A 58,265-nucleotide genomic window follows, 5' to 3' on the forward strand; every position below is an offset into this window, starting at 1 on the left:
AAAAATGTAAAGCATTTAATTGCTGTGCTTTTGAAAGAAATACTTCAAACCAAAATTTAAGCCAAGCTGCAAACTTTCTTCTGCATGCAGTATTAGCTTCAAAATATTTCAATACCAACATAACAATAGATTGGTGGGAGAAAAAAAACAATGTTCAGCTGTCCTGCTTTTTGATAAATAGTGACATACAGGTTGTCCAAGTCAAGGAAAAGTTTCAGTATTGCATTTCTCAGCTACTTTTACTTAAGAAAAAATTAACACATATTTGCAGTCGTGTTGATTATAAGAGATACCCAAAGAATCATATTAGCACTTATTAGTATTTTGCAAAGATTTTTAAAAAGAAAATTATGCACAAAGCTATTGCAATTTAATCATGCTCTTGGAGTGCTATTTCTATTGCACACTAGTTGTGTGACTTGGCAAGATTTTTAACGTGTCTGTACGTTCCTGCTTTTTCTGTAACAAAGAGATAATACCTCACAAGGTGGTTATGTTTCAGATAATATGTAACTGCTCTAAAAAACTAAAGTTCTATGAAAATAAGGGATTGTGTTAGCAACTATCCTAAAAACAATTAAAAGAAAACACAAAAAGACAGTTATTCTTGAAGTCTCTGAGAAAATGTAGCTAAGTGACTTTTGCCCAAAGACTAATGGCTAATATATGGTGCTGCAGGTCCAAGCTAAAAGTGTCTCTGAAAATGTTTGATGACCTAAATCTCATACTTTTGTCAACAGTAAAATATGAATATTTAAAATACCTCAAATATTCAGAATTCTCAGAGGTGAAGGTGTGCCCCAGTAGATACTATTTCTGATGAATAAAATATCCTTTTAAATTCAAAAAGTAAAATCTAAAATAATAAAATCAAAACTGAAAAAAAAAATACATAGTACACACTGCTCTACTTCTTAAGGTGTAAGGCATTAGATTCCAAAAGCTGTCTCTTTTGGTTCTTAGCAGCCTTCATAGAGGCAGGGATTCTTATGCTGTCTTTGGATGAAGAAACTGTCCACATTCACTTGGTTATTAGTGCCAGAATCAGGATGAGAACCCAGCTTCTCTGACTGGGGAATGAATGGCTTATGGATTATCAAGCATTTTCACAGTTGTTATTAAATTACTGTAGTGGTCTACGATGCAGGGACTTTTTATTTTGTAGGTGCTACTGAGGGCACTTGGCACTTATTTATAAGCAATGATTTTCTTTTTGTAATTCTTCTGTCTGCTTGTTTCCCACTTTCTTCTTCATTGATGGATTGTCAGCTGTCTACAATTTCTGCTGCTGTTGTATTCCTGTTTGAAGGAGGTCTCCCTTCCTTCTGGTTGGCAGCTATTGATCCCTGAACAGTTCACCAAATTTGTTATAATTTGTAAATGAAGATACCAAATGAGGATAAGTAGAAGTAAATGAAGGGTGTTAGACTTGAGCTTTGTGCCATCTACTTTAATTGCTTCTGGATTCTCATCTGTATTCCATTTTTATTCAAATGGAGAATGCATGATCTTAGAACAAATTCCATAAATTTTTATAGGTAATTCAATTTTTATATAGGAAAATTTAGACTTTTTAGGTCATAATGCAATTTCGTAAACGTAGGATTGCTGAAATGTTATTCTTGTGTATTATGTCTCTATCCCAAATTTAAAAAATTCCACATTCTAAGTCTCAGTTTTCAAAATGCTATTTTGCTGACCTACCAAGTTATTCATGATTTTAAGAATGTTTGTGGTTGTTGGTATTACCACATAGTCCATGAATTATTATTTCCATGTTCACAAGTAAGGTGATATTAATTTGTTCTAACAAAGTTTTCTAATGAAGTTTACAAAATTTTAATGGATATGACCTCCTTTGCCCCTGTTTTCATTTACTTCTCATTGCTAGTTTCTATTTCTACTAGGGAAAGAGCACTTGAACCTGCTAAAGATACTAAATATTTAATTATGTTCTTATCTGGGTTTTTTTTTTATGTCAGAATTGTATTGTTTGCCTAATTGAGATGATAATCAATGGAAATAAGGACTTTATGTCTCATAATATTAACTAAACATATTTGGGCCTCTTAAGATGGCTGGTCATTTGTGTAGTAGAAAATGAGAATATACCCCAATCTAACTTTTTTTAGTCTTCCTGAAATTGCTAATTATGAAACAGACAATAATTGTATTCTTAAAAAAACCCTGAAAATGGCATCTTCTTATTTTCCCTTCTTCATCCTCTGCAATACATCTAAGGTTGTTAAATATTAATTTAGTTAGTACAAATATGATATTTAAAGTTAGAAATCTGATTAGCTAATACCACACCCTGAAAATTTAAGTAAAAATTTAAAATGATTATCATCATTTCTTCTTTTGTGAAAGATCAAGGAAGTGGTAACCTTGGGGGCTGGGGGGTATTGTCTATTAAACTAACATATAGAAATAAATTAGCCCAGGAAGTTGACATATCTCAGACATATCTGGTGTAAATGAATATTTCTTAAAAGATATTCTTTTATGTGGCATTTCTTGCTCCCGTTCAACCTTGTATAAGAGGAAAGATAAAAAAACCAACCAACCAACCAACAAACAAAACCAGTCATATCTTCCAGGAGCTTGTCATTTGGCAGCAAAGACAGACACATCCCTAAATAATTTAGATACTAAGCAGACTGATATTTATTCTAACAGAACTTTATGGGATATATTGTGAGGGGAAGGTGGAAACAGGAATTCTGAGATAGAAAAAAAAATCTGGGAAGGCTTCTTGGAAAAGGTATTATTTGAATTGAGTCTTGAAGGAAATGCAGTATTTTGGATAAGTAGCATTCCATAGTGAAAGAACTGTGTGAGTAAAGGATCTATAAAATAGCTTTTTGACACTTTCTGTGCTAGGTATTTTACATGCATTAACTTGCTGGATCCCAAACAGTCCTGTGAAGTAGGTACCAATATCCAATTTCACAGATAAAGGAAGCGAAGCTTGGAGAGGTTGATTTGCTCAAGATTATATAGATGATGGGTTCTGGAGCAAGGAGAGGTATGTCTGCCGGGCTCAAATTCAGGAGGTGGGAGTGGGGTCTGGCCTATTCAGGAAATGGTCAATGGGCCTGTAGGTATGAAGTATAGAACTGAGGAAAGGCTTAGGACAGTGTTCCCCAAATTCGCCTTAACTCAGTCCAGCTCCCCTGGAGATTCTGCTCCTGTTGAAATGAGACAAGGCATTAAAATCTGTATGTTTAACAAGCGCCCTAGGTGATCTTCTGATCAGGCAAATTGGGCATACTTGATTAACCTGATTTTATGTATATAAGGCACCTAACTGCTAACTGCTATGCAATTGTTTGTAGAATTGGAATTTTTTTTTTTTTTAAAGAGACTGCATGGTTTGCATTTTATTCTCTATTTATTGGGGTAGCACTTAAGGTGTATGAGCAGGGTAGAAAATTATTAGATGTTTATAGAAAAAAATGGAGTGCTATTTATAAGAAAATGTGAGGATTTTTTTGTTGTTAAAATTCAAAATGTCCTTTTTTTTTTTAACTTCCAATTTGGTGCTCTTAAAATGAGGAAAAGTTAACTTATTAAAGAGGTACCTAAAGAATTTATTTTGGAATGGAATCTTAAGTAGTTTTTAACATTTGAGATTGTAGTGAGAATAAGTATGTACGTTTTAACATGAAACATAACGATTACAGTGAATCCAATTTTTTTATAATGTTGTTTCTCTGATTTTAAAAGTAAATTTTTTTTTTTTGGATCTCAGTGTTGATAGAAATATTTGTTTCCCTTCCTTCCTGGATCCTTTCTAACTTCTGACCCCCTTACTTCCTCCATTACTTTCAGCTGGCAAGGCTGCCTTTCATTTACCAGAGAAAATAAACACCATCACATGGAGACTATTTCAGCTTCCCAACTGAAACTGGCAAGTCAGCATCCACAACTGCACCATACTTTGGGAACCAGTTTTAGGAAAGAGGTATCAAGCAAGGTCATCTCTCTCCATCTGTACCTTGGGTACCATCCCTTCCTGCCACCTCAAGGACCTTCTCTGCCCATTATCCCTTTACGAATAAGTCCCCCGTTCTCCATTTTGATTGATATGTGGACCTCTTTAAAGGAAAGAACTCTTGGGGATTTCCAGGGATGACTTAAACTTCTTAAATTATAATTTTAAAACAAAAGGTATAAACTTTGTGCTTTATAACTCTTATATAAGGTAAAAACAATTTTATAAATTAATACAAATAAACTACAAAATAAATTCAATAGCTGGTATACAACTATAAAAAGCACATTTAGAAATTAATACAAATAAAAGCATAAAACATAGGCTATTCAAATGGGCATAGTTCAATGTGACAAGTGAAACTAAATTGCACCTTGAAAGTTTAAATATTTGACTACCACTGCCCAGGTTCTTTAGAGTTCTCCATGCATATATCACTCTGGGCCACTGGATGACTCACCTCCCACTACTCCTTTCTGTTAGGAATATTATACACTATAACAATGTAAGTTAAGACTTCCTTTAAGAAATTTGCCGTGGCTCTACATGCCCTGGGTATTGCATTAGAACTCTGTATCATCATACTTATCACCGTATGACATAAAATGTCCATTCATCTTTCAGTCTTCACCATCTGTCCACGCTGTTTAAATTGCATCCTCAGCACTCATCCAAGGAAATCATAAAATAACATTATATATTTTTATTACTTGCTTTAACAGAAACATTTCCCACATGCATTACTCTGAAAACATTTCTATTAACATCATGATATTCATATTACATATAAAGCATATTTCATTTTCCCCTATTGTTGAACATTTAGATTTCATTCAGCTTCTTTATAGATTTTATTTGCATCCCTTATTTTTTAGAATGGGTCTCTAATAGATGAATAAGCGGGTCCTGAAGTAGAAATATAGTCTAGTGGTTAATGACTTTTAAGTTCAACTCTAGTTTGGTTTTGTTGCCTGCTAGCCATGTAACCATTAACAAGATGAATGACCTCTCTAAGCTAAGTTTCCTTTTTGTAGTATTATTGAGTATTTACTTCATAGTATGTGAATTCTTAGTATATGAATAGAACAAGTAATTAGAGCGATGGCTGACTCAATAAATGCTAGATATTATTTTGTACTTACAAAAAATACTTGATGTAGGTATTTGCAAATAACAGGTAAAATTTATCTGTTTATATTTCCAACTACTGTGATGACAACACTATCAAATTATAAAAATCTGAGTTAGAAAATGAACACGCAGTTGATTTTACAATATTGCCACCTATCTGAAGCACCGCTCTACAATATCTGCTTGGGAGAACGGTAAAAATGTTTGCAAATGCGAAACAAGAAGAAAAACAAAGAAACGATGTTACATTAACATCTAGAGAGTATTGCTTAAAAGCTTCCATTCCCTGCTTAGATGCAAATGCCAGAGGAAAGGTAGAGGGTAGATTTCTTTACCTCAAGTTAAAACCAAGCTGAGCGCCTCTGAAGCTTTGAACAGCTGTTCGGCGTAGAAATAAAGTGCAGATTAGAAGAAAAAAGGGAGAAAACTCAGTGGGTCTCTGCCTGTTTTTAGAAGTTACGCTGCTCCAAAGGAGTGCGCTTACGAGAGCGTAAGCAGCGAAGTTTTTCTACTTCCATTCCTCCGACGCGCCCTCTTAGAAATTTCAGCTCGCTGGCTCCTTTCCATCTTCCTCTTTCTTCGGGGGACGCTTCTCCGTCTCCCTGGCAACTCGAGCTGCCACCAATAGCAGCTAAGGATCAGTGGTCACGTGCCCTCTGCCCCTTCTCCCGCAGAGGCAACATGGCGGCCCCGGCAGGCAGTGGCTGGGAGGTTTGAATTACCGTACTTGGAGTTGCTGCAGCCCTGATGATGGCGTCTTCGGCTTTGTGCGGTTCGCGTCAGCTTCCCCAGGAGCTCCTTGGAGACCTCCCTTCACAGGAAGGAGATGAGGACTGTGATCTTGAAGATCATGTCAGCGACTCGGGTTCATATTCGTCTGCGAGTAGCGATTATGAGTAAGCTTCTTGAGGAGGAACAATTAAATCCTTCCCTTCAATGCAGAGAGTGTACACGTGGGCCGGGGGGATTGCAAGAGTGTTGGCATTTTGGGGACTGAGTGTTTGATTTACTATAGTAAGTGGGATTTATTTGCGCCATGTTTCGGTTGTGCGATGCGTCGTAGTGCCTTCTTTAGCATCATGATCTTTGTGACTTACCCTGAAGGGACACCCTACAGGTTTTATAAGCCAACTATTTAAAGGAGATTTTTTTTCCCTGTTAAAAATCAATAGATAAATAAAATCCACTCATAGTTTCACTATGGAGAACAACCTCTCCTAGTATTTTCTGAGTATTTCTGCTATATTTTTCTATACATCCTCATGGTTTTCATGTTTTCTATTTTATGCGGTAATGTAATTTTTGGAATACTGAATAAGTATGATTTTTCACTTTTTAAATCCTTAATAATAATGACAAAGTTAGTTTGATTCACAGTACCCAGTGCTACTTCAGTTTTAAAGGAATGTATCCCTTAGTGTTATAGAACGAACTTTTTGGAAAAGTTAATGGTAATTTAAAATGACTAACAGTGAAAAGGTTCAGGTACCAAAGTATCAACCAACCCCATAGTGAACTGCCATATATAGTCAGTTTTAGGATATTTTATGTATATTTAGGAATAACAGTTACAAATATTTAAGAGTAACAGTTATTTGCAATTATTTTCACCTATAGGTATATAAAACATTTTTATCATCTTTAAAAGCATGGGGGGAAAACTATCATTAATGGCTGCTCAATATGCTCTAGAGGCTTAATGAGGACAGATTATATTGAAGACATGAACAAATTTAAGAATATCACGTTTTGCATAATCTGCTATGGTCATTTAAAAAATAATTACAACATTCATGGTTATCAAGAGAAGCTGCTGGAAGGAAGTATAGATTACGTGGAACTCATATGGTCTTGCTATTGCTTAAACCATAGACAGCGTGGGACTAAAATTTTTGGTTTCTCTATATCTTAAAATCACACACTTTTAGCCCAGAGAGAATCTGTAATTTGCTGATGGTCATACAGCTGGGCGTTGTCAGTGTAGGATTTTAGGAGACCTGATTTCAAATGGGATGCCCTGATTTTGGTAGAATGAAGACAAATGAGCTAGCCCTGTTTCCTAGAAAACAAGCTATCTGAGGACCTTGTGTTAGAACTCATTACTTCAAAATATTTTGTAATTCAGAATACATGTGTATATATATTAAATTTTGGGTTTCTTTTTTTAAAATGGTTGTTAAGCTTGCTATGCCATTCACTAATCACTCCAGTGTCTTTATTCTCCTAAGACTAAAGTACAGTAAATCCCTACTATAAAATGTTTTGCTGGTCTATCTTTCGAGTGCTGCCAAGATTCAGATTTTATGACTATCCCTTCATGGTGCGTAGGACGTGAGAGTTGATTTGCTGGCCTGACCATATAGGCTTCTTTTCCTTCCTTATGGTATTAGGTTCCTCTTTAAGCTGCAGAGTCACCAGTGCAAGAACTGGCCTTCCTGGCTTGGACAAACCACTCTTTGATCAAAAGCATAGAGATGTGAACCTAATCTTTTTTGTCAAAGCTAAGAGATATGAATTGTCTACTGTCTTTCATCACTTACATGAAGGTTATTAAGGGATTTATGTTATTTATTTACATACAGTATTCTGAACTTTCAGGCTTCTAGTTAATCATCTGCATATTCTTTCTGGAAATTACTGTTTTAAATGTGCTTTGCAACTGAAAACTGATTTGATCTTCATGTGATCGTCCATACAGAATAAGTTTATCATTTTTGAGGTAAAATTACTTTAAGTACATTCTGGTGAAGTACTTTTAATAGGTTTATTTAAGACATATGTAAGAGGAAAACTAAATTAGTGCAGTATATCTTAACCTGGCACATTGGCAAGTCCTGGGGAAATTTCAGAGATGGATGGGTTGGATTAAGGGAACCAGTAACTAGTTTCAGTACTGAAATAACAGAAATCATGCATGTACTTGCAATAAGCTATGTTTTTTTGTTTTGGTTTACAATTGTCCGACTTAGCGAAGCAACCTTGGTTAGTTTATGCTTGCCAGAGTTCTCAATTTTATGACTTAGCTTTTTGATTTTTCAAAGTGAATTTTCTGTTGTTGTTACTTTTAAAACCTTGACTGATGGAGAGAAAGAGGAAGACTTTTAAAAGAATTTAGCTGTAAAAAGCTAATAAATTTCCACTGAAAATAAAATGTTTGGAGAAATATGTCCTTTACACACATTTAACGTGTGCAATTTCTTTCAGATGTAGTGTATACATCTATCAAGATAATGAACATATGCATCTCATCCAAGTTTCCCCAAGTGCCTCCTTAAGACTACTCCTGCCCCCTCATTCCTTACAATCACTTAGACGGTGTCACTAGAGATGAGTTTGTATTTTGTAGAGTTTTATAAAAATGGAATCACACAGTATGTACTCTTTTTTTTACCTGTCTTTTACTCAAGAGTAATTATTTTGAGACTCGTCCATTATGTCACCTATATGTAGTTCATTCCTTTTTTTTTTTTCCTGAACAGTATTCCATTAAAGAACACACCAAAATTTATCTTTTTCTGGGGTTTTAACATGGGAATGTACTACTTGAAGAATCAAAATATTTCAAAGTCACGATCCCCTTTATTAACATCCAATTTATGATAGTTCTATTTTTCCTCTCCTACTCTGAACCCTGACATCTTTTGACTTTTAATTTCCCTTAAGTTATATAGATTAAAAAGGCAAATAGTATGTAACTAAGTTTATGATGAGAAATGGCAATTCTCTGCTACCATCTGTCTCTACTTCCAGCTCAGCATATTTGAAGAGAATTCATCATTTACCTGTTTCTCCTCTAGTTCACCCATCTCATTTACTAACTTTGCTTTCTCCTTACTCATGTGTTCAGGTCTAGTAAGTCTCCAGTCCTGGTGACTTCCTGCTCTCCTTTCTCATAAGCACTGTGAGATGTGGTGTGTGTTGATAATGGAGGAGGCTGTGCATGTTGAGGGGCAAGGAGTATATGGGGAAGCTCTATACCTTTCACTCAGTTTTGCTGTGAACCCATAACTGCTCTGAAAAAAAAAAAAGTCTACTAAATAATTTTTCTACTCTACTCAAAAGCTTGGTGGCCTCCCAAATAAATCCCAGATTCCTTAGGATGATTTTTAAAGCTCTTTTAGATCTGTCCCTAGCCTTTCTGATCTCATATTTGATGTTCTTCCTCTTAGAAGCCACTTGTATTCCTACTTGTCTTAGCTAAGACTGGGCTATATTAAAAAAAAAAATAGCATAGATTGAGTGGCTTATACACAACAGAAATTTATTTCTTACAGTTCTGGAGGCTGGAAGTCCAAGATCAGGGTACTAGCAAGGTCAGCTTCTGGTGAGGGCCCTCTTCCAGGCTGCAGACTACTGACTTCTCATCATGTCCTCATGTGGCAGAGAGGACAAGCAAGTTTACTTGTGACTCTTATGAGAGCACTAATGCCATTTGTGAGGGCTGCACCCTCATGACTCCATCTAATCCTAATTACTTCTGAAAGGCCTCACCTCCTAATACCATCACATTGGGTGTTAAGGTTTCAATGTGCACATTTTGGGGAACACAGGCATCCAATGCATAACATTACTGAAATATCAACCCATTCTCATACCTAGCATGTTCTGCCCTTGATGCTTATCTAAGTAGGAACCAGTGATGTGGAGCCAGAATGAGGAACCTTCCAGGAATACTAAACTGTGGGAGCCTTAATGGCAGCATCTAGTTTTGTTTCTGTGTCACCAGCACTAAGGCAGGAACCGAGCAAATAGAAGTCACCTCCGTTTATTGCCAGGGGTTGGAAAAGTACAGAAGTACAAGATCTGTATGTAATAAAGGTGTGAGTTTCTCTTTAGTTTTTACTCTGTAGGGCAAGAGGAAGGGAAATGACATTTAGTTGACACTTAACCATGCCAGGTGCATTATTTTATTTACTGCTAACAGCCCCGTGAGGTAGATACAATCTGTTTTCTAAAAGAGGAAAACTAAAGCTTGGAAAGGTAAAAATCTCAATAGAACAGAATTTGAACCAAGATCTTCATGACTTCTCGGTTTTTTTTTTTTTACTATACATATCGCCTTCCTTTGCAGAGTAATGTTCATTTCATGTCTTTGTTCTTGTCTCTTATCTCCTTTTTTTTTTTTAATTCTTCCTCCTAAAGTGAAGTATTATTTAAGATCTAGTGGTTAAGAAAATGGATCTCATTCATTGCTGGTAGACATGTGAATTGGTATAGTCTTTTGGGTAAAGATCTATGTATGCATATGCATGTAAAGAGTTACAGTATTTGTCCATAAGGGCCAAAAAAACAACACAAAGCTTATCAGTAGGTGAATGACCCAATGTGTTACATCCCCCATATGGACCATCCATCAGCCATTACAGGTTTCTAAATTGTACTGTTAAGTGATAAATGATTAAGATACGCACGTGCATGCGCACGCGCACACACACTCCACTTTTTAAAAACAATGACAAAATAACCCTATATGTTTTTATGATTCAAAGAACATGTATTTTTAACATCGTCTGTGTCCGTGAGAGGTAGGAAGGAAAGATGACACGTGTGGTATTATGTTCCCATTTATGTAGAATGAATCTGCGCATACATAAAGGCTACATGAAAATACAGTCATCAACTAGAAATCTACTCAACAGTAATCCTTTCCTCTCTGTCATCCTCTCATCTAATCAACCTCAGAGTCCTGGTGACTTTCAAGCATTTCTCACGTTTTTTATACTTTCCATTTCTTCTACCATTGCCTTTGTTATCATCTCCGCCTAGACAACTGAAACAGCCCCCTAACTGGTCTCTTTTCATGAATCTTGTCCAACTCAATCTTGTCCTTCCTCCATTTCCTTGTCAAAGTGGGTCTGTCCAAAGACTTCTGATATGTAAACCTAAACTCTTCATCGATACCCTCTTACCTACAATACACAATCCAGAATCTTTGCCGTGGTCCAAAAGGCCTTTCAAAATTAGGACTTAACTACTTCTCCTGTCCCTCACCACCTCACAAATTATCTTGTAACCTCAACTAGTTTTAATTGTCCACTCAGGGCTTTGCCTATGCTGTTACTTCGTTTTGGAATAATCTCCTCTTCTCCTTCAGCACCCAGGGCCCCCTACACACTTATTCTTTTAACAACCACTTCTAGGGGCTCATCTACCAGAAGGTCTCCCTTGACCTCACCCTCACCCCAGGCTAAGCTAGGTGACCTTTCTCTAGTACTTACTGAGTGTACTGTCATGGATTCTTTCTCAGTTTCTCTTCTACACTGGACAAGGGAAGGAACTCATGTTTTCGTCATTGTAATTCTAGTATTTACTACAGTGCTTGGTACTGTTTATTTGCTCTACGATTGAATGCTACCCCCTGTCCCTCCCCTTCCCCCCGCCCGCCATGGTTCTTTAAATCATAACCAAAAAGTGTTTTTACATTCAAATTTTAGAGATGAAGATGAACTGTCTTTATTTAGCAAAGGAGGGAAATATTTCTTTGGGGTCACATATCTCTAATGTAAATAATATACCAGATTAAAAGTGCAACATTTTAGATTACAAAGCAAATAAATTTCATTTATTGCTTAAATTGATATATATATTCATAAGTAATTGTGTATAATCATGATATTTACAATGTGCCATTTCAAATTACAGTACATTGTTATCTAAAATTTTTATGGCAGAGACACAGTTACTTAGACTCTTCAGAGTAGAGCTGCAGTTATTAAAAACAGATTTCTGTGGGTACAGATAAGGATGGCTGAAACAACTGATATGTGATTAATAATCTTCAGTAAGTGGTGCTAAGCGCCAAATGTGATGCCACACACTAGGAACCCATAAATGCCAAGAAATACTAGTTTTGCTATTTGGGGCTACTTATGCCATTTTTCACCATCCATATACAGTTGAAAATTCTATATTAATTACCACAAATCAGGGCAGTAGTTAGTTTCAGAGTTGAGTAATAGTGCATTTTTTGGATTAATTTTCACAGTGTTTAGAAAGAGCCTTTTAAGTTAAAAGAACCAGAGTTGCTAGCAAACACTGTGGAAAACCGAACTGTCTATCTGGCTGAATGATTAGAACACAGATTATATCCTTTCCTGCCAGGGTACTACAGCTCATATTTCTGGAAAGACTTTCTCCAAATGTCAGTTTTCCACATAACAGTTTTGCTTTAAATAACAGCGGTTTGAAAGGTAAACTGTTCATAACATTAAACAGAGTTTGTCATTAGGTTTGTTACCTTAAGATGAGTATTTTTGTTTTTTAATGCTGTTTCAGTTATTTTGATAGGAGTAATTTTGTTTTTCAATGGCCTACTTCCTAGTTAAAAGTTTTTTTTTACAGTCACATGATGAATTATGTAATATGTGGTTTACTTTTCCTACTACAATTATTCACAAAAATGGGTTTTATAGAAATTATAGGCTATAGAAGTGATTGTTATTAACTATGATTATAAACTGGTTGTTTTCAGCAAAGATTTTTATTCATGGAAAGGGTAATGTTTCTCTGAAATTAAAAAAAAAATAGAACTTTTACGCCTCCCACCTCCCTGCACCTTGCCCCCACCCTCACCATCATACCAGAAAGACATAACTGTTTTTCTTTTCTTTGGCTGCTATTCAGATTATCATTTTTTTTTTCATAGTGACCTTGAACCTGAGTGGCTGGACAGCGTGCAGAAAAATGGAGAGCTGTTTTATTTGGAACTGAGTGAGGATGAAGAAGAAAGCCTCCTTCCTGAGACAACTGTTGTGAACCATGTCAGGTTCAGTGAAAATGAGATCATTATTGAAGAGGATGATTACAAAGAAAGAAAAAAGTATGAACCCAAACTCAAGCAGTTTACCAAAATTTTAAAAAGTAAAAGACTTTTACCCAAGCGCTGTAATAAAAAAAATAGCGATGACAGTGGGCCAGTCTCCATTCTAAAGCATCAGTCCAATCAGAAAACAGGAGTCGTTGTCCAGCAGAGGTACAAAGATGTGAATGTTTATGTGAACCCCAAAAGGCTAACTGTCACCAAAGCCAAAGAGCAACTTAAGCTTCTGGAAGTGCTGATTGGGATCATCCATCAGACCAAGTGGAGCTGGAGAAGAACTGGGAAGCAGGGCGGTGGAGAGAGGCTTGTGGTCCACGGCCTGCTGCCAGGAGGATCCGCTATGAAGAGTGGTCAGGTGTTAATTGGTAAGTGCTGCTGGTGAACACTAGTCCTTGCGTGCTGATAAGAGATTAGTGATGCCCTGAGGAGAGTGACCAAACCAGCTATAGCCGAGTCGTGATTAGTGATGCCTTGGGAGGAGAGTGACCAAAACAGAACTATAGCTGGAATCTCAACAGATTAAGGAGTGCTTCATGATATCTGGGACAGTAGTGTAATTGTTAAGGATAGTGTACTGCCAGACGTGATGTTCTTAAAATAAACACTAGGGGAATGAATGTATGTGGGTGCCTTGTTTAGGCCAGGGAACAGCTTAACTAATTTTTAAATTTTTAATTTTATTTTATCTTGGTTATATTTGCTGACAAGTAAAAGAAAATAAGTTGATTGTACAGGATAATTTAGGGTTGAATGACATATCCGATTACATGATATAAAAATATAATTTATGAATAAAAATACTTTCAAATTATATGTTTGTGCTTGAGCATACTAAGTTCTTAGAGTGGCTTTAGCTGTTGCATTTGGCACATTTGGCTACAGTGGCATTATATATAAATTTCCTTTTAAGGGTGCCTGCCATAAAACAGCCCATCAATTTTGAGGGGAAAAAAAATACGTAAGTTATTCTGAATGTATATTAAGATGAGCATTTTGTGTTACGGATAGATTTTAAGTTGGATGTAACATTTAAATTAGTAGCAACTTAACTACTTCATTGAAGGTGAATTAGACAAATGTGGGACTATGTTATTAATGAAACTTAGAAGTATTAACAATGCTAAAAGCTGACAGTCTTAAATTGACCTAGCCTAAGAGATTTAGATAAAGGAACTTTTAGTGATACTTTAGAAACATTTAAAAATAATTTTTACTTTAAGTCTGAATTTCATTTGTTCACTGATTCAACAAATAACTTTGAGCAAGTTGCTGGTAGTCTACTTTTTGACCTGAGTGTGGTTTCATGGATGTGTTTACTTAGTGATAATTCTTTGTATTATACTCCAACAATTTGTGCACTTTTCTGCATGTGTATTAAATAAAAAGTTAGACAAATTAGGCTTATGATTTCAATTTGGTAATGGAAAAGTTTTTGATTTACTAATAAAAAAAAAAGATGATTAGTCAGAATAAAATGATTATTTCGTCCTTGGTGTACAGCAAAATGCTTGGCTCAAAATAAGCTCTAAAAAACATTTACTTGAATGAATGAATAAAGTATGTGAAAATAATATGTACAGGGAAAACAATTAGAAGTCAATATAAATACAGCAAAATGCTATTAGTATTGAATTATTGTAGGGACATTATGGGTGATTATTTTCTCTTTTTCAAATTTTGAAACTTTACGATTATGTTTTATATTTTCAAAATTATATGCTTTAGTAATAAAGAATGGACAGTTTTAATATCATAGTAGGTTTGCTGATCCCCCAGGATGCTTCTATGATGGAAATTTCTCACTTGCTTCTTTCATGGTTACCTCTCACACTGCAGTCTGTGATTGGCCTGTGAGGTAACCCCACCAGCAGGAGGATCATGCAAATTTCCCTAGTGATGTCATTTGCTGGGGAACTGCTGCCTGTGTCCAGCTGGGGCATGACCCGCCTTTGACTAAAGTGCCTTGATCAGTGCAGTGAGGCTGGTGACTCTTCCTTCTTTCAAGTCAGCAGAATTCTATTCTATCCTCATTCTTCTGGGATCTTGGGAGTGTTGCTGCCTTTTTTGGTGTTTCTGCTGCCAAGGACTTGCGTCTTTGTTTTTTATGTCTATTTGAGTTTTTTCAGCTGATAGCCCCTAGACTCCTGGAGCCAGCTCCTGCCCCCAGACCAAAGCAAGTGAAAGTCTTCCTTTAATATACATCCTAGAAACTGCATCTCACCTCAGTGATTTCTTTTTTGCTTCAAGATTACTGATTTTGGGTCATTTAACTAGTTTTTTTTTTTTTTTTTTTTTTTAAGGATTGAAAAGGATAGGGTTAGAGAAATCACACATTAATGGTGTAGACATGCATACTCCCTGAAGACTGTTTTAAATGAACAATAAAACAAAGTTTTAATTTCAGGCTCTTTTTGTGTAAATTCTAATATTCTCACCTGTGATCACTAAATAGATTTGTTTTGTATGACACACTTGTGCTGTTTCTCTTTTAAAATTTTTGAATTCTGTTTACTTTTTGAAAATCTTTTTGAGGTATAACATACATTCAGAACTTGCACACATCTTAAGTGTACATACGATGAATTCTGATATATGTATATACCTGTGTAATTACCATCTGGATCAAGATATAGAACATTCCCAGTGCTCAAAAGGCTCTGTGGTGCCTTCTTCCAGTCAACAACCCCTTCCAAAAATAATCTTCTAAAAGTCACAGGTTTTTTTGGACAGGTGACCTTGCCTCTTCTTGAACTTCATATAAATGGAATTATATGATGTGTATTCTCTTGTATCTGTTCTCTTTAGTTTATAATCTATAAGAAATATTCATGTTGTCACTATGTAGTATTTCATTGTATGAATATACACTATTCTACTGTGATGGACATTTTGGTTGTTTCCAGTTAAAATATTTGGTGGTGCTTTTTTTCTTTTTTAAATAAATTTGTTTTTCATGAAGACCGAATGTATGGTTTTATTCTCTAATATTTTGCATGTTGTTATTTGATGTACATTTTTATTTTCACCTCCTGTAATACTTTTAACATTTCGATTTTCTTAGTGAAAGCAACTCTTACTGTGTATGTTTGCCTTCCCTCTAACATGATTTCTTTCCTACATTTTTACCTGTGGTACTTTACCCATTAGTAAAAGGAAAAAACTGAAGCAGTGAGTTAATTGGAAAGACAGAACTTCAGAGTGTTTAAGCCTTTCTAGAGAGCTAGTGCAGTTACTTCCTTCGACAGATGTGCGCCAAAGGCATTGCATGACTTGTCTGGCCAGTCAGTGATAGAGCTGGGCCCACGTGCCGATTGCCTTTCATAGAGCTGTTTCACGTGCCATGTTACTCCCTTGAATGGGTGGGGAAAGGCCAAAGGATTTCCATGTGAAGCAAAAAAGAAAAATTATTTAATCTTTCCAAAACATAATTTGGAAATAATATTAAGCTTCAACAATGTAATATTTAACTCAGTTAGTCCATTCTGAGACATTTATTGTAAAGAAATAATCTAATACAGATCTGCAAACCACAGCCAGCAGGTCTATCAGGCCCACCACATATTTTTATACAGTTTGCAAACCAAGAATGGGTTTTTTTTTTATCTTTTTCAGTGGTTAAAAAAAATCAAAAGAATATTTTATGACATATGAACATTATATGAAATGTAAATATCAGTGTTCATAAATAAAATTTTATTGGAATAGTTGAGTAGTTGTAACAAAGAACATATGGCCCACAGAGCATAAAATATTTACTTATCCAACCCTTTATAGAAAAAGTTTGCTGACCCTAGATGTAAAAGGAGGAAAAATTTTGCTTGAAAACATTTACTGAAGCATTTTTCATAATAATAAATAATAGCATGAAAATGTTAAATAATGATATGGTTATTTAAATTATAATTTAATAAATTTGTTACTCAACTGTTAAAATTATAATTCTAAAAACTATACACCAAAATAAAAATTCTTATTGAGAGGTTTAAAAGGAAAAAAAAAAAATCCTTGATTCTTCATTTGCGTGAACATAAGACCAAAAATAATTTGCAAAAATAATCATGGCTATAGTGTTGGGGCCATCAATGATTTCTGCAACATTCCTGTAGTATTTTTATTTTAATTTTTTGTATTTTAATGAGAAGTAAAAACTGCACTAACTTGTCCAGCATCATTAGGGAATGTGATATTTTACTTAATCAAATGTTCTGAATGATAGTTACAATATATGAACTACCATTATTCAAGAACTTCTAGAATGGTAGGTTGGGAGGGTCCTCAATATTCTCTACTTTAGTACCTGCATATTATAGATGAGGGACTGATATTCAAGCTTAAAAAAATACAATAAAATTCATTCTCTTAAAACTTAGGCATTTGTTAGTAAACGCATTGAGAGTAAATGAATTAACTTGAATAACATATCAATATGGTAACTATGTTTCAAAAACCAGATTCTCCCCAGCTCTGAAGTTAAATTGGGCTTAATTTAAATGATTAAATTCACAGTCTGATCTCACCCCACTGTTCCATACCAATTTCCCAGTCCTTCTCTGCATAAGCCCCCACTTCTTCTACCAAGACTGATTGTTTTCCCCGATAACTATGAAATGTTCCTTGCATATCCATATCTGTTCTTTAGCATTCATGGTCCTCGACTCTCAATTGGTGCTTAGCCAACATCGGTTTGTATCCTTAGATGGCTGTCATCATTTTCTATTGCTGCTATGTCAAATTACCACAAACTTGGTGGTTTAAAATGGCATAAATTCATCATCCTGCAGTTCTGGAAGTCAGAAGACTAAAATGTTTCTTCATGTACTAAAACTGAAGTTTCCACAGAGCTGCACTCCTTCTGGAGGTTCTAGGGAGAATCCCTTTCCTTGGCCAGCTTCTCAAGGCCACCTGCATTCCTTCCCTTCCTTCATTTTCAAAGCCAGCAGCATATATCGTCAAGTCTCTCTGACTCTGACCCTCCTATCTACTCGCTGTAAAGACCCTCGTGATTACATTGGACTCACTTTGGATAATCTCCCCATTAGGTCAAGATCTTTAACCTAATTACATCTGCAAAATCCCTTTGCCATTAAGGTAACATATTCATAGATTTCAGAGATTAGGATGTGGACATCTTTGGAGGGCAATTATTCTGCCTATCACAGTAGGTTGCTGTTTCTTTGTAAAATACGTTTTAATTTTTTCTCTTTATAATAGTAATAAAATGTTTATTGTGTTCAGTTTAGAAAATGTAACTAAGAAAAAAGGATGGGAGGAAGGGAGGAAGGAAGGATGGACCCATACACCCAAAGGCAACATTTTAATATGTATCCTTTCTTTTTCCTACCTTGATGTGTAATAATTTTGTTTCAAAAGTCATTTCTTGTAACTGTATATTCATTTTGTTTATATATAGATAGAGCAGTAGGCAATTTTTGCACATATATTTTCATAGCCCTTGGTATATTATATAGCAGCTTTTCAGTAGACATTTGTTGTTTGATATTAAGTAGATGCTGAGAAATTGATGGGTTTTCTCAAATAATTAACTTTACATTGAGGAATTGATTTAAGCACTGTGATAAACTGATCTCATCTCCTGTGTTTTGATTCGTTATCTCTTAATAAAATTTTCCTCTTATTTCTACCTGTCAATAATCCCCAGACCATTTCTTATTTAACAGTTCAAATCAATTCATGCAGTTCATTTCCTTTCAGCCTTTGAGCTGGGACAGTCATACTAATGACTCCCCTGCACTTGTTGCAAAAGAACTTTCCTGGAGTGCAGGCTGCCCACTGCAGTGACGTGCTATCCAGGAAGCCAGCCATCTGAGTCACTTCGGAGGTGTTCAGAGAAACCTGAGGAAAATAAATACCTGGGAGAATGAGAAGTAGATATAACACTTCTTTTATAGAAAGAGAAAATTTTCTTCTAAATATTTAAAAAAATGAATACTACACTTACTCTAAAACTTATTTTCATATCTTTTATATGTTTCCTACTTTTAGAGGTTTATTAAACGTGATGCTTTCAGGTGATACTCCCTATAACACTCAACTGTATTCATTTGAGTTTGGAGAATAAAAGTCATTTGGGACATAGTCCAATGGAGTTTTAGTTTAAAGGAGCACGTGTCACTATTTAGGTGTCCTGATGATCTACCAATAATGGAACCCATGGATAGTATGGTCTAGAAGTGGTTTTGTTTTACATCAATACTTCGATAGTGTGTCCATTGTTCTTTTTCTTTTTTTCCCTTTTTTTTTTAAATCACTATAGCTATAAGTAATTGGACATAGTACACTTGTTCAATCCTATTTTTTTAAAATGGGGGCTGCGGGGTTGGCATGCTGCTTTTTCTCCCCAGGTTGAACTGAAGTTGGAAGTTTATTTTAGCTTGCAAGTTCTTTTAACAAACGTCACCAGGTGTCTCAGGCAGCGGCAGTTGACTGTCGTAAGGATGCAGTGCCCACACCTGCAGATCTCTCAGCTGAGCAGTGTTTCCTGTGCATCGAAACCCAATGCAGGCCTTGAAAGCCTGCTGGGGATGGCCTAAGACACTCCTCCCCATACAACAGGATGTCGAGGAGAGCAAGGAAGGAAGATGGAGAGGGAAGAGGAAGGGATAGCAGTAGCTAAAGGAACAGCATTTTCACCTGTTCCTCATACATCATTCGCACAGGATGACAGAAAGATGGCCAGGTGACACCTAAACACATACCTGTAGTGAGCTTCATTAAAGGGAGAGGAAGTCTCACCTTAGAGAACATGAACCTTTTATAAAGAAAAATTATTAATAATAAGATATTGGGGGAGACACTATGCTTATAATACTGTACATGAAAGAAATTTGACCTTTGCTCTGGAGAGAAACACCATCTCTGTTGTCCAAGGTGGTTTGCGATACAGATTGCGATACAGATACTGTCCTTGAAAAGATAATCTTGAACAAAGTCTTTCAGTTCCTTGGTGTAGCAAGATGTACGGAAATATGAGAGACCGATGGAGAGCTGTCTATCAACATTTTATATATACACATGTTTCTTATCTATCTTCTCCAAAGAGTATTTAGCTCCATGTGGGTAGAGATTTTTGTCTGTTTTGTTTAATCCTCTATCTGCAATGCTTAGAACAGTACCTGGCACACAGTAGGTAATAAGTATTTGTTAGATGAATTAATGAATGGGTGAGCATGAATTATTTGATCAGTTTCCTAATGATATATATTTAGAAATGAGGATAAAAATATCTTTGGTATGCATATATTCCTGTTGATATAGCTTGCTGGAGCTTTGGCATTACTGTTGATAATGCTGTGAGAGAATATTTCCATTTTAACACTGATCTTTATTAAAGCCACTAAATTTGACAAACACATACATTTAAAGAAAAACTATGGCAAATGGGATTTTTACCAAAACATACTATGGATTTTTATATGGTGGGAGCTTTGAAACAAAGAGCTGTGTGTAGACAGATCGATAACTGAATACCACACCATAATGAGTTATGATGTACCACATGGATTTAATTAAAATTTCAGCTGAACTTTTTTACTGGGTCTAAGTGGTTGGATTCAATTTTGTTAAGTGCAATAGTTGGTTTATGCTACAAATTTTCCATTTGTCCTTTGGGTTTACAAAATTCTCCCAGTTGTATAAAAAGTGAGAATATTCATCTCTTTAAATATTCCGAGGTTGTATTTCGTATGGTGCAATGCTAGGCTGCGCCAGAGCTTAAGAAGGAGTGGGGTGGGGAAACACCTCTGCCACTAATGTGCTCATAACCGTGGACAATATGCCTGTACCATATTTTTCACTGAATACCTTTTATGTTCCAATTCTATATCTTTTGGGGCTTTAGGTATTCATACAACTATCTCTTATTGTTATTCTGTTTTCAGGTGATGTTCTTGTTGCTGTGAACGATGTTGATGTGACCTCTGAGAACATAGAGAGAGTTCTGTCTTGCATTCCTGGACCTATGCAGGTACGGACATTCTTTGGGTTTTATGACGAATTACACAAAATGAGTGCAACTTGTGCTATTTTTTTTTAAGATTCTGGAAATTATGTATAATGAGTGAGTTATGCATACACACTTAGATATTTAAAACATTTTAGATCTTAACATTTTTAGTTTTGGGAGAGTGTTCAAAAAAGAGATGTACTAATAAAACTCATCCTAAGTAAGGCAGGAACAAGAACAGTAATAAAAACATATGTAATGATCAACTTGCCATTATAACTACCATTTGTGCTGATGAAAATCTAGTTTCTAAAAAGTCATTTTAAACAGTCATGGAACTTTTTATTCTCTGATTTATTAAAATCATTATTGCTATAAAGTTATTTTATGTGGTTTTATTTATTTTTAAAACTAATTATACTTTCTTGATTTTTCTGTTATCTAGTTACTCCTGAGCTACTTAGTTATTTTTTCATTCCTTGCTGGTAAAAGTAAATCTCTTCCGTAAGTTATTGTGATACCCTAAACACTGATATTTTGTATCAGAGATGACATTTTTAGGTAATTAGATGTATGGTGAAAGTGCCAAACTTCCTATTTATGAATGTTCTACTCTTGTTAGCATCAGGAATTAACTCCCTCTCTTTTGAGGTGTAGGGAGGATGAGATGATTCAGAGATCTAAGAGATTCCATCAGGCAGTGAAAGGGTGAAGTAGTTTATGGATTGATCAGGATGAACAGACTCAGGATTTTATCTGCATCGATTTGAGATTCTGAAATAATAGGAGCCATGATGAAATTCCTTGTTCTCTAAGAAATAAGATTTCTCTATGTTGTCTTCTCTTACACACACACACACACACACACACACACACACACACACACACACACACACACACGGAGAGGGTGTGGGGGAGGGGAGGGGGGAAGAAAAAGGATTTGCTCAGCTAAATAGATGCAATTCCTTCAGAATTTTGACTAAGGGATAGACAAAGCATCTGCCACGCCAAGAAGAAAGGGTCAGACATGCAGAAAGCAGTGAAGATATTGCGAGGCACAGGAGAGAGCCTGGTCTGGTCTGGAGCTGCTTCAAGATTCTGACAGCCTCCCCAGGTTCTGTATGTAGAGAGGATGGCATGGTAGCTAACAGGGAGAGAGGATGTGTTTCTTTGTCTGGCAGAAGTTAAAGAGACATTGCTTGTTGCTAGAACGGGTTGGATGGAGATAGAAGTAGAGAGAGGAGGTAATAAAAGCAACATGATTTTGGCAGTGATAAGTTATGGAGAACATGTCCTTAGACCTGAAGAAAGGCACGTCGTCTTCTGAACTGGGAGAGAAGGGGGAAAGAAACGGTGAGCAAATTGCACAAATAAGAAACGGTTTTGAGGGAGACAAGAGATGAGAAATGATGAAACTTGTCACAGGTTAACGTCTGTGAAACAGGAAACCTTTTTTATAAGAAACTTTATATAAATTATATTAGATGTTTCTTAATGAACATTTTTTCCTATAAAACACATAATATCCTTAATATGTACATATATCAACTCCTTTTAAAAATAGCACTTTGGTTATTACCTGTCTATTCTTTATTATTTTATTATGGCAACTAGATTTCCTGACATTTACATGTAAGCTATGTAACATGTAAGCTTTTTCAGTGTCTTGCTAAAGTGTAATTATCTTTGAATTATGGAGCCAACTTTACCTAAATCGGAAGAATGGCAGCTAAAACAGTTCCTTAAAGAACTTTAATGGATGGTTCTGTGGTGTGCGTGTTGGTTGGAGTTTTTGTTGGGGTCCAGGGAGGAGGGGAAGGTCCTCGTGCCACAGAAAAGCAGTGCTGCTGTGTGCCACGTGCAACACTGAATTAGTTTTCAAATGTGTCGTTTTTCACGAAGCATAGCAAACCAGTCTTAAATTTTAGGTTGCTGTTGCTGCCTAAAGTAAAATTGGTGAATTTTTATTTTGAGTTTCCCAGCTCATTTCCTTTTGTCAGTTCTGGTGAGTCACGCCCTAGCTTTTGACCTCTCCACCCACAAGAATCAGAGCTGGAAAAAATGCCTTCCGTGTTCTGAGGCACCCTTCTTTTTCCAAGGACCCATCTTCCTCCTTAGTCACCCCTGGCATGCAGGTCTCACAGACGCTCCAGCAGACCCAGCCTGTCTCTATGACACCTGCATTCCTAGGATGTCGCTCATCTTGTGCTCCTGACAAGCAGATGTCTTCCCATCCACCCCATTCCTCCCCTACAAGCACAGTGCCTGGACAGTCTTCAAAGCTTTCATCTATCCTGCCACAAAGTCTGCACTCAGGATTTTCCCCAAATTCTTGGTTTCTCACATTTTCAAAGAACATCATCAAGGCTCCCATACATTTTCTTTTGGAGACTCCTAAACCCTCATTCTCAGATAAAAGAACCCCCAACCACAGAGCCATTCACTTCATCAGATCCCTTTTCAAGGATTTTAGGTATTTATGCTCATATTTATGTATACACATATTGAGTGTTGCCTACTAGAGCAGAGGCCACCCTCAGAACATAGGCTTTTGGGCAACATAACACATGTTGCTTGTTTGGGTCAAAACTGCACATTAAATACTCTTTTTCACATCCTTCTAGGATCATTTCTAAAACAGTTTTTTCAACTCTTCCTCACCTTTACCATATATTAATTTTCATCAGATAACTCTTGATTGTTCACATGTATCATCTCTATTTTTTTTTATATTCTTGTGTAGTTTGCTTAATATCCGCCCCCCCAAGTATACTGATTTTATTCTCAGCCTTTTTTGATATATTGTTCTAATACCAAGGACCCGTTTTTCAATATTGAGTTTACAGAAAACAAAAAATTATTAAAGGTTGATCTTTTCCATTTGGGACAATATTAAATGTCTTGTAAAGAAACATGATCATCAGGCCTCAGAAAAATTTCATGAAGGACTTCTCCCCCGCTACTCTTAGAATACTGCTAATCGTGACCTCGTTTATCTTTAAACACGCATTGGTGAATTTAGGCCTCGTGTCTCTTTTCCACTTGTTAATAAAATGAACTTTGAGGCCTATTTTAGAAAAGATGTTTACCTAACTTACTTCAGGTAAACCAAGATAACTTGGTGCCCCTGAAATGCCAGAGACAGCTACAGATAAGCAAAATCGAACACAGTCATAAACAGTTACTCCTTGCCAACAAAAAGAAGAAAACTAGATATTTTTTCTTTTGGAAGATATTATTCCTCAGGGCAGATTTATTTTATAGTGTAACAGAAACAACAGTTGGATGGGCTGGTGGGATTATGAATGAATTTTTTAAAATAATGTTTAACATTTTTAGTAAACATATATAAATATATAAAGCTCATTCTTAAAGTTACTAATATGTTAGTGTTTATCATATATTTAAAGTCCTTAAAATGTAATAAATTGTATTTATTGTAATAAATATGTAAAAGTAGAGATGATTACTGTCTTGATAATTTTTTAATTTCTCCCAAAATGCAACTTAGTGAATACAATTTTGTCTGCTTTTAAATACTGACCAGACTTTTTTCCCCAGCTTTACTGAAGTATGATTGACAAATAAAAATTGCATATTTAGGTTGTACAATGTGATTTTTAAAAAATATACATGATTGTTTGTTGTACATATAGCAACAAGAAGACTTCTTTAGTCTAGATAAGCATGAATTTTTTTTCTTTTAAAATTTAACCTAATTTTAAGAGTCACTGCACTATAATGTTTAAATTTAAAATTTTATGATCAGTGAGAATGTGCTGCTTTACTCATTTGTATTCTGATAAGATTTTAAATAATAAGAATACTTTGTGCCTATTAGCTTATGATGATGTCCTTGCTACACAAAATTAACTATACTGAGTGAAAACTTCTCTCAGTCAGGATATACACTGGTGCTTTGAAATGAGCGAGTTACCTTTGGCCAGCTGACATGTAGCCCCGCATCTCAGTTTTCAAGGAAAGGTAATTGAGGAGTGGATGCTACCTTTCAACGACTGGAAGATGGCCACATTCTGGACTCTTACCAGTCTGCTTTGACATCAGGCCATGAAATAAAAATTACCTTGATAAAATTGATAGATAAGCTTCTTAGGGCCATAGTCCAAGATCCAGCATGTTGGTCTTTCTTTACTATCCTTGGCCTTTATTGAAAGGACCACAAAGAATGTCTAAGAAAAGAATATTTGAGTATCACCTCACTGGAAAGGAGTGCTAACTCCGGTGCTCTAGGATGGTGTCTGTGCAGACCGTGCAGACCTGAGTATCTGCAGGTACACAGCCTTCTTTGTGAAAACTGCAGCTGACTTTCCCTTGTTGAAACATCAACACACTGTTTTAATTTTTAAAGGTGAAACTGACATTTGAAAATGCATCTGCTGTGAAAAAGGAAACAATTCAACCACGACAGAAAAAGGCACAGTCTAACACAGGTGATCTAGTCAAACTTCTATGGGGAGAAGAGGTTGAAGGTATCCAACAGAATGTCGTAAACACTCCTCATATCGTTATGTATCTCACACTAGAGCTGGACTCAGAGACATCAAAGGAGGAGGTGAGTGTCTTCTCAAAAGTGCAAGGGCAGAAAGGAGGGACCTTTTCTAGTCTTCCAAGTGAGGAATAAGCACCCTTCTCAGTCATTCTCTTTTTTGGTTTTGGTGTGTCTCATACTTTTTTCAATTGACAAGCTTAGTAAGTCCATTTGTAGAGATCAGTGAAATATTTGAATTTGTTTCTTCTGCCTTCTTTAAAAAATTCTTTTTGAACTGATTTTCCACGATATTTTTCTCATCTATTTTTGCTTGTTTGTATCATTATTCTTGCTCTATAGTAATTACTCTTGAAATCTTACATTACATTTGTCTTAACAAATTCTAAAGTCTAACAGTATCTTAACCCCTTTTAAAATAATTCAAGGCCTTTACTACACCTGAACTTCAGTCATCCCCCTCTTCACTTACATGCTGTTGTCATCAATATTTTGGTGCTATCATTTTTTTAAAACACAAATTGGGCATAATTATCCTATTATTACTACTACTACTTATTATTATATTGTATAAATTATGAAATGTATGAAATATAAAATGCATGTTTCATATGTATTTCATATAGATGAACTTTCTTAAATTTACTTACATGCAAAAAAAATTTACTTATACGCTTACCATTTTCTTATTCTTGTTTCCTCTCAGACTGTCCTTACTTCATCATTTTTCTTCTTCCTAAAACATATATTTTGGACATTTGTTTTCAGTGAAAGTCTGTTGGTGATAAATTCTTTCTGTTGTTATTTATCTGATGTATTTTTAACTCCTCCTTGAAAGGCAGCTTTATAATTCTACACCTTATTAGTCAGGATAGGCCAATCATTGTAACAGACAACCCTAATGTGTCAGTGGCTTAACATAATAGAAACTTATTTCTCATTTCAACATAAATGTTTCTGGTCATGTGGCTCAGTGATTCGAGCCCTTCTTCTAGCGGTTCTATTATTCCCAAGAGCTTCAGAGTCTGCTGTTGCATCTTTTACCCCTAGTTGGCCAATGAGAGAAGAGAACGCATGCTAAATCATACAGCACTTTTCAGAGGCCTGGCTTAAAAGTAGCAACATCATTTCTACCCATGTTCCAGTGCCTAGAACTAGTTATATGGTCTCTTGATACAAAGAGGTAAGAAATGTAGTCTTCCTGTGTGGCCAGGAAGAAGATGAAGTCAATGTGGTATAGCTTAAGCCAGCTATATAGACAGTTATGTTCTCTAATCTATTTGAAGATAACATTCTTTTGTCTTCTTACTTCCATAATTGCTGTTAAGAGGTCTACTGTCAGTTATTCCTCTGTAAGGAATATGTCTTTTATTTTCTTTGTTCCATTTCTTGCTTTTGCTATGTCCAAACTCTATTGTGTGTTCTACTTAAACAGTCATAGTTTTATTTTTAGAAGTTCCTGAAAAGATATTTAACTCATCTGCATTCAGATCTGTCATGATATTCCTGGTAATGTCTTGATGCTTGCTCATTTTAGTGATTCTATACTTATTTCTGTAAGAATTTCATACAAAGCTCTTCTCTATTCTGTATCTGCCCATCCCATTACTTCTTAAGTCCTGAGGGGACTCTGATGTGTGGTAGCTTGCCTTCTTATGTCCTTTGGGATCACTGACTAAACTTACTGCTTGATTTTATGTTTAGGAGTTCTGTGATTCTAAAGTGAGGATGCCTTCCTCCAAAGATAATTTGCTTCTTCTGCCACTGACCTAGGGCACTCAGTTTGACTCAGTGATCTGGGTTTAACACTGTGGTCCCAGGCTTAGCTCACCCACCAAGCAACTAGCCCAATGCTCAGTGGCCTGACTGAAGCTCTTATAGGCATCAGTCCCCCAGGCAACCCTGCCTCTGTCTCTCTGCCCGCCGCTTACTGCTCCCCGCTGAGGCCCCAGCATGCTTTGCAGTGTTGGGGAAAGGGGTTGGAAGGGTGTAGAGAGAATGTTTTTGGAAACCTCTCTACTTCTTACATATCCAGCAGTTCAACAAATATGTTTGGCCATGGATCTAGTTGTTTTATAGCAAAGGTCTCTCAAATATCTAGTTTACCATAATGCTTTGAGCAGAAACAAGATCTAAAAAGTTTTTACCTAACTTACATGTCTTTGCTTTTGAAATCCTTGCAGCCTATATTCTAAGCGCCAAAGCCATTTTATCCAAGGTGTGTATTTCCTAGTGTTGCTTCTTTATATATCAAAAGTTAGTCAATAATTGAAATGGAAAAGAAGGGGCTTACTTATATGTGTTTTTGTAATTTTCTGTGTTCTGAAAAATACCTAGAGACCTAGAGGTAGTAATTCAAATTTCTTGTATGTATTATTAGTCCTTTATATTTTATAACAAATGAGAAATTTAAACATTTATTATATAAAACACAACAAATTTCTGGGATAGTAGCACTCTGAATCTCTAGAGTGTCAGAGTAGGATACTGCAGAGGCCTTCTGTCATCCTTGCCTTTCTTTCCATGGGAAAGTGTGTAGATGTTTCTCAGATGAACAGGCTTCATCTGTTGACAGCCCCGTATCAACACTGTAATCAAGAGAGGCTTTTAATTCATATCGAACAGAGTGGAAGCTGCTGCAAATGCATGCTGCTAACAAGTGCTTAAAAACACAGCTAATTAAATTGGTTAGGAACTGTAGAGCTTGCCAGGTCTTTAATAGTGAGGCTTTCTGGGATTGGTCGCTGTAGCAGTTGGAATAGAGGCTTTCTCAAATGACCCTTTTTTACTGTTTTGATTTTACAATAAAATGTCATGGGGCCATTTTGTTTTCATGTGAGTTGTATATTGAAGAAAGGCTTGTCTGCTTTAAGTTACAAGACTTGGAAATTTCACAAAACGAATGAAAGAATATGGTTTTGTGTTTAAAGTGGTATTTATTATTTGTCTAAATACAATAAGTTTTTTATTACCCAAGTTTCAAATGCATTAAGTAGATATAACAGACGATCTTAACTGATGTTTGACTTAATTTCTAGAAGTAAAATGTTTAACTGTTTTTATACTAGAAATATTGCAAGAAATTTTGAGTATTTGAGTTGTTAGGGAGATTGTATTTGGACAACATATTCTATAACAATTTGCATGTTTTGAATGTGCTTAATACGTATAAAAAGCAGATGTGTCCAGTTTATCATTATTTATATTTGTCCTAATGTAAAAATTGCCAAGACATGGACACCATGTCACATAATTATTTCTTATAAAGAAAGACCAAAGCAAGGTTTAGAATACTCTTAAAGAGATAGAGAACCAAGGAAAAGATCTAATAATATTTTAGGAGTTTGGGCTTTCAGTAGTAGTTATATTAATATTTATGGATATTGTCATTAAATAGCGTAAGTGGAAGCTACTCTGAATTCTCCATGGTTTCTATCTAGAAATTTTTATTTTGTCTGCTTTTAATATGCTTTGTTAAGAAAAACAGCATGTTGCTTTATATAACAGCAAAAAAGTGAGGTACAGAATGATTTATTCCTTTGTATAAAAGTTCTAGCACAATGCACATCCTAATTTTGAAATGTTATTTTATTGTGTAAAAATTTTGTTTCCTGGGAACATGTCCTTCTTGAAAATAGAAAAAAATATTAAGTATTTTGTGAATTATATTATAGGTCTAGTATTTGGAATGCAGTTAGCATTAACGTAATGGGTAGGTGTAGAGCCAGAGGAAAGAAAGAGCAATTAGGGGGTTCATTTTATAAACTATATAAATGTCTAACTACTGTACTGTATACTTGAAACTAATAAAATAAAATTTTTAAAAAATAAAATGTGTTCTCTTTTAAAGTTTTAATTCAGATTAATTTATGGCAGGCAAACTCTTTCAAATTTAAGACAGATAAGATTTTATAATATAATGCTTCTTTCCTCCTGTCTGCACTACTTTAACGTAGTTTTCTAGTCTCACTTTATAAGTTTAATTTGTCTTGTCTTGGATTTAAATATTTAATGACTCCACCAAAGATGACAAAGATTATCTTTTAAAAGTCTGTATGAAAGTAACTAAATTTAAAGACTCCTTCAAGTTACATGTGGTATCTGTGTAGATATGTAACCATGGGGGATAAAAATACTGGTACATGAATGATAATATTAGTATTAATTTATTTTAAAGGAGATTAAAGTTTAAAACATTGTTTGAAATTAACTGAAATTATTCCAACTAGTATTCTACTCAGTATCTATTTTGGTATAATGACCAATTTTGACCATCTCTAACTTATTTTCAAGTGTATTTTAAATGTTACGTAATGTTAAAATTATAGGCATACGTTTCTCCTTATATTTGAACTAAACTCCCACTGAAGCTGAAAGGGTTCATTTTTTTTTCTTTTATTAATACAAAGTCAGAACTTCCCATGACAAAAAAATAATGATTGGAAAATTTGGGAAGTATGATTATTTCTGTTTGTTTTCATTTAACAGCAGGAAATTCTTTATCATTATCCAGTATCTGAGGCATCTCAGAAGCTTAAAAGTGTGAGAGGGATATTTCTCACGCTCTGTGACATGCTGGAAAATGTAACTGGAACACAAGTTACCAGGTAATAATTGATTTTTAATTAGGTTTAATTTTGTTTCTTTCAAGTTATTCACCTTGGTTCTAACAAGCAAAATGCTAATATAAGTATCTATTATTCAAATATATTTCTATCTATAATATAAATATCTATATATATAGCAAATACAATATCTGTAGATATTTTGTTTCTCACATAAGTTATTTCCACCAGTCATCTATTTAAAGTGTAGGTTTTCAATACAGATAGATGTAGATCTCAGTGTTTTCGTACCTTTTAAATCACAAAGTTGGACAGTGACCTATACTTTAGGATATATTCACGAAAGTGATATCTCTTATGCATGGTAGTATGATGAGTCCTGGCTTTTTCATGTTTTTATCTTGATTATTAACTTGCTAAGCAATACCTTTGTGGTTGATAAGAATGACTGAATGTTTATTTTTTTCATATACTTTTATAAGGATATACTTTAGGAGGAGTATTCAGAATGCAGTATCATCTGTGCACATTCATTCAGTGATAGATAAGCAAGACTGATATCAAATAATTTTTTTGAAAAATAAAATACACCATATAGTCAATTATACAGCAGAATATCCCATTCCACATTGACTTATTCAGCTCTGACCTTGAAATGCTGTAGTTAACTTACAGGAAGAGGGGGCTCAAAGCTTTTAAGTTTTGTTTTTGTTTTCTTTTTTTCCATGAAGTAAATCTATGGATTATAACTCATTTTCTTCCTTAATATTTCAACAATTTTTGATATAAAAAAGTTTATCTCAAATTTTAAGAGCCCTGTAATGTTGATAAAATGTCAAGTTGGATTATCTAGGTTTTAACTTTTCTTTTCCTATCTTCTGGTAAAATGATACTACTACGGTTTTAAAAGAAGTAGAAGCTGCAAAATGACAGGAAGAAAAATTTCCTTGTTTTTTTCTAAATAAAAATCATGTTTAATTCTGGGACTTTTAATATAGTGTATATAGAAAATGTACATGCATTTTCATGATACTAGTAACTGAGGCTCCATTTAGTGTATATATTTTGTATACATTTGTATTCATAAAAGCATGCTGTAAGCCTCCTTTTATTTGTTTAAATAGCCTTATTGAGATATAGTTATGCATCATACAATTCACTGGTTTTTGTATATTCGCAGATATGCGCAACCATCACCAGTCAATTGTAGAACATTTGATCACCTCAAAAAGAAACCCTGCACCCTTTAGCTGTCAACCCACCTATCCCACCCCAAGACCTAGACAACTACTACTTTACCTTCCATCTCTGTAGATTTCCCTATTCTGGACATTTCCTATGAATGGGATCATAATATGTGCCTATTTGTGACTTTCTCACTTAGCATAATGTTTTCAAGGTGCAGCAGGCCTCCTTTCTAATCTTATTAGAAAGAAAATTTGACTTCAACTTGTCTATGTGGGTTTGCTTTTAAATATAGGTAGAAAAACTTTTTTGGTGAAACAAATATGAAAATAATTATTTCAAGGATTCCTTAGCAATGTGCATACCTTTTGTTATATACCCTGTTTTAAAACTATAATGATATTAATGTCTGAATTTAAAAGAATTTAATATCTATCTAAAAGTATATGCATTTTTAAATGTAAGCCAAAAGTAATCTCCTTTATGAAAAATCTATTTAGCAATTCATATTTAAAACCCCACATACTTATCTACTGCAATATAGAAGGTACACTATATCCTAAAGACTCAGCGGATAAAGATTGATGTATTTTCATTTAAAGTAAAAAAAAAAACTAAATATAATTTTATTTTCTTCCCGCCACCTACCTCTACAACAAGAATCATTATGTCCTGTTTCCAGAGTTTGTGATTGTATCTCTTTTTAGAACACATTTGTTTCCCGACTTCACTTAAGTATAATAACCTGTACGTATGTAAAAATGTACAATTTGATCAGTTTTGACATAGGTATGTATAGTCGCTGAAACCATCATCACAACAAATACATCTATCACTCTAAAAATTTCCTTGAGAACACATTTAGATCTGAGTTATATTTTGGTTACTTATTTTGTATTTGTGTCCCACATTAAATTGTCTTGTGAGCTGGGACCATATCTTCATTTTTTGGTAATCTCTTTTAGTAAATCATGTTCATATGTAGGCAATCAGAAAATATTAGTTAAATTAACACACTCAGATGGGAGTTTTCTTTAGGAAAAAAAATAGTGAGTGTTAGAAAAAGAATTTCGCTTTATTTATTTTTTTGCTGTAAGGGGTCTACTTTTGTTTGACCTAGGGGCTGGGGTAGGGTGGGTGGGTATGTGTGTGTGGATGTGTGCGTGTGTGCGCACATGTGCATTTTGAATATTTTGGAATATATTTTTGTCATACAATTCCTTGTCTTCTCTGTGTGGTGGTTAGGTATATGCCAAGAAATTTGCTTATTAAGTATGCAGTTCTTAAATCATACCATATGTAATCTTTTATGAATGACTTTATAATTTTATGACATTTAAAGATATTCTAACTTTAACTTTATTTTTTCTTAGCTCATCCCTTCTTTTAAATGGGAAACAAATTCATGTGGCTTATTGGAAAGAATCTGACAAGTTGTTGTTAATTGGTCTGCCTGCTGAAAAGTAAGTTAAGATTTTTGTCTACCTTAAAATTATTTCTCAAATACTACTAACAAAGCCTGTTTCATTAAACTTATGACCTTTTTTGTCAAAATGTAAACTCCTTAATCAGTTTTACAACTTAATGGCCTGCTACACTACCATGATGGCTATGTATGTTCATTTGGTATGAACAGTGGATAAAGGGGCCAGAAAGGCCCCGCTGGACCAATCAGTTAGGGTAGGAGCTGTCAATCACGTTCCTCTGGGATATGGCCAGTTCAGAAGTGGCTGTTCTCTGCTCAAATTTTTGACAGTATCATGATTTGGATTTTGCATGTTTATAGTTTTTTACTGTTGGGAATTTTGGGAAATTAAGGGTGTTTGCTGATGTTGAGCACCTTTGGCAAAATAATGAATGCTTAATTCTAAAGAGACTTCTTTAATGGTACCTCTTTTTAGTATCATGGTCTCCTTCTTAACTTGTTTGCAAGTATTTTGAAATTATTTAATTTTAATAGTAGTAGTTAAGAGCAGGGTTGACATTGATAATGAGCTAACCATGAACCCAGGGACTGCATTAGGTACTTTACATTTGTTAATCCAATTTCCAAAATTGGCTTCAAATGGACTTAACGATTACTGACCCCATTTTATCAATGAGGAAAGTAAAACGAAGAGAAAGTTATGTAACTTGCAAAGGGTCATATAATCAGCATGAGGCAGAACTGGAAATTTAAGGAGAGTCTCTGAATTCTTTGTACTTCATTTCTTCCCTAATGTCGTAGAAAATGAAAGGCTGGGAGTGAGGAGTGGGGTGCAGAATGGGGCTGGAATCTAGAGAACAGCCCCAAGGAGATGGATTTAACTACTGATAGACTAGTCTATGTCCCTGCTCAATGATTTTTAAAACTTGGAATTTAGACTCTTGCCTACTTTAAAAAGTAATTTAGTTTTCCCTTCTGGTCCATAGAACCATTATACATTGTCTACCAAATAGTTATCAAACATCAAAATAAGTACTGTAGTATGTGACTGATACTACTTTAGAGAATACTAGTTAGGACCAATTTTCTTTTGGTGTTGCCTTAAGCTTTCCAAGGAAGAGAAACGTAGACCTCAAAAATACGTTATCCAGCCAATCTGAACACGAATATGACTATTTCCTATTACTAATGACTTTGTTAATTATGTTTATTTTATTATATAAGTGTATTAGTTACTGTTCCTGCTTACCAAATTACTCTACAACTTAGGGAAGTAAAGATTTATTGTCTCAGGTAAACACCTGTGGGTCAGGAAGCCATGAGCAATTTAGCTGGCTGGTGCTAGCTGAGGCTGCCCAAGGCTGCAGTCAAAACGCTGGCTAGGAATACAGACTGAAGGTGGCTTACAGATAGCCATTGTGAAGATGCATCATTCCCTTGCCACATGGACCTCTCCATAGACCTGCTGGAGTGTCCTCACAAAGTATCAGTGGGCTTACCCCAAAGCAGAAAGGCCTTTTATGACTTACTCTTAAAACAGATACACTGTCATTTCTACCAGTACATTTGTTAGACTGTGTTACCAAGTCCATCCCCCACGCAAGGGGAGAGAACTAAGTAAGCTCCACTTCTTGAAGGGAAGAGTATCAAACATGAACTCAAAGGAGGCTACAGTGAAAAATATCAAAACGATTGTTTTGAAGTAACTTTAATTTTTAACACAGATAGGATCTATCATAAGTGTGGGGATCAAAATTTTTAACATGAAGAATGGTGCTGTGACATATACTAAGTAGATGATGGCTCTCTTTAACCAGCATTAGCTGATACTTTTTTTTTTTTTCCTAAAAAGGGACTATAGTCATCCTTTGCTATCTGTGGAGGATTGGTTCCCAAACCCCTCATTTTGTTTTGTGTGGGTTTATGAGAATTGTAGAATATCCACAGTAAGATACTTTAGGATGTAGTGGCAGGGTAAAACTTTTTTCTTGACTTTTTTAGTAGCCCAAAAGGCAAAAGAAAAGAAACAGAAAATACAATAGGGAGATAAAGGTGCAGCATAGGCAGTTAGAGAGGGAAGAGGAGAGCCCAGCTGAGAAAGTGAGTGGGGGCTGTAAAGATGTTCTGCTTTTATATATGTGTGATTTGACTATGTTGTAAATAAATGTATTTTTGCCTTTCTTAGAGTTCCTCTTCCTCAGCTAAGGCATATGATAGAGGATGTTGCCCAAACCTTAAAATTTATGTATAGTTCTTTAGATAGGTAAGTACTTTGACTTGAATCTCTAGTTTTAAGTGTATGATTCTAAGTCACCTTTTGCACTTAATACTGTTTCTTGGTTGGCAAGTTAGTTGTTTGTTTTTTCATTTCTATTTTCTCATCTTTTATCACTGGACTTTATTTTAAAGCTCTAGACAGTTTTTCACTTGATCCCTTGCTTTTTTCTTTTTGGCCTCATATGTCACTTTAGTGAAATAGTGAGGTAACCACAGTTATATTCTGATTTGATATATTTCTGTAGGGGCAAGGGTAAGAGCATTTTTTTAATAATATACAGAAAAGAGAGAGTATAAATGTTGTGTTTTTCTCTGATTATAAGATGATTATCAAATTCACTATACTAAAATGTGATACTTCCTTCTAAAGAAAATTTTAGTGAAAAAAATGTATGCAATCTTAAATAAGAAATAGTAAAGTGTTGACTAGTTTCATGTGTATCCTGCAATATATTTTCATACAATGTGAACATGCATACTTTTTTATGCATATAGGCTCATATTATACATACTTTTCTGCTTCTTCTTTAACATTACAATATAATGCGAACTAATGGAGAAAATTTGAGGTAACTGTTCAACATTTGAACTTGTAAAATTATGGGTGGAAAGGAAATTATTCTCTTTGTGGGAGTTTTGTAAGTCCCAGTACTTCAGAGAGGTAAAATGATGCCTTTGCTTTCAAAGCCTTAAGCATATAACAATATATAAATCCAAAGATAGTTTATCCATTTTTTTAAACCACAGTGGTATCAGCTGTCTATTTATCAATGTGGATTTTTGTTGTCCCTGTTCTCAGAGCAGACATAAGGAATGTTCTGTGATTGTGCCATCTGTGAAAACTATCTAAGTTGCAGTAGTTGCCCCCGAGAGTCACTTAGGAGATGCATTCTTTTCAAACCCAATCAAGTATTTATTAACATTTTCCAAATATGTTAACTACAAAAGGCTGGGCAGCCACGAACAGTGCTTTTACCTTTAATAAGGAAATTTTTAACCAATGAAGAGTAGGTATGTGGTTATAAACAACCTCTTTAAATTTATACAAGATGAGCAAACCTTGCTATGTTTTGCCCTAAATGAAACTTTGTTTTCATAAAACCAGAGATAATCAAAGAATTCCTGCAATGAATTCTGTACATGACGACAGTCAATTGCAACTATTTTGCAAATTCCAGTGGTGTAGGTGGGGGGCAGAGGGTCTCTTCATTTCTCTAATTTTTATCTTGAAATTTAGGTTCCATTGATTTGGACGTATCTCCAAGTTGGCAGCAAATTTAACTAGTTTCTCGTTTAAGTGAGAATTTGAAAGACAAACTAAGCAATAAATGTGAAGATCTATTGAGTTCTTAAAACCAAGAAGCAGTATGGCTTTGAGATATTAATAATTATTTTGCAATAATTTTTAACAAGTATTTTTTTCTGATTATGAAAGCTATTAAAGGCCCACTGAGCCACTGAAAAGTGGTTATACATCAACACAGTTTAATGTTGTGATATTAGTTATGACAGTTTCCTTCACCATTTCTTGCCAGTCCATCAGTGTGTCTTATCCAAATCTGAAACCTATCCATTTCTCTCCAGCCACTGCCATCTCTCACTACTACTGTAACCTAACTGGTTTCCTTGCCTTCATTCTTGCCACTTTAATTTCCAAACACAGTTAGAGTGATCTTACTACATGATCTGGTTCTTACCTACATTTATAATTTCAGACTTCAAATTGCATTGACCTCTCTGCAGTGTTCAGCAGGAGCCTTAGCCCAGATTGTTCCCACCCTACAGCTTGTGCACTCTTTCCTATCACTGGACTTTCTTGACTGTGAGATTTCAGCTTAAATGCTCCATTCTGAGAGATGCTTCCCCAGCCATTTGATCTAAAATAGCCAACCAATCACATCACCCATGCACATAGTATTGTTTTCGGCATAGTCCTTTATACAAGAACATGTTTTTACGGTTTGTTCATCTGTTGTCTTTCTCCACTAGAAAGAGCTCCACAGGGGCAGAGACCTGTCTTTTGTCTTGATATTTTCACTGCTGTGCCTCCAGCAATGAGAACAGTGCCTGGAACATAGTAGGCACTCAAGTAAATTGTTGAATGAATCAGTGAATATTATTCTGACATGTTAGCAGTATATATTCCAATTATTGTGCTATCCAGTGGGTTATTCCAAAGAATGGTTGTAGACAATGCTGGATTACTTTTACATGGCCAAAACAAAGTGTTTAGTTTCTCTCTCTCCACGTTTTTTTTTTTTTTTTTTTTTTTTGAGTTTTTCAGTAGTTATGCCTTCATTAGTAAAATAGGAGGAAATAACTTGGGCTAATTTATGTGCTTACTGCTTACCAGCAAGTAATAAGCATAATAATATGTACTAGAGACTGCTTTTGAGTTAGATAATATTATTCCCAGTCTTACAGAACTGGAAACAAAAGTTCAGGGAAAGGTTAAAATGATTTTCTTGAGATATCTACCAAGTAAGAACAGTGGTAAGATTCAAAGCCAGATCTATTCTATTACAACACTCAAAATCTCTTTATTGCCCCATATTGCCTGAAAGATACTGGAAGTTATAGATGTTTCATGCTAGTCAGAGGTAAGAGCAACTTTTGTTTTTTACAAAGAGGGCACTTCAGCCCATTCTGTTGTAGATGTACCACTTGTATTAGCCCTATGGTTTTTCCGTAGTACCACCTACTCGGGGCATTTGAGAGCAGGTTTTAGGGTAAACAATACTGACAGCATGAATTTCTCAACATACTCCGTAACATTACAGCAGTAATTCTTACTGAGGGAGAGGATCCAGCCCCCTTAGGAACATATGAAAGATAGCTACCATTCCCATGCGTTGTCCTAACTTAAAGCTCTTATTTCCTCAGTGCCTTTTGCCAGGTCGAGAATGTGTCTCATTTGGATCACTTTTTCGACTTGTTCTTTCAAAGAGCACTGCAGCTGGCCAAACTGCATCGCAGTGCCAGCCCCAACATACAGCGGTATCAGACCTCTAGTGCAGTACTTCTGGATAATCTCCCTGGAGTTCGGTGGCTCACACTTCCACAGGAAATCAAGGTAATCTCAGAACTCATAAATAAGAATCAGAACCAGTTGCTTTGTAATTCTTTAGCTTCTCTTTTTTCTTAAGCTTTTTGTTACTTTCTAAATAGAAATTAGCTCTCTTACCTAACACTAACATTTAAGCTTTGTCCAAACTTGGAATACTTTTGAGGCATTACAATTGTGTGATGTATCTTACTTTGGAATTTTGTGACTTTGATTTTATAATTAAACATCCTTGAGTTAGGATTATGTTTCTATATAAATTAAAGACAGATGAAATCATTGGCTAATAAACAATATTCTTAAAGTACATATCTCCACTAATAGCAAAATCTTTCTGTATATGAACATATGTAATTAGTCTTTGCCTTGTCCCCTAGATCTAGCTTACCCAGAGTGGTCATCAATGTAGTTTTAGTCATATCTATAGACCCAGAATAACTTTACTGTTAAATGATTGAAAAGATCATTTCAGACATTTTCATCACCAACAATCTATTTAGCCACAGCATTTGGATTAGTATTAAATGAGGCACTATGACATAGCTTGTTCCTTGCTCATGAAGAAACCCAGGCTGTGTTGTACTAAAAACCCCCTTCAGGGTTCTACTCTTCATTAAATTATTTAATGTATGATCAAATAAATACTTTTGTGACAGTTTAATAATGATTTAAACTGTTTTATCAGTTGTTCTGCTTAGTTTCCTCATCTGTAAAATGGGGACAATAATAGTACCTACCTCATACAGGAGTTAGTTGTTGTTCCAGGTAAAGAGCTTAGAATCGAGCTTGGCACATTGTGGTCATAGTTACAGTGGTGAGAGTTCATTATATAGTTTTTAGTTGAGGGATTAAAACATGTTTAGAGGAAACTTTACCTTCTGGTATTTCTACTTTGTCCTTGCCTTTGTCAACTGCCCACTGCTGCAACTTTTGATACCACATGCCAATGATTATCATTTTCTTAAATTATGTAAAAACTAAAAAGTATGAGATATATAATTCTACCTTCACCAGTGTTTTCATAAAAAAAAATAGTAAATATTCAATATAGACAAAATAAATAGATAACTCTACCTTTAAGATAGAAAGACTCTGGCTCCGAAGTGTGTCTCATGCCCACTTTGTTATCTTTTTACTTCTGAAAGACACAAAGCCGATTCTGTGAGTCAGAAGGTGCCGTCTCGTGAGGCCTTGCTATTCTGGTCTTATAGTGCCCAGGTTCTTTCCCCTGTCTCAGAACCTCCTTACTAAAGACATCTCAGCGCAAAATATGTAGTCTCTCCTTTCCATGAGAATGGAGGTGCTTCGTGTGATTTTTAGGGGTAATGTCTTTAGACTTTGGATATGTTAAATATTATCTTCCCCCTAAGAAGTTTGTGATATTTTAAAATGCAGCCTAATTTGGTCTTCTGAATTCCACATGAAGGCTACCTCTTATATTCAGATTTCTTTTTCAATGGCATTTTTTTTCTTAATTTAGCTTAACATTTGATTAAAAACATAGTATGCTTTATCCTAAAGAATATCAAACTGAGAAATTACTCTGTGAATCCTCGTGTATATTTTTTAATTTGTTGCTTCAAATCATACCAGTTGCTTATCTTACCAAAGCTTTTGTTGCTTTTACCCTTAAGTCTAACACTACTGTATGGAGATCAGTCAGTCTTCATTGTGCCAGATACTCAGATCTGTTATGCTTTGGAAAATCCAGAGAAGTCCTCTGGATGCTCACAGTTCAGTTGGATAGGTGGAATTAATACACAGGAAACAATGAGGTTATATCTTACAGACGTTTTCTATATTTTGTAATCTGGTTAGGAAAATTAAGAAGAGTTATTTTTGGAAAGGAGATAGATACCTTCTACAAAGTGATCTAAAAGTCTCTGATAAATGCAAAATTTAAAAACCGCATAACCCTCGAAATTTTTGTTTTTGTTTTATCAGAAAACTCAAAGAACGTATACACTTTCTTTTTCTCTTTGAGATTGCTTACTGTGTTAAAAAATAGTAAGGTTTATTGACTATCTTCTAATGGAAATTAAAGAATTGTATGCCTTAAGGATGCTAGTTAAAAACATATGTGTGAGGTTACTTGTGCTTGATAAATTTTAGGTGGAGAGAGTTCTTTTCAACTTGGGGGAAAAAAACTTGTTCTGAGTTTAGTATATGAGGAGATCTTTGGTTTTCTTTTCCAGATGTTTAAGAATTTCTTTGTCAGATGTTCTTTTTTTTAAAAAAAATCATTTTTCCTAAGGCACACTAGAATAATTAAGAGAAAAGATACTTTACCTTTTCTCTTAAGGAATATGAAGAAACATTATAGGCATCTTGTACATTAGTCGGTAGAGTTCTGTAGCAGGAATAGCAACCCATTAAAGAGTAACATTTCTGAAATCAAAAATCACAAGTGGGTACTTTTCTTTTTGTCCTGTAGTTTTTCATAAGAGAAACTATATAGACTTGAAAAAAAAAAAAAAAGAGAGAGAGAGAGAATATGAACTGCTTGCTAGCTGCAGAAAAATGTAGGTCACAAATGAGGAATAAGTCATACTGTGTGAAAAGCATTGAAAGGCATGACTAATGTTTCCAAAGCTTTTGTCATCTCAGTAAGACACAGTTTGTGAAAATCCTGCAGAGAGTCAGGGAGTGCCTTGGAGTAAAAAAAAAAAAATCAGAAATACCATGCTATGAATTTTAATGGCCAGTAGTTTTCAGTTTATGTATATGCATTATAGATTAAACTGCAGATTAAATTTATTGTTTTTAAATTGTGAATATTTTAGAGAGGAAAAAAATGTATGAAGGAGTTCAAGCAATTTCCATAGAAACAGCAGCTAAATCCTTAGTAAAAGATTTTTCTAATAACTGTAACTCTGTAGGGTAGTTAAACTGTGCCAGATTCCAGGGGAACACTTGCTTTCAATTTTTAATCCATGAATAAAGAGTAACAGTCCTTTTATACAAAATATAGAAGAGAGGGGAAAATGTTGGTATTTCCCAAGAATTCATCTGTTGAGAAATGTACAGGAAACAAAAACAACTCAAAGTAGATTGGCTACATCAAGATTGATTTTTTTTCCCTTTAAGAATTTTAATACATTAAAAATTTTCTAACTTAAAACTGAAAGCAGTTTTTAAATCTCATCATTCTGCATGTAATAGAGTGAAGCCCATTTTTGCAATAATTGAGAGTTAATTGAAAAATGCCTATATGTTAAATAAATTAATTTTTTTGCAATTGCAAAGGTTAAAAACAAGATGTTCCATTTTGGGACATTTCTTAAATAGCTCAAAGAAAAATATTCAATTCTTTCAGTAATTATTAAGTACTTTTGTATGGCCATTATTAAAAACTAATAAGAGTTCAATGTTTGTTACTTTTTTCCTCCCACATAGATTGAATTAGACATGGCATTGAGTGACTTGGAGGCTGCAGATTTTGCAGAACTGGTAAGAGAAGCAGTAAATTTTAGGAGAGAATCAATGTTGAGTTCTCATAAATCAGTCATTATTCCAAATATTTTCCAACTGGGCATGTGAGAATCTTGAAATACATAACATTAGGTCTCTATTTTGACAAGGACAAAATCTATTTTGCTTAAGATTTTCTACTCAGTTAAAAATATTTGTTACATAATGTGTATGTAATGATTAATTACTTTAGTATCATTAAGGACTGGGCTTTGAGAGAAAGGACATTCATGTAATATTGATTAAATTAAAAAAAAAACCCTGTAGATCTGAATTTAAATGGAAAGTATCAGTATGGTTTTTAATTTTTTTAAAAAATATGTTTCCTAGTTCTGTCCAGTGAAAGGCTCAAAAAGAGTGACCATCCCCAGTAGTGACAAGCACCACTAGCACCCAGGTCATGGTATATAAATAATACAAGATTCCTAAGAGTAATGGCTGATTCCAGATTCGGGCCTGAAAACATGCAACATAAGCCTGGCAACATCTCATTATATCAGAAACCCAGGGAGCTTTCAAAAATTACTATGATTAATGTGGGGTTCAAGTAACCAGGAGAAAACTTAAAGAGGCTCCCAGTTGAGCATCTATAAGGAAAATAACTGCAAGAGATTGAAATACATCAGATATGTATAAGTCCATGAGTTTATAATGATACCAAAGAAAAAAATTTCTTCGTCAACTTGGGAAGATGCTACTGAACTTGTTACTGTGAAACCTGGTAACTAAGGAGGAAGAATCACACATTTATCTGCCTTTCCTATCTGAACCATACCTCAAGGTTATCAGAGATGAGAGGGGGTTCTCTTTATGAAAGTGGTCTATCTAATGTATCAAGAAAGAATGACGGAATTGGAATATCACCATTTTGCAATCCCCATAATGAATTAATGGGTCTAAGCAATGTTCATTAGTAGCTGTTAATATCACACACACACACACATACACACACACACACAAACAGACAGAAAGTATGTGACTCCTAATGGAAGTACACACAGAACCTATGAAATATACTTGAACAGGCCTCAAGACCTAACTACCAGTTTGCAGGAAATACCAGGGGGGAAGGGACATGTTTGATGACCCCATTGGGGATGAGGGACTGCAATCAGCAAAATCCTGAATGTGAAACACAATAGGACAGTTTCTTCAACAAATAAATTAGAAGGGGGATGGGAAGAAGTTGAGAGAGAACCTATCAGTTTTAAGAGACTTAAGAAACATATCACCCAATTTCAGTGTATAGACCTTACTTGGCTCCTGATTCAAACAAAATTAAAAAAAAAAAACCAAAAAACAAAAAACATCTGTGAGGCAATCAAGTAAATGTAAACACTGATAACTGGTTATTAGGTGAGAATAATTCTTTAGATGTGGTATTGGTATTAAGTCCTGTTTTAGAGATACATTCAGTATTTATAGATGAAATACTGAATAAGATCTGGAATTGATTCTGAAACAATTCAGCAGAGAGAGAGGAGTGGGGTAGAGATGAAACAAGATTAGCTATGTACTGGTCATAGCTGAAGTGGATGATGATGGATACATAGGAGCTAATTATACTATTCTATTTTTGCATATGCTAAAATTTCCAGTAATACAAGTTCTTTAAAAAGTAAATGGGAAGTTAGAAAGTAGAAGCCATGAGGGCTAGATCATTCTAAGACTGCTGGTGAAAGTGGGGGGAGGATGTTAGCTTGAAGGGGTAGCTTAGTTTTAACTAAGATTCTGAGCAAATGGTAGGGTGTTTATAAAAATAACTGAAATTTATGTATGGTGAACGTTTCATTGGTCATAAATATTTTCACCAATGGAGAATGTTTAGATAGATAATACTCATCATTATAAAGTATATAAGTTTTAGGAACTTATATCTACTAAGTTAATTAAAACTCTAATTCTAATCATTATAAAGTATATGGGTTTTAGGAACTTTTATCTGATCGGTTAATTAAAACTCTAATTCTTGCTTTTATAGAACATCATTTTAATGAGCAGTGGAACTAGCAATATTTTCTGTAAAGGCCCTATTGGATTTCCTTGGATACAACATCAAGACACAATCCATAAAAGAAAAAAAAAAGATCAATTGAGAATATAAAGTAGTACAATTACTTCGCAAAGCAGTTTGGCAGTTTCTTAATAACCTAAACATACACTGACCATATGATTTAGACATTCTATTCCTATCTATTTACTCAAGAGAAATGAAAGCTTATGTTAATACAAAGACCTGTACACAAATGTTCATAGCAGTTTTATTTGTAATAACCAACCAATCCAAATAAGTGTCCATGAACAGGTGAATAAACTAATTATGGTATATTCATGCAATAGGATACTACCCAGCAAAAAACTTGGTGGTGGTGTTGATGGAACTGTCCTATATCTTGATTTTGGTGGCACTTACATAGCTGTACACATTTCTCAGAACTCGCAAAACAATTCACAGTGAATTTTACCTTAATTAAAAAAATAAAAATAAGGATCTGTTATAAACTTTTCGTGGAATTAGATTTGACTTAATCTTATATCCTAATTTTGTTTTCTTTAGTTTTTAAAAATTAAGGTATAATCTACATTCTTCTATGCCTGTTTATTGTCAGTTCCTCTCTTGACCCCCAGCCCCTGGCAACCACTGATCTGTTTTCTGTCTCCATGGTTTTACCTTTTCTGGAATGCCATGTAAGTTGAATCATGCCGTAGGTAATGTTGGAGGTTTGATGTTTTGACTTAGCATAGTGCATTTAACATCCATTCATGTCAGTGTATGGATCAGTAGTTCGGTCCTTTTTATTACTGAGAAGTATTCCATTGCATGAATGTATCACAGTGTTTATCCATTCCCCAATTGAAGTATACTCAGATTTCCAGATTTTAGTTTTCTTTAGGTTTCATTGTGTTTAATTATAAAAGTAATGCATGCATACTGGATAAAAATGAAGGTATGATTATTGGAAACAAATGTCTTCCCTCCTCATCCCTCTCTCCAGTTCCATGCCTATTTGTTAACTGTTCTTATAGTTTGGAACGTATGCTTCCAGACCTCTTCTATACACGTATGTACCCACATACAAACCAACATCCATGTATATATATATACATGTGTATCACTGGGGTGCTATTTTTAACAACTAGATCATAGTGATATTTTGTTCTGCAGCTTGCATTCTTTGCTGAACAGTATAACCTAAAACCTTTTGTGCCTGCTCATATAGATCAACCTTATTTTTTAACACAAATAATTTCATTAACCATTCTCTGTTGATGAACTTCACTTTATCTCCATTTTTGCATATTACAAATAATTCTATAAACTTTTTACACAAAAAAAATTCTGCCCTTATTTCTGAAGATTTCTAGAAGTGGATTTACTCAAAGAGTATATATATTAATTATTATTATTATTATTTTACATATTACTCAGTGGTCCCCAAATAGGTTCTATCAATTTGTACTTTCAAAAATAATATATGACAGTATTGGATATTTTAGATGATGTAGAGTGCTGAAGCTTGAGAGATTTGTTTTAATCTTTCTTGGTGTAACATCTTATATTTATTCTCAGATGTTGCTAATCAAGTTTCTTATAAGAATCAAAAATGAGACTTAGTCAAATAGATGCGCACCTTATCTTTCATCCTAACATCCTAATATATTGATTTCTAACAAAGGCACTATGAAAAGTTCAGGCACTGAAGAATATAATTGCCATTTTAACTATTGTTGTAGCTTAACTAGGATTTTTAAATCCACTGTATTTTTCTCCCCCAGTCCGAGGATTACTATGACATGAGGCGGCTGTATACGATTTTAGGATCATCTCTATTTTACAAGGTAAGTTGAAGGTTGAGACTTTTATAAATGTACAACTCTCATATGAACTGACCTACAGTAAATTTCCTCAGACTTTTACAAACATGAAAACTACATCTATCTCTTTTTCTCTGAATGTAGGTTCTCTAAAATTAAGATCTTCGAACAAGATTTGTACCTACATGTTGACAAGTACCATAAATATATTTTTGGTTTCATTACATTCTAAAGCATTTATAAATGTATTAAGGAGAAACTATACTCAAGGAACCAAGTGAGAAAGGAAAGCAGTACTTCTGATTTCCTTTTGCAGCACTGTGCTTGTTCCTTATCTTCAGACATAACCGTGCATCTTTTTAATCTTTTAACATTAAGTAGTTAAATTCTATGTAAAGCTAGTTAAACATCAAATTAATTTAAATATTTTAATTTTCAAAAATATTTTAAAACAATTTGAAACATATCTAAAAAGGAATCAAACAGTATAGAATGGTACATAGTGAAGTCTCTCCCCACTTCAACATCTGATTATCCACTTTCCATCCTCAGAATTCAGTTCTTTTCTAATTTTTCCCATTCAGTCTTATACTTCTCAGAGGTGATCTTGCTTTGTGCTTAAGTCTGTGTGTTACAGACTTAAGTTATCATAAATATTTGATCTCTAGTTGACCACGGGCATTTATTTTTACTGTCTTCATTTATTCCATTTGAAACTCTTATATTTTAAGCCTATAAAACTCAGATTATGGGATTACTGCTTGATTATCACGTTGACTTTTGTTATTTGTGTTTAAATTCAAGGGTTATTTGATATGCAGTCATTTGCCTAAGGATGATCTTATTGATATTGCTGTATACTGTCGTTACTATTGCCTACTGCCTCTAGCAGCAAAACAAAGAATTGGTCAGTTGGTAATATGGAGAGAAGTGTTTCCTCGATATCACCTTCAACCTTCTGTAGACTCAAACACTGAAGTCTTTCAGGAACCTGAAGGGAGATATTTTTTGCTAATTGTTGGCTTGGTAAGTATATGTTGGCTTCTCTTTTTTTGCCATTTACCATCTAAATAAATACACAGATATGACAATTTAAAATTATAAGTATGTTAAATACCAGTATTCAAGAAAATGTTATATGCCCCCTTTCTTTTGCACCGATTTAATACTCAGAGAAATATTAATGAAACCCAGGATACGATTTTAGCATGTTCTTAAGATCTTTTGTTCTCATTTCTACAGTAGTTTTATCCTCTGGTTTGTTTTGGGAAATAGAGGAAAACATGCAAAAAATACAGAATCAGAGTAAATATGTGACTGTAAGTGAAAGGACTTCCAATAATTGATCCTCTTTGAAAGTGACTTTAGGGAATTCCATGTGCTAAATGTAGTGGCCTATTGGTATATCAAGATAAGGCAATATGAGATTTGTTTTCAAAGGTGATCAGGAAGCATTGAGAATAACTGAGAGTTTTTAATAAACATCACATGGTTATGCCATATGCCCATATGTCTTTAGTATTCATCAATTTATACATGCATATTGCATATAAATATCTTCACGTAGCTAAATCTATATTAATAACTTTTTTCTTATAGAGGCATTATATGCTATGTGTACTATTAGAAGCTGGAGGCTGCACATCCAAAGCTATTGGAAATCCTGGACCAGACTGTATATATGTGGATCAGGTCAAAACAACTCTTCACCAGCTGGAAAGAGTAGATTCCCGCATAAATGAACGACTAACATCTTCTCCAAGTCCCTGCTTGTCTTGTGCTGACTGGTTCCTTGCTGGGTCACATGAAAAATTAGATGGGCTGACAACCTCACCTATCCTCAGTAGGCTACAGAGTACTTCCAAAGTAGCAACCTCTCCAACCTGCAAAAGAACTCTTTTTGGTGACTATTCCTTGAAGACACGTAAGCCCAGTCCTTCCCAAAGTACTGGAAGATCTGAAAGTGGTTGTGACGCTAGAGAAGGCGTTGGCCCAAGCCCCCATTCTACACTGGATGCCGCATGGAAGCAAAGAGAATCTCAGGGCTCTGATGGTTCAGAAGAAAGTCAGGCCTTGCTTAAGGTATGTGTTCATTCAAGCGTGTACATTCTGAGAGCTAAGCTGTCTTTCCAGTCCTTATTGTATTACTGCAAAGAATTTTTAATCTAGTAGATCGTTCTTAATTTGAACTGGTGGTTATGGTCACTGTTCAAAAACTAATGATTTCGAACCAAACAGAGGAAGAAGTATCAAGTAATAAAACAGTAGCCACTTAACATCGAGGGCATCTGCTTGGCACTACTTACAAGTAGGGAAACTTTAATCCTGCTCTTCCCTGTTCACCTCTTTCTTTATTCACAATGTTAACAGGGAACAGCCTAGCTGTGGGGCATTTAGGGGGCTAATCTGACTAAACAGTCAATAAAATGTTCAGTGGAAACAGAATCAGAAACTTAAAGTGTGTGTTATTTTTTTATAGTTTTTTTTTATCTGCACCTGTGAAGTTCTGTCTCCAAACTCAAAAATTCAAAATGTGACTATTAAGCAAAGAGAATATTCATGTTTCAGATTGCTTATTTATCATTTTCTATGTTTTCTCTCCATGAAAACACCATATTATATACAAATGATTATCAAATGATGACAGCACACTGCTGTCATCACCCTGGGAGGGTGTCTACTTATTCTTGATGCTGCTCTTTTGAAACATTTTTGAAAGTTGTCATTTTAGGTAGATGGAAATGATGCCAGACAAAGCATGAAGATGGAGAAGCATGAGAAAGGGCAGGACTGAAATATGAGATTTGAGTATCATGGCTTAAATAACCATAGATTTGATCTCCTAATTCCAAACAACAGAGTGCTCTTGGAGCCTAATTGGATGTATTTAGGAAATACTAACACCAGTATTATATTTATTATCCCAGTTTGTGAAATTGGTAGGAAATATAGTTTAGGATGATTTGGACAGAATTAAGGAGCCATGAACAGCTCCTAAGAGAAAGTGAATTTCTAAGATTTAACCATTCAACAAATGTTGATTGAATATCTATTATGTGCCCAGGGCCATGCTACACAAAGGAGATACAGAGATGAATAAGATACAGCCCCTGCCTTTGAGGAGTACAGTCTTGAGAGGAAGACAAGTACACATACATATAAATTAGGACAAAACTTGGTAATGGCTCCATAATGGCTCTGGTAGGAGGTTTTCAGATCTATCATGTCCTCTGATTACATGGCCCTGGGATCTCTGTTAGCAAAGGATAAGTCAAGAGGCACAAGTGAGCAACGAAAATATTTAAAGGTATCATTGGAAAATAGTAAGTACTTCTCTTAGAAGGATAGTTTTTATATTACTTCTGCTGTTTGATTCCATTCTTAGATATAAACTGATCTACTTAACTATATTTTTCAGATGACTAAAAAGAAGTCAACTCTTCCAAATCCATTTCATTTGGGGAACTTGAAAAAGGACCTTTCAGAAAAAGAATTGGAAATATATAACACAATGAAGTAAGGAGCTCCCTTATAATATAATATCCTTTTTTACTTAAACTCTGCCTTCAAGGAAATTTTACAATGAGAAATTTTAAGTCCATGACATAAAGAGATTTTATTCAACAATTATAATTATGGTATATATTTCATATTGAAGGTAATATCAATGCTATTGCTCTAATGTTTTTTATTATGCAATAGGAAAGATATTCCTATTGAGATAAAAAACAAAGTAGTATCGCAAAATGTGAAAGCCCCCCTTTCTCTCTTCTCCTCAAGTAACCTTCATTTTGTATGTCTAATTTTTAAATTAGAGTTTACTATTTTTAGACTCTGGTGGATGTTTTGGTGTGCTTCCCAGATACTCCTTAGCCCAGGGTGCTTATTCTCAGTGCCTAGCATGGACAATCAAGGCAGTATCAAGGTTAAAAGCTGAAATATGCCTTTTTCTTTCCTCTGTGCTTATGGCTGGAAAAATCAACTGAAGGAATTTATTAGTACGGATATTAGAATTAGAATGGGGCAGTTCGAGTATCTGAGATGCAGATGGGAAATTGCTCTCCATATATTTAAAGATTGCCAATAAGCAGTCAGCAGTAGAGAGGAAAAAGCAAAGCACCATGCAGCAAGCTGCAGACAGATAAACTCTGCCACTTAGCTATGCGACCTCAAGCAAGTTACTTTAATTCCTCTGAACACTGACCTCCTCATGGATAAAAAAGAAGATAATAATATTTAATACCTTGCAGGGTCATTATGAGAATTAAGACTAAGGTATTTAAAGCACCTATCCTGGCACATAGAGGATATTTAGTATATGATTATTATTATTATTGCTGTTATTGTTGTTCTCTAGCTCTGCTTACTGCTGGTAGAAATAAGCAGCAGTATTTATAGGCTCTGCTGGCCTGAGACCTAGATAGGGAAAGAAAGGATGAAGAATGGAGAAATGGAAGTATTATGAGAACATAGAAGGAAGACTATAATAAGAAATAGAATACTACTAGTAATTGCCATGGTATTCTAGAGTATTAACCCAGCTTTGCAGTTGATAATAACAAGTTTCTTTGAGGATCATCAGTTTGACTATCATGGTAAAAGACCTTCATGCTACCAATTGAAATGTGTTTACTTTGTTGGAAGGTGTTTTAAATGTGGTCCACCTGAGACTGATAGCATGTTTATGGCTTGTAGATATCTGGGGCAGACATTAGCTGAGTTATTCATTACCAACATGGAAAAAGGGGGAGTTAGCCAATTTGGGTTGTTTAGCAAAGGGACGATTAAGTTACCTGCAAATGAATTGGTTTTTGTTTATCCTTGCCTAACATGTAATGCTTGCCTCCATTAAGGAACTTGATAATAACCTTAGCCTGCACTTCAGTTAAGGAGGAAGAGGAAATTAAATGAGGGAATTCAAAGTCTGGCCTACTTTCCCTCCCCTAATTTCACTCCTAATATTATATTGTAGATAAAAACTTATTAGGAGTCTACACAATTCAAAATGAAGCAACATATTTTTTTTTACTTTAACTTTTTTTAAATTTTATTTTTACTTTCAGGTATACAGTACATTGGTTAGACATTTACATAGTTTATAAAACGATCCCCCTAATTACTCTCTCTCTCCTCTGGCTCTCCACCTAGCCATTACATAATGCTAACTTCATACGGCTATTTCCCTATGCCATGTGAAGCAATATTTTTAAGTTTACTTAAATATCCTTTTTTCTTTTCAAGATTGACATCTGGTCCTGAGAACACACTTTTCCACTATGTTGCCCTAGAAACGGTGCAAGGGATCTTTATTACTCCTACCCATGAAGAGGTGGCCCAGCTAGGCGGCTCTATCCACCCGCAGCTGATAAAGAATTTCCATCAGTGTTGTCTCTCCATCCGTGCAGTTTTCCAACAGACCTTGATGGAAGAGGTAGGGCACTGCTATATAGTTTTCTGCCAGCTTCTTTTCCACATCTCTAAATATTCTCTCTAAAAGATCTGTAATCAATATGTCTAGTAATGACTGTTTTCACTTTTATTTTAACAGACACTCAATCTAACATGAATGGCAAAAGCATTACACTCTCAGTACTTAACTTCAGAGCTTTGTTTTATAATATTGAGTTTTATCCTAGGTTACTATTTCGGGAAGTGGTGGACCTGTGTTTTTTCTATAGCAAATAGAATATAGTAGCTTATAATGTAAATTAGCCTTCCATATTTGGCATCTGTGACTCAACCTTTACTTGGACAGGATATCTATGAGTTGGTAACTGATAATTCTTAAGTATTCAACCAGCAGTATACAATATTTTGGAACATAATGGAGTAAAGTACAGCAAGAGACACATACTATTGCAAATGGTTGGTTGGTTTTCCATCTAGAATTAAGTTTCATTTAATATTGTACCTTCTGGATAAGTAGTAATGTTGTTTGTATACAATTAAGATATTAGCTAGATTGTTTTAATGGCAGGGAAAGATAAGTGTTAATTCCTATAAGAGGATAAACATAAAGATGTTTACTCGTGATATACTCTCCCCCCACAAAAAAACACTCTGAAGATGATTATAATCTATATAGCACTATGTATGTTAAAGATCTAAATTTGTGAAGAAATGGGTTTAATGGTGGAAGAACATTGGGCTGCTGGGTGTAGGAATCCTGGATGGTCCCTTTGATTCTTCCTATTTCCTCAGCTATAAAGTAAGTGGGCTGAGGAAATTTTATGTAATTATATAAATTATATAGTCACTAAGGACTTATTCAGTAGCAAAATTCTGTCTTATAGGCTGTCTTCTTCAAGCTATCAGAAATTGGTACTCAGCAGAATGTTATGCTTGACCCTATATCCCTATGAGCTTTGCATTCTTATGTTCCTCCTTTCCTATTTAATGTAACTGATAGATTCTATAAGGGAATATTTCATTAGCTTATTCAGTAATATTTAGTAATTAGCTTTCACCCTATTATTTTAAAAATGAGGTACCCACCATTCACCAGACACTATTCTAGGTGCTGGTGATACAACAGTGAACAAAACAAAGTCCCTTTCCTCATGAAGCCTATATTCTAATAGGGGCAACGAATAAATTAGCAAGTAGTATCATATGTCAAATAGGATACATTTCAAAAGGAATAATAAAACAGGGTAAAGGTGAAAGTGGAGGTTAATATTTCAAAAGATCCCTTTGATCATGTCAAATAACATTTGAACAGAGATCTGAATGAAGTGAGGGAGCAAGCCATGCAGCAAATCTGAAGTCAGAGCTTCTAGACAGAGGGAACAGCAGGTGCAAAGCCACAGAGGTCAGAGTGGCTGAGTGGGCAGAAGAGTGGTAGGAAATGAGGAGGCAAAGGTAGCAGGGCCAGATCACACATAGCCTGATAGACTTAAGGACTTTGGGCTTTGTTCTGAAGGAGATGGGGGAGGTTCTGGGACAGTTCTGAGCAGAATAGGGACATGAAATGGTCACTCAGACTGCCGAGAGAACAGGTGCTATAAGGTGGCAAGAGTGGAGGCAGGGACCAGCTAGGGGGCTATAGAAATTCTCAAAGCAAGAAATGATAGTGGCTTTTCGATTATGGATATATTTTGAATGGCAAGCCAAAAGGGTTTGTTGATAGATTAGATAAGGATTATGACAGAAAGAGAAGAATCAAGGACCACTCCGTTTTGGCCTGAGTCTTGCAAAAAAATCTTTATATTCCAATAAGTCATTGTTTGGGGAGGATCTGGGCAAGATGGAGTATATAAATGCTGTGCTTGCCTCCTCCCATGACCACATTAAAATTACAACTCTAAATTACAGGACAATCAACAAGTAAATCATTGTTTTGTTAATGATTTAATCAATGGGAAATAGAGTATGCATCAGAGAAAGAGACAATACTGCTTTAAGTATATGGGTTTTAAGCAAATTACAAAAGCATGTATTCATTTAGTAATCTATTCACTAGGTATCTACTATGTACCAGGCCCTGCTGCTTTAAAATAATACAGTGATGAATAGTATATTGTTTCAGCCCTGGAAAAGGGCTTTAATGTACTGGGGAAGACATACCTATGAGCTGCTAATGTAATGTAAATAATAATAATATAGAGCTGTGAACAAAACGTTCCCTGGGAGTCCAGGGACACTTTATCTATGAAGTCTCTTTTAGGAGATGGTTATTGATAGTAAGTATGAGGAAGAGTAGAACTTTTCCCGCAGGTAAGGGGAAGAATGTCATTGCCAGAACTTAAGAATTAGGATCAGCCATATAGTCAATAATATTGTAATAACCATATATAGTGCTGGATGGGTACTGGACTAATCAGGGGGATCACTTTGTAAATTATGTAAATGTCTAACCATTACGCTGTACACCTGAAATATAAAGTAACAGTGAATGTCAACTCTAATTGAGAAATCCTTTTTTTAAGAAAAAAAAGAATTAGCATCAGCCAATTTAGATCTGTATGTGAAAACATTTTAAAATAACATTATTAATACCAGTTAATACTAATAATCCTTATTAATATACAGAAAAAGAAAGCATTAAATGTTGGAGATCATTCTGGTTCTACAAATTCAGTGTCTTCTCTAAACCCTGTGAAAGAACATGGTGTGTTGTTTGAATGCTCACCTGAAAACTGGACTGATCAGAGAAAAGCACCACCAGTTATGGCTTACTGGGTAGTAGGGTAAGTGGAAAAAAAAAGTATTTGTAAGTGAAGTAAAATGTTAGAAAAGTGAAAGAAAAGTAGTAAAAGAGATAAAGTTTTAAGATGTAGGCATGCAATTAGTAATCTAACTATAATATTTTAATATATTTTAGAGTTTTGCTAAGTATCTCCTTTAAATTTCTCCTGTCTTTTTCTATTAAAAACAAAATGCTTATTGTTTTATAATCTTATAAAATTATAATAATAAACTAAAAAGTAGTACTTTAAAATTTTACTGCTATTTCTGTCCTTCTGTCCCTATTTCTTTCTCTTCCTCTCTTCCCCTCACCCATGGACTACAAGAACGTGCCCAACCTGGCTCCTGCCCACCTCTGTTTCTATTTCCTGTCGCTGTCCTCCTTCATCCAGTGTGCACAGCAGCATTGGCACCAACTGAACCTTGTTCCTGCTACTCCTTCTGTGTGGGATGTTCTGATTCTTAACCTTTGCACTTCTGGCTCCTTCATATTCAGACTGGTGCTAACAGGTCATCTCTGCAAAGAGAGGATCCGTGATCTCTTTCTCACATTAAAGTGGCTACTCAGTTATTCTCTATTATATCACTCCTTTATTATTTTCTTGTTTGTTTATGGTCTTTATCCCCCTGACTAGAATTTGGCTTTATGTGGTCAAGAATCACATTTGTCTTGTCTACCATTGGCACCTAGCATATAGTCACTTGATAAATATATAAGAAATGGAGCTGTGCTTGGAAAGATGTGGTGCGGGGTGGGTGGTATGGGAAACATAATATCACAGTCATTGCATCTACTTGTCTTATATCTAGCAGAAGACATATGAAATATGCTCAAGTATCTATATATAACATGGATATAGACAGATATCTAGATAGACATGTATATAATAAATTAGTTGGTATAACCAAATGCTGTGGGAATATAGAAGGAGGGGGGAAAAGTATAAGCTGGGATTACAAAGAAAGGCTTAGGGATTCCATTTGATCTGGTTTGGAAAATGAATTGGATTTGGATAGAACATTCTAGGAAAAGGATGGGATGAACAAAGAGCGAAACAAAGCATAGACAGCACTGAATAAACTGGTTTGCCAGTATGGTAAAGGAATGACATATACAAAGATAAAGCGAAAAAGATCAAGCTGGAAAGCTAAGTTGGGGCCACTGCAGGGAACTTTCAATTCTTGACTAAAGAATTGAATTTTGAGGGAAATACTGAGCCACTGAAGGACCTTTGAGTTGGGGTAAAGACATGGTGGTGGAAGGTGCACAGAGTTAGGTGAGGCTAATGTTACTTACTGAACACCTGCCATGTAGTACTCAACTGTATGACAAATGCTTTACAAATGCTATCCAAAGCAGTAATTCCTGTGTGCTGGTCCATATGATTTAGAGTCACCTGGGTCATTTGTTAAAATCAGAGATGCCTGTGACCCATCCCAGTAAGCTCCCTTGTGATTCTAATGTGTAATGAACCACATTTGGGAGCATCAACATAAGCTCAACTCAGTGTAATATGATCAGAGCTGCGGCACTGGATGATTATAACTCTTTAAAAAAACTAAATAAAGTTTCAATGTTAATCCCTATTCAGTACCACTTGCAAAAAGAACTATCATAAACTCAATGTTTTAATAATAATTAACATTTAAAAAGTAAATGACAATGTTTAATAATTATTGTACTTAAAATGATGGTAACACCGTTGGCATTACCCTAATAAAAATGGTTAAACTTAATATTTAAAAACTGAGGGGTATGGTGATACGTATTGATAGAATAAGCTTTTTTACACTCTGGAAAAATAAAAATAATTGACCTAAGGCACATATTACTTAATTAAAAGTAAATCAGCTGCATTTTCCCTACTATAGGTTGTTTTTTCTTTAATTTACTACCAATTATTTCAGAAGAAAAATAAAATGAATTGAAATTTTGAATTATATGAACATATAATTCAATATTATATAGATGTCTAGATTTTTGAAAATTTTTTCCTTTTTTTATGGATTTCTAAAATGAGTGTGTTGTTTTCTTCTACAGGAGACTCTTTCTTCATCCCAAAGTTCAAGAACTTTATGTTTGTTTTCATGACTCAGTCACCGAAGTTGCCATCGAAATGGCCTTTAAAATGTTCTTTGGATTAACCCTGTAACCATGTTTTCTTGCTGCACAGCAAGAAATCTGCATGGAGCACTGAACAGTATGAGGATTGCCAAAATCCACACACAAAAGATAAGGTTTAGCTTCTTTTCACTGTTCAATATTGAGCATAATGTTAAGTATCAAAATGACATGCTGTTGGATTTGATGCACTAGATCTTACGTAGTATTGTGAGACTTATGAAAAAATACTTGATCAAAATATGAATTGTTAACTTCCTTCCATTTCTGTATTATTTTATACAGAATAATATTAATTTATTGACTAGTTTGAAATAATGTGAACTGTTTTATATACAATATAGGAACTATTTATCTTGGAAAAATACCCAATTGTGTATTTTTCTCAAGACTAATATTGATATCTAGTGAAAAAATCATGAAACTAGGAGGACAAAATAAGGTCCTATAACTAATTAGTGCTGTGACCATGAGCAAGTCTTTGTACCTCTGAGCTCAGGGCATTCTGGTATCATGGGTATTAAGGCACTTTGTTTAAAAGTATTTATGAAATGTCTTACACATTTCTTTATATGTCCCCCAAAACACCATGAGCTATTTTAAACAGAATTATTAATAAATGCAGCTATTGGTCATCTCAGAGTTTCAAACAGACTGAAAACTTGGGGTTTTATCATAGCAGACTTTTTGTTCCATTTAATGAAATTTTAGTCTGTTGAACTGTTTTCCTGGTGTCAAAGAATCATGAGGCCACCACTCAATAACTGAAACAAAGCAGACAATACTGATCTTAATAAGGGTAAATCATTAGCTATATTGTAGGTGTATACGGTAATGCCCATGTTGCAGAGAGATATTGTTTTTTTAAGAGATAAAACCAAACATCACCTTGGTTTTCATCTCGAGATGGGTACTGAAGTAAACATCGTAAGTAAGCTTAGCAGCTCATTTTTCCAAATATGTTTAGATTCACATCTAAAAGTAGAGCAGTCTGATACTAGTAAGTGCCTGTCACTTTATAAAATAAAGGGGACAAAGTAACAGTGCAGACACCCCAGAGGTATACTCTTTAGCAGGTATAGAAACATTTTTAAGTTGGATTTTGTTAGCATCCTTCAAATGGTCTCTTTCACCAAAGAATATTAATGCAAAAGATTATATAACCACCATTTAAAAAAATATATCAAGTACTGCCTTACCACCATCATGTTTTAGCCCCCCAAAATTCCATTTTAAATTCTATGCCCTCTCCTACCTCCCTCCCCTTTCTTTAGCTCTCATTGGTTTGTTTGTTTGTTTTTTTGGTTGGTTGCTTGCTTGGTTTTTGCTTTGTGGGGTTAGAAAACTGCACTTACAAGGGAGAGTTTCTTATTTATGCCAAGAGACTGTTGATGATGTCGTATCATCTGTATAGGCACAATAGTAAATATGCAGTGTCTGCTTTTTTGTATTTCTAATACAAATGGGAAAACCTATGAAACAATTTACTAGGTTTGTCTGCTTTGAACATTCTGGAAAATAATATTGTGAATAATTGTGTGCGTTCTCTCTAAATAGTGCCTGGCACATGTTATGTGCTATAAAAGTGTTAAGGATACCACTAATATTACTACTAAATATCCACTGACTGAAAACCAAGGAGTCAGCTAAATCATTCCTGCTAGTGTACAAAATGTTGGAAAGCAGCCGAGGGAAAGTAGTCAGCACTAAACACTTTGAAAACAAGGATTTATACTTGGATATGTTTAAATGTTATTAAGACTTTAATCTGTACACTAAACTGTGTGAAAATAATTTTGTAGAGCTATATTTCTATACTCTACATAATTGAGGCTATTTTTATACTATATTGATAGATTTTAATAAAGATGGTTTGGAGGTTTGTTTGAAGTTGTGTTTCCTTTTCATGCATTCGTCCAAAATTTATTTATTGAATTTCTATTCTGTGCCAAGCATTGTTTTAGATGCTGGGGATAGAGCACTGAACATAACAGCTAAAATTCCCTGCCCTCACAGAGCTTATGGTCTAGTGGGAGAGCCCATAAATAAGACAAACAAGTAAAATAGGTTGATAACAGCCAAGAGTAAAAAAATGAAGAAAGTGGGAAATGGAGTGTGGGAGAAAGTGTGGCCAGGGAAAGGGTTGCTCAGGTGACCCAGACCTGAAATAAGTAAGGAAAATGATTTCTAAGGAAAGCAGAATGAACAACACGAAGGCCCTGAGACTCTATGCTTTTAATATTGACATATAAATCACGAGGGCTTTTTGTGTTTCTAAATCAGTAAATAAAATGCAATGCAGCAAGTTTAAATAAACACTTTCACCTCAGTTTATTGAAAAGAGCAGATTCAAAGCTCTTATGAGGGGGAAAACAAGCTACATTTCTAAATACTTTCACATTTGCTGTCTTCAATCAGTGAATACATGTCAGAAATAAGCATGAGAATATCAGAAAAGAATACATTAAAAACACTGTCAATTACAGAGTCAAATGTGGGGCTTAAGGGAAGAAGAGGAAAGAAGAAAACATTGCCCTGGGGAGCAGAACACTTGCTTTTATGTCCTCTTAGATACTTTACTTATCTTCCCTATGACTAGATGTTTTCTTTGACTTCTCTTGGCACTTGAGAGTGTGGTTCAAGTAATCACCTGTTAACTTTCCTCCCTATGTGCTAATGCTTCAAATTCCCTTAAAGGAGATGGGAACCCTTTATTTTTCAGATTTTTTCAGATA

General features: G+C 34.9%; 1 protein-coding gene across 3 annotated transcripts; it reads left to right on the forward strand.

Moving 5' to 3' along the window:
* The first annotated feature begins 5,771 nt into the window (after positions 1 to 5,771).
* Positions 5,772 to 57,420, forward strand: INTU (inturned planar cell polarity protein). Of its 3 annotated transcripts, XM_039879569.1 has the most exons (17): positions 5,772 to 6,024; positions 12,774 to 13,312; positions 20,846 to 20,931; positions 25,280 to 25,483; positions 29,906 to 30,024; positions 32,541 to 32,630; positions 34,779 to 34,856; positions 37,754 to 37,943; positions 41,331 to 41,384; positions 44,034 to 44,093; positions 45,183 to 45,245; positions 46,026 to 46,247; positions 46,821 to 47,303; positions 48,640 to 48,737; positions 50,463 to 50,652; positions 53,253 to 53,410; positions 55,450 to 57,420. In XM_039879569.1, exons 1-17 carry the CDS (start codon positions 5,876 to 5,878, stop codon positions 55,559 to 55,561), a joined length of 2,895 nt encoding a protein of 964 aa, XP_039735503.1. In that variant the 5' UTR covers positions 5,772 to 5,875; the 3' UTR covers positions 55,562 to 57,420. The 3 variants fall into 3 exon arrangements, with proteins under 3 accessions (XP_039735503.1, XP_039735504.1, XP_039735505.1); XM_039879570.1 differs by lacking the exon at positions 44,034 to 44,093; XM_039879571.1 differs by lacking the exons at positions 41,331 to 41,384; positions 44,034 to 44,093.
* Positions 57,421 to 58,265: the final 845 nt, after the last annotated feature.

The sequence above is a fragment of the Pteropus medius genome, unplaced genomic scaffold (genome assembly GCF_902729225.1).
Source record: "Pteropus medius unplaced genomic scaffold, Ma_sr-lr_union100, whole genome shotgun sequence".
In the NCBI taxonomy this organism is placed as follows: Eukaryota; Metazoa; Chordata; class Mammalia; order Chiroptera; family Pteropodidae; genus Pteropus; species Pteropus medius.

Coding starts and splice junctions, on each gene's coding strand:
- INTU (XM_039879569.1), top strand. CDS start 5,876: ATGATGGCGTCTTCGGCTTTGTGCGGTTCGCGTCAGCTTCCCCAGGAG. Junction 30,025..32,540: donor ACTGGAACACAAGTTACCAG/GTAATAATTGAT, acceptor ATTTTTTCTTAG/CTCATCCCTTCTTTTAAATG. Junction 47,304..48,639: donor AAAGTCAGGCCTTGCTTAAG/GTATGTGTTCAT, acceptor TATATTTTTCAG/ATGACTAAAAAGAAGTCAAC.